This window comes from Phyllobates terribilis, unplaced genomic scaffold, assembly GCF_046119375.1.
Source record: "Phyllobates terribilis strain yellow unplaced genomic scaffold, ASM4611937v1 Scaffold_2__4_contigs__length_985480577, whole genome shotgun sequence".
NCBI classification, from domain to species: domain Eukaryota; kingdom Metazoa; phylum Chordata; class Amphibia; order Anura; family Dendrobatidae; genus Phyllobates; species Phyllobates terribilis.
The window spans coordinates 202,267,357-202,339,445 of NW_027362762.1; the positions used below are offsets into that span (position 1 = coordinate 202,267,357).

The 72,089-nt window shown below is 42.3% G+C and overlaps 1 protein-coding gene and 2 non-coding genes across 4 annotated transcripts; all 3 read left to right on the top strand.

Moving 5' to 3' along the window:
- The first annotated feature begins 3,306 nt into the window (after positions 1-3,306).
- Positions 3,307-23,407, top strand: KANSL2 (KAT8 regulatory NSL complex subunit 2). 2 transcript variants are annotated; one of them, XM_073663805.1, is made up of 10 exons: positions 3,307-3,401; positions 3,758-4,005; positions 8,195-8,373; positions 8,708-8,822; positions 14,266-14,429; positions 14,696-14,862; positions 16,005-16,101; positions 21,665-21,918; positions 22,007-22,192; positions 23,204-23,407. In XM_073663805.1, the coding sequence occupies exons 2-10, from the start codon at positions 3,758-3,760 to the stop codon at positions 23,318-23,320; spliced, it is 1,527 nt and encodes a 508-aa protein (XP_073519906.1). In that variant the 5' UTR covers positions 3,307-3,401; the 3' UTR covers positions 23,321-23,407. The 2 variants fall into 2 exon arrangements, with proteins under 2 accessions (XP_073519906.1, XP_073519907.1); XM_073663806.1 differs by having other exon boundaries at positions 3,398-3,539.
- LOC141256941 (small nucleolar RNA SNORA2/SNORA34 family) lies at positions 15,762-15,898 on the top strand. The gene has a single exon (XR_012317880.1). It is a non-coding gene; the product is annotated as a small nucleolar RNA SNORA2/SNORA34 family (small nucleolar RNA).
- Positions 22,997-23,132, top strand: LOC141256940 (small nucleolar RNA SNORA2/SNORA34 family). Its single transcript, XR_012317879.1, has one exon. It is a non-coding gene; the product is annotated as a small nucleolar RNA SNORA2/SNORA34 family (small nucleolar RNA).
- Positions 23,408-72,089: the final 48,682 nt, after the last annotated feature.

The following is a 72,089-nucleotide window of genomic DNA, read 5'->3' on the forward strand; positions in this document are numbered from 1 at the left end:
TACTACCAATACTTATTGCAATTACTTCCATTAGTCAAAATAACATGTCATGGGAGAATAAGTTCTTTTTACTATTCGTATAACGGTTTTGGATCCCATTGGGGTCCCTGACTGCACGAAGAACAAGTTGCCCATGGCTTCAACTTATTCTTCACACAGCTCACCTTTCTGAAAATGCCCTCTCAGTGTGCCTGGACCTTGTCTACAGGCCACACTCTAGCAAGTCAGAATGAGCTGTCAAGGTGTAGCGGGAAGGCTTTCGTAGCTCTCTCACCCGTTAGACCAGCTGACTGTAATAGGAAGGCGCAGGTGTGATAGGCTTCTGACCTTCTAGACCAGCTGTGCAGTTGGCTACCCCCTCTGCTGATCCTTAACCAGATATACAGCAACCACACAACTGGAAGCAGGTACAACACACACTGACGACCAAATAATCACTTCCAAATCTTCCTAACATAGGCACAATAATTTAGTTTCAGCATCCAACTTCAACTTACAATTTTACTTTCAACTTTTGTACAGTACTGTCTCTTTAAAAACCCACACACTTCTCAGCACAGAAAACTTGCACACAGCTGCAGATTCACCCCAGCGCAGCACCAGCACCCCAACACGGCACAGAGATGAGGATTTTTCTCACACAGTACTAGGAAGAATGCAGCAGATATGGCAGTTTCTTAACAGAGTTATTACATGTGTTCAGCATAACACAATCTCCAAAAACTCCACATGAAACTCCCGTAGGTCTCAGCCTGGCATACTACACCCAGGACACCGCTTTTGTGCATTCATGCGTACTCATTCAGGGATCTACTCCACAGTGCTTTTTTTTTTTTCCCTTCACGTAGAGTCCCTTATCTCAATCACTCCGCCTCTTTCAACTCAAAGTGAGTTGAATGTCTCCACGCCTAATGGGACCTCTTATATCAATCAAGGACTTATTTATTTGTCCCTTTATACTGTTACTCATCCAATTTAATTCAACAATTGTTAGTTATATATCTAAAATCACACTGAACCACATAATACACAACAAATTATCTTAGAACTCTATAAGTTCAATCATACACACAAAATGCAAACAATGGCAGAGGTTTGATAAGAATGGTCTTGTAGGACCACTACGTACCCGTCTTGGACCACCAGAAACACTGAAACTTTGTAACATAAAGAGCTACTCACTGCGGAATTATTTTCAGTGATTTATGGAAAGATCCGTGCAGTTGGGTCACAGAGAGGTCCAGTTAACCATCCCGGTTTTCGGCACCATGTAATGTCGTGGTAGCCCTTCCAAGAAGAGCTAATTTGGATGGAGATAACAAATTCTCTCTAAATCTGTCTGCCATTTTTGGTTCAAATTAGATAAAGAGAATCAATACGATACATCAGAGAAAAGAAAAATAACACACAGCCAGTGTCTGATTGTGAGTGTACAATTCTTGTCTGAATCTCAGAAACCCAGTCACATATATTTATTACAACAGAGATATGAAAAAGGGAATGTCTTTACATTACCTAACGCTGCAGATATTTTAGTTGGGGAAAGAAAGGACTTTAATTGGAAATAAAATTGTAAATTATGGAAACATCTGCAGATGTCCTTGAACTAAAACCAGCTCTCTCCAATTAACTATACTTAAAAATAACAAAGGAAAGTGTGACAGAAACACAGCTCTACACCCTGTGTTATTGCTTTTATGAATAACACTTATAAAAGCTAATATTAAATTTCAGATATATAGGTAGATTTAATTGTCTAAAATAATAATCAAAGCAAAGTATAAATATTTACAACACATTTTATTCAGCCTCCTATGACTTACAGTGGGGGTAATAAGTATTTGATACACTGCCAATTTTGCCAAGTTTTCCCACCTACAAGGAATGAAGAGGTCTGTAATTTTTATAGCAGGTACACTTCACCTGTGCGAGACAGAATCTAAATATAAAAACCAGAAAATCACATTGTTTTATATTTATAAGCAGGAGTGTAACGACCACTGTCACAGAGGACGTGATCGAGTCTGTGAGGGTGGGGTGCCTGCCAATGCCCGCACAAAGTTCACCTGGATGCGTGCCCTCGGACACACATTCAGCTGAAGTGTATCGCAGTAGATAGACCTGTCAGGTCCGTGTGCAGCAATACATGCTGCGACCAATCAGAGGCCAGCAGTTGACATCTGCCTGCATGACTGGGGGCGCGTGGCAGTGACATAATGCGTTCCTGACGCTTGCACGCTGAAGTCTGCTGCGGGCTTCAGAAGAGGATGCCACGCGGAGAGAAGGTGAATAGAATATTTTTTTTCTATGCATTAAATAACAGTGGTAGAATGGAGGTCATGTGTCCCAGGATGGGGCCCCGGACAAGGGACGGCGCGTCGCAGGATGGGGCCCCGGACAAGGGACGGCGCGTCGCAGGATGGGGCCCCGGACAAGGGACGGCGCGTCGCAGGATGGGGCCCCGGACAAGGGACGGCGCGTCGCAGGATGGGGCCCCGGACAAGGGACGGCGCGTCGCAGGATGGGGCCCCGGACAAGGGACGGCGCGTCGCAGGATGGGGCCCCGGACAAGGGACGGCGCGTCCCAGGATGGCGCCCCGGACAAGGGACCGCGCGTCCCAGGATGGCGCCCCGGACAAGGGACCGCGCGTCCCAGGATGGCGCCCCGGACAAGGGACCGCGCGTCCCAGGATGGCGCCCCGGACAAGGGACCGCGCGTCCCAGGATGGCGCCCCGGACAAGGGACCGCGTATACCATGCTGGCAGGGTCCAAATCTTGCAGCGAGGCCCATTGGAATCTAGTTGCGCCACTGTTTAAGATCTCAGCACAGCGATTTTTTTTTTTTTTTTTTAAAAACAACCATTTGTGGAACTTATCATTCCTTACCACCACAAAGCGCCAGCCTGCCCCATAGGACGTCGGCTGTGCAAATCCTAAAGTCACTACATGTCCCCATAGCTCTACATAAACAAGCTAAAATGGATGAGTGATTTTGAGATAAAATATATCAGTCATTCAGCTAGCACATAGGGCAGTAAATATGGCGGCCTTAGCGCTGAAATGTCCGTCCTGTAGTCCAGCATTTCCCTCTGAAGCCGGAGCCGATGATCCCATTTTATTCCTCATCAGTCAGTCTATCGGGAGTTTTCCTCGGATCCTTCCGACATTACAAACATGGCGGCCGTCCCGCCTTATCAGCGCAGCGTTTCTACCACTTCCTTTGTGATTGGTTATAGTAATCTCGAGATACTTGCGGTCGCCTATCAGAGAACGAGAGGGCGTGGACAGTGGCGTCGTCTAGTGTTGCTGTAGCCAATCACGGCGGGAGGTTGCGTGTACTGTGTGCGATCTCGGCCCGGCCTCTGTCTTCTGCCTCAGTGTGAGAGGAGCGGCCGTGCAGGTAAGATGGCGGCTGAGGCGGGAGCGCTGAGTCATGTGCTGCGCCCATGGATGACACCAGTGTGTGGCTATAACGGGCTGAGAGGCGGCATTTAGCCCAGCAGTGAAGCCGACCGTCCGCACTTGCAGTTTCTGGAAGGTGCCTGCGGCTCCGGATTCCCCCACCTGGTGCCTCTATACTCCTGTAGCTTTCTGCTTGTTTGTGGGCCAGCGTGCCTAGTCCAGCCTTGTGGCTACTGTCTCCACGTGCGGTCATCTATGTGACTCCCCCCACACAGTGCCCTCCATCTGCCTGTAGCCGCTCCATCTCCTGCAGCTTCTGCTTCCTTCACTTCTACCATTTTATTCTTTCATCAGATGAACAGAATTCGGATCCACGTCCTGCCCAGCAGAAGCCGCCTGACCCCGGTGCCCAGGACCTACGAGGCCTTGTCCTGCGCCTACACGCACCGGCCGTGCTCTCAGCCGCGCCTGGAGGGCTACGAGTTCTGCATCAAACACATCCTAGAAGACAGGAATGCCCCATACAAGCAGTGCAGCTACGTCTCCAGCAAGAACAGCCGGCGCTGCGGCAATGCCGCTCCTAAGCCTGACAAAAAGGACGGGTAAGTGGCATTTATGGAGCTGGTGGTAGTTTCTGGACAAATTAGGACTTTTGCTTTGGCACAGATCGACCAATACATTTATTTGCCTACAGTGGTTCTCCACTACTAGGACAATCCCTTCTTGATCTAAATGTTTGGCCCCGATAAAATAAAAAAAAACTATACTCCCCTTCTGTGCCATTCCTGCCATGTCAGCACTCACTCTCCCCAGGGCTCCTGTGCTATTACGACACGTGAGCCTGGTGCCCAATCAGCGCTGACGTTACTGCCTCCTCGCTGATTGGGCGCTGGGCATCACGTGTCCCAACAACCGCACGAGAGTCCAGGGGAGAGCGAGTGCTGACACGGGAGGGGAGTATATGGTATATTATTTTATCGGGGCCAGGCGTGGGGAATAACAAGGAGTTGTCCAAGTAGTGGACAACTTCTTTACTAAAGAAGACTTTTTTTTTTTTTCAGGCTTATGTCCACATGGGACAATATCTTTACCCATGTTTCCTCTATAATCTGCACGTTTTACATTGAGACTTTAGCCTTATGGTTGAAACTTGTTGTAAAAATCTGCAGAAACAATTGGCCTGCTGTGGCTTTAACAGGGTGAGCATGAGTCTGTAGAAATCTCAACCACCTTGTGGGTCCTACAATGTGCTGCCGCATATCTGCCCACACGTAGGAATGGGAGAACTGGTTTACAGGATCCAGTCCATCAGCCATGTCAGTAGACCGTGACCGCTGGATGGGAGGCCAGCAAATCTCCTTATCTCCTGGCTGGCACATGTCATGTTGCAAAGAGGAAATCACACCTGGGTAACTAAAATCTCCATTCAAGGAGATTTGAAGGCACTCCCATCCACCAGTCACAAATTGTTGACCTGGCCGATGAACCTAAGGGTCTGTTCACATGTCCAGTAATTATCTGTTAGAAAAGATCCAGCAGAAATTTGTTTGTAAAGTTGTGGAGACACAACTTTTTAGTCTGCTTTTTACAAACATGTTATTTTTTAACATTGTAGTCTATGGACAGTGGATCTGTTAATTAGCCAACCGTTGTTCTCCCATTTCTAATGGACCAGTTTTTTGCTTTCTGGAACTGTTACAAATGGGTTAAAAGAAAAAAAATTGAGGATTTTTTTATTTTTATAGCTTTGCACTTATTGCCTGGGTTACATTCACCTTCGCAGTCTGAGGTTGCCAGTTTCCTAGGCAAGGTGTATAGCACTTGCAAGCTCTTGGCTACAGAGTGTTCCTCTGAAGCTGGCTGGATCTGGTTAGGTTGTGCCCCTTCTTTTCATGCTGGAGAGGCACAGGTACCTCTGCCAGCAGCATGGAAGAGTGCACAAATCGTGCCAGCGGCACAACAACGCTGCTGGTCTGAACTGTCTGACACTATCATGTAACTTTCTTCTGTGTACATGAGGAATAAAACTATTTCTAGCTATTATGTCTTGTATGATTGTGGGATGAGATAATCTACGGTCATAGCCGAAAGTGTTGGCACCTTTGAAAAGGTTCCAGAAAATGATTGCAATTACACATGTTTATTACCTTTTATGTGCATTGGAACAACACACAACTGAATTTCACAAACACCCCAAAAATGGTCTGGACAAAATTGTTGGCACCTTTTCAGAAATGCGGGTATGCAACTTTATTTCAAGCATGTGATGCTTGTTCAAACTCACCTGTAGCAAGTAACAGGTGTGGGCAATATAAAAAGCACACCTGTAACCGGATAAAAAGGCGAGAAGTTGACTCAATCTTTGCATGTTGTGTGTGCCACACTTGGCATGGAGAACAGAAAGAGGATAAGAGAACTGTTTGAGGACTTGAGAACCAAAATTGTTGAAAAATATCAACAATCCCAAGGTTACAAGTTCATCTCCAGAGATTTTGATGTTCCTTTGTCCAGGGTGCACAACATAATCAAGAAGTTTACAACCCATGCCACTGTAGCTAATCTTCCTGGACGTTGACGGCAGAGAAAAATTGATGAAAGATTGCAACGCAGGATAGTTCGGATGATGGATAAGAATCCACAATCGAGTTCCAAACAAGTTCAAGCTGTCTTGCCGGCTCAGGGGTGTGTCAGTGTCAGCGTGAACTATCCACCATCATTTGAATGAAATGAAACACTATAGCAGGAGACAGAGGAGGACCCCACTGCTGACAGACCTAAAAAAACCCAAAACACTAGACTGCAGTTTGTCAAAATGTATGTCAGTAAGCAAAAGACCTGGGAAAGCGTCTTGTGGACAGTTGAGACCTAGATAAACCTTTTTGGTAAAGTACATCATGGTACTGTTTACCGAAAACTGAATGAGGCTTACAAAGAAAAGAGCACAGTACCTACAGTCAAATATGGTGAAGGTTCAATGATGTTTGGGGTTGTTTTGCTGCCTCCGGTAATGGTTGCCTTTTAAGGTGTACTATTGATTTAAGAACTAAAAATTAAAAGGGGTTGTCATGAAGACGAGGTGATGTTTGCTACTTTGACTAGAATTGCCATAGAAAAGGAAAGGCACAAATACAATAGGTAGTTAAAATAACACTATAGTTTGATAAGTGTGTCCAGGTTCCTACAAATATAATATCTCTTCATTTTAGTGCTGCCTTAAAGAAGTCCACTACTTTTTCATTGATGCCCTATCCATGTTTGATTGGGCGGGGTCCCACTCCCGGCACCCCTGCCGATCAGCTGTTATAAGTGCTTACTTGCTCTGCTTGGCCATGTAGCTGCAGTGGCCGCTGCAGGGTACTGCACATCCACCTCCTATTGAATTGAATAGGAGGGGGATGTGCAGAACCCTGCAGCGGCCACTACAGCTAGACAGCCAAGCACTGCAAGTAAGCACTTCCGGCCGCTGGCACCGATAACGGATAGGGCATCAATGAAAACGTAGTGGACAACTTCGTTAACTACGTAACTAGGACCTCTTTCAGGATTGATGTTTGGTAGATCAGTAGAACACTTGGGTGTTGTGATCATTATTCTGGCCCTTAAAGGGGTTGTTCACTACTGGACCAGCCATGATTAATCATTTTAGTTCCCCATATAAAAAATGTATACTCTTCCACTGGACAAAGTATGGCAAAGTATTTTTGGAGTGATACCTTTATTGGCTAACCTGAAAATATATTTGGAAGCTTTCAGAGCACAGGGGCTCCTTCAGGCTATTTTTTAATTCTGTGCCCGTGTGCTCTGAAAGGTATCACTCCATGAATACTTTGTCATTTTTGGGCATAAAAGTATTTACTTCATCATGCTTATTGAATTATATCAGCTGCCTTGTTCTTTCCTTTTTTTCTGAGCTAACAAGATAAATCACTGACATTATGTAAGCTGGTGATTTTTGCCAGGGCTGAAATTCAGTGACAATGGGGTTTTTGTGATTACCGTATTTTGCAGACTATATAGACTCACCAAATTTTGTGGAGGAAAATAGGGAAAAAATTCATATAATTGTGGTGCCTCTTAGTCTGCTTTTCTGGTAGCTTACTGAGGGGGGTGGGTGGCTCAGTTGGAGCAGGGTCGATGCTGCAGGATGCTGGCGGCGACAGGAGTGGGGGTGATGTTGCAGGCCCCGGGCTGAATGGAGGGGAGTGTTCAGCGGTGCGAGGCTGTGGTGGACCCTGGGCTTTCACAAAATGTTGGCGGAGTCCCCACACTTCCCGTCATTCTGTGGGTGGACTCTAAGAAAATGACAAGCAGCGCATTGAGATCTCTGCTCCCAAGATCTCAATCTGCTTATGCGCCTCTGGAGGTGGCCATTTTCCCGGAGTCCATAGCAGTGAAGACTATTGTGGGGACTCCGCCAACATTTTGTGAAAGCCCAGGGTCTGCCATGGGGGGGGGGGGGGGATGTTGGGAGTGCTTTTTATCTGAAACATACGGTACGTTAATTTTCATGGTAAGTAATGAGTTTAGATTGTTATGGAGAGTGATTACATGACTTGCCCTCAAAAAATGTAGCTTTAATACAAATTGTCAATGTAAAAACAACTTTCAAACTTTGTGAATGAGCATGTTGGCCTCTACTTTTGCCCATGACTATACACTATATATTACACTGGGTCAGTTAGGTTTGTACATCACATTACAATTCACTGCCTGTTGAAAGAATAGCTTGCCAAAATGTAATTATGTAAAATGAATTCTATATCTCTAATTTTATTTTATAAATCTCTGCAGTGTTTCCTTCTGTGCTGAGCATGCACGAAGAAATGCCCTAGCTATCCAGGCTCAAATTAAGAAGTCAAACCCGGGGCCAACCAGCGAGTCTTTATTATACCAATTAAGCTCATATGCTCGAGGAGATCTTGGCACGCAGGCCCAAGAAAGCAATAGAAGTGAAGCCAGTCGGATTCTTGGTAGGTATTTTATTACCTGTACTTTCCCTTCACAGCTTTGTTTGCAACTAATACATAAAATATCTGTGCATCTGTACAGAAGTTAGAATATTATTAATATTATACGTTTAAGTAAGACCTAATTGTAAACCGCTAATAATGGTAAATTATGTGAAAACAGCCAGGTCAGTTTATAGTGTTAGGTCACGTTTAAGTTTTTAATGCTTGTCAGTATATTTTTTATTTCTTTGTTATTCCTAAGATGTAGCTGAATTGTTGAACCTCCATCAAAAAAAATGTTTTCCGTTTGTTATATTTCCACGGTGACCCGTTACTTTGCTATAATTGTATTCAGATGAGGACAGCTACAGTGATGGTGAGCATGAGGCAGTAACAGTGGATCAGACCTGGATGGGAGATCTTGATAGTGAAGCAGACAGTCTGGACAGTGATCAGGAGGACCCCCTGAAGTAAGTCTAGGATATTTAATTTTTGCTTTGTGTGCATAAAGATGGTCGTATTTTCAGATGTTAAAGAATTGTTCACATCGTTGCTCCAATGTAATTAGTGATGCACAATTTTGGGCCTTTGAATTGCCTTTAGTTACAGGCACCTACATCTTCTCTACATGTTCTATTTGTCTTGGACAAAATGAAAGGGATTGTCCTTTTCGCTGCATTCCTACTGATAGCATAGAGCTTCCAGATGTACTTCAAAGACGTTCTGATCTGAAGATATCAGCAGTGGTTCAGCTGTGACAGTGGGGTAGTATGGCTTAGTGACTAGCATGAGTCATCCTTCACACATAGCAATAAACATATGCCCTATGAGAGCTCTGAACCCAGGACCACTGCTGATTACTATGGAATTAAGCCCCCGTCTCACATAGCGAGATCGCTGCTCAGTCACGGTTTTGGTGACTCAACAGCGACCTCACCAGCGATGTCGCTATGTGTGACACTTTGCAGCGATCAGGCCCCTGCTGTGAGGTCGCTGATCGCTGCAAAATGTCCTGGACCATTTTTTGGTCTTTGCCCTCCCGCTGATCAGCACACATCGCTGTGTGTGACCAACGGGACCAGCGATCAAGCTGGTAACCATGATAAACAGCGTGTTACTTGGGGCACACGCGCACTCAGTAACCCGCTGTTTATCATGGTTACCACTCTGCTACGGTGAGTGGTAACCTCCCGCTCACCGTAGCAGAGTGGTAACCATGATAAACAGTGGGTTACTAGGTGCGTGTGTGCCTCTAGTAACCCGCTGTTTATCATGGTTACCAGCCTGCTCCTGCTTCAGCAGGCTGGTAACCAGGAGCAGGACATAGTGGAAAGATTCTTTCCACGATGTCGCTGCTCCCCTGATCGTTGGTGAGCCTGCCTGTTTGACAGCTCACCAGCGATCACATAGCGACGCAGCAACGATCCCTGACAGGTCGTATCGTTGTCAGGATCGCTGTAGCGTCGCTAAGTGTGACGGGGCCTTTAGGCTTCCAAAGCCTTCATAGTGCACAAACTTAGTGCTGTATGAAGTATTTTTTATTTTGGAGGTGAAAACAATCGATAATTTGTGTTTAAAAGATGTTGCCATTTTCTGAGACCAATAACGTTTTCATTTTTGGTCGTTGGAACTGAGAGATTGTCTTGCACTGCAAAAAATGTGTTTCATGCCATTTTGGGATAGATATGACATTTTGATCGCTGTATTGACGCAATTAAAATCAACCCCGCTATTTTGGCCTAGTTTTAATTTTTTTTTCTTTTTAGGCTATGTGCCCACGTTGCATTTATGAAGCAGAAAATTTCTGCTGCATAAATGCAAGTCCTCTCCCGGAAAAACGCATGCGGAATTCCGCACGCGTTTATCGCGCATTTTTCGCGCGTTTATCACACGTTTTCCACATGCGGAATTGCCTTGCGTTTTTTATGCATTGGACAAAGGCAATTCCGCTTGCGGAAACGCAAAATTAAATGACATGCTGCGGATTTTTGAACGCGGCATAAACGCTGCGGAAAAATCCGCAGCATGTGCATAGAACTTGCGGAATCCCATTGGGGACCATGGGGTGCGGATATACATGCGTTTTTCAAGCGTTTACGCTGCGGAAATTCCGCAGCATATACGCTTGAAAAATGCTACGTGGGCACACAGCCTTAAGGTGTTTACAGATATTAATGGGGTTGTGCAGTACTTTAGATTATCCACCCCCAGGTCCCTAAGACTTTTTGTAAATGCTTTGTGTTGCAGATAGCACAGCTCACAGGCATTATCACTGGCCGCTCACAGGCATCACGTGAACCCCGGCTGCAGCCGGCTCTGACATCCGCTGACGTCACGATCTTCCTGGTTCCAGGTGGATGCCAGGCTGTGGGCGGGGTTATCCACTTCGCGCTCTGCCTCTCCCCATTCATAGTGAAAGCGCGCGGTGGATGCTGGGTGTGACGTGGGGGGGGGGGGGGTAACCCCGCCGCCACCGCGGGGACCCCAGCGCTGAGTCACGCCTCACTTGTCGTGACGTCGACGCTGGGGTCACGTGATGCCTGTGAGCGGCCACCAATAGCGCCGCTCCCAGGCATTATCAATAGCAGAAGGTATTTGCAAAAAAGTCTTAGGGACCTGGGGGGATACATGGGGAGGTAATCTAAAGTACCGCACAACCCCTTTAAGTTAATTTTATACTTTTATCGGACTTTTATGGATGCGGCGATACTGTTTCTTTTTTTTTACTGTATTTTAGTCCCCACAAAAGACATGAACCTGCTGTCGTCTGATCTCTTGTACTGTATATACAGCAATAACACAATATTACTTGTTTATAGTGAAAATCATTGTCTCCTTTGATTCCCAGCCACACTGTTTTTCAACAGAGTTTCATGATGACAGGCATGGGGGTCTGCAACAGAACCCCTTCTGTCATGGCAATCCATCAGTGCCCTGCGATCATGTCGCGAGGCAGCCATTGGGCGCAAAGAATTACTCACCCCCAGAGATTGATGGCTCCACCTGTGGCTGTAATAGGTAGGTCTTGGCTGTGTCACATCCGTTATCTGCTGGACATTGGGTGAATTCACCTGGTGAGCCAGCTCTTGACTTCATACTTGTATCATACTTGTACAGTGTATTTCGAGAAGGGGTTAAAGGAATCTGTCAGTAGTATCAACCTTCCTAAGCCGTCTATATGAGAATGTAGGTCATTGGAAGATGGATAAAATAATATCTTGATATCTGATGTCTTATTCCAGAGAAATCCCATGTTTGTTAAATGTAAATGAGCTGTTCAAGGCTATGGGCCGGACAATGATCTGCGCAAGAATCTGCCTCCAGAGATTATTTTAAATAAAAGGGGGAGTTACCAGTGTGAGACAAGTAGCTAACACAAAACACAGTAAAATTGAACTTTGTCTTGCAAACACATCTTTTGCAGCTCTCTGAACTCTACTGTATTTTAACAATATTACAACACTGGCTTCATGTGAGATTGAAGCTGAGAGGAACCTGCAGATGTGTAAGTTATAATCAGGGCTGTGGAGTCTGTGCCTATTTTGGTGGAGTCGGTATAAAATGGACCAACTCCTAAAATATATAATAAGGGTATGTGCACACGATGCAGAAATGAAGCAGAAAATTTCTGCATCTCCCTGGCAGAAAAAACGCATGCAGATTGTGCATGCGTTTTTCCTGCGGAATACATGCGAATTCACATGCGTTTCCGCATGTGGATTGACAAGCGCTTTCCAGGCGATTTTAGCATCACCTGGAAAGTGCTTGACAACTAGGTCACACTATATAAACCCATGCAAACAGCATGGATTTATATAGTGTGACCCGAGAGAGTGTATATACTTACCTCCGATGGCCCGCGCTGTCCTACTCAATCCGTTCTCCCTCGCCGGCAACTTTGAATTGAAAGACCTGCCGACGTCAGTGTCACGTGACCCGTCACATGACTCTGACGTCAGCGCAGGTCCTTCAACTCACTGCAAAGTGCCGGGAACCAAGCAGGAGCGGTGCGCGGGCCGACAGAAGGTAAGTATACATTTATTTTTTATTTTATTCTTGTTTTTGCAGCTATTTTATGGTACCTGGGTGTGGATGAGACTCTCCTCTCCTCCACACCCGGGTACCATCCGCACATTAGAACGCGCCAATTACGCAAGTACAAATGCAGTCTTGCGGAATTGGCGCGTTCTAATGCAAGTCAATGGTGGTGGAAACGCCGCTTTTACGCAAAATTAATTGACATGCTGCGGATTTCTGAGCGCAGCGTTTACACTGTGGAAAAATCCGCATCATGGGCACAGCACATGCGGATTTCAATTGGGGAACATTGCTGCCGTTCTACCATGCGTTTTTAATGCGTTTCCGCTGCGTTTACGCAACTGCAAAAACGCCGCGGAAACGCACTAAATATGCATAGTGTGAACTCAGCCTAAATTGGGTACAGTAGTTCAATGCAGTTTGTGGGGAATATTTTTTTGATAAGAATTTGGGAAAGTTATGAAATGTCCTATAAATGTCTGTCCTATTCCTGATCTAATGGTCTAGAGTTTTAGCTGAGATGAATCTGTGCTTCAGTAAATTCATCACTTAAACATGAGCCATGTATGAGGGAGTCGGAGTCGTGGAAATTGAGGAGTCTGTTTGGCTTACCAACTCCACAGCCCTGGTCATAATCACACACTGCTCTGCAGTGATATATAAAATAAACCTTGGAGGCAGATTCTTATGCAAATCAGTGTCCAGCCCGTGGATCTTAACAGCTCATTTAAATACAAGAAAAACATGGATTTCTCTGCCGTAAGACATCAGATAGCAGATATAAAGGTATCATTTTATTCAGCTTCCTATGACCCACATGCCCATATAGACGGCTCAGGAGGTTGATCCTACTGACAGATTCCCTTTATATGCAGCAGTAGTAGTATTAGGGGTTTAGGCTTTTAGTTCCACCCCACATAGGTTGCTGCACCTCAGAATTCATGTATTCAGTTCCTTTGAATTTGCTTGTATCGGGACTAAAGGAATTTCCCTACTGTATAACTCTGAAGTCAGTACATATTTTATGTTGAATTCATTCATAACGTTATGCTTGAAATCCAGCTTTATTGCAAACATCTTGAGTCATACTACTCCATTTTTGCAGCATGCCCTAAAATACAGGCAGATTTCCTCTGCATATTAATCAGGGCTGTGGAGTCAGTAAGCCAAACCTCCGACTCCCTCATACATGGCTCATGTTTAAGTGTTAAATTTACTGTAGCACAGATTCATCTCAGCTAAAAGTCTAGATCCTTAGATCAGGAATAGGACAGACATTTATAGGACATTGTGTAACTTTCCCAAATTCTTCTTAAAAAAATATTCCCCACAAACTACACTGAACTACTGTACCCAATGTATTATATATTTTAGGAGTCGGTCCATTTTATAACAACTCCACCAAAATGGACTGACTCCACAGCCCTGATATGAATGGAGTTAAATTAAAAAAAAAAAACACAGCTGTCGGCCTAAGCACTGCGGTCCCCAGGAATCTGCCCGGGGACTGTATAAAAGGTCATCAAGGTCCGTAAATGGCATGCGGGCCTGAGGTTCCCCACTCCTGATCAAGATGCTGTAGTCATACACCTGATGTAGCAGGGTGTTAACTACAGTGTACAGATGACAGCTGCTGGATTATTACCTGTCAGAGGATGCTATTCACTTATCTCGGGTCTGTTTTAAGCCGTATTGGTGGGCACCAAGGGGTTAAAACATAAGACCTGTGATTTAGGACTGGATGTGTCACGTCATATTGTTCCTCTTCCATCAGTGTATTCTTTTTACAATTTCTGCTGTTAAATGTCATAGCAGGCTCATTGACTAGTAAAATATGAATAAAGTTTTTTAATATCATTTTTGTTTAATTTGTAGGCATGCAGGCGTTTACACTGCTGAAGAAGTAACTCTTATCATGCGTGAGAAACTCATTAGGCTCCAATCTCTGTACATCGATCAGTTCAAGAGACTGCAGCACTTGCTAAAGGAGAAGAAAAGAAACTACTTGCACAATGTAAAGACGGAGCATGAAACCATTGGTATGTATTTTTTCCACTACCTGGAAGTGGGGCTGCCAATCAATAACTGTTCATGCAAAATATACCATTCCCTTTTTATGTTGTATAGTTTACCATTAATCTCCTGTTCATCACTTAAACTGCTTGAAAACTAATTTTTCTAAGGCAATTGTACATTTACACTCCAGCAAACCCTAACTCGGACTACTTTTTGTTTTTTACATTCTTGTTTGCATTTATTTTTAGCTTATTCTGGTGGTCAGTATCTTGTCTCTCCCTTACCCTAGGGAGTAGTCTTCTCACTGGATCAGAGGGACTCTCCTCCAAAGAACGTGACAATCTGAGGAAACTAAAAGCATTACGACGCTATCGAAAACGATACGGCATAGAGGCTCTCTTACATCGGCAACTGAAAGAACGTCGTATGTTGGCCACCGAGGGGGGATCCCAACAGGTAGTCTTGATTTTGCTATTAAGCAACCAGTGGTATGATGTGTGGAGTATCTTTTATTTAGCTCTTGTAGCAACCTAAACAGCAGCTAAAAAAAGTAGATTTTTTTTATATTTAGATATATATTATATATCCTTTTTTTTGTCTGTCTGTATTTAACTACATGCTGAAGAAAAGGTGCTTTGTTGCCTTGCTCTGGACAGAAATAAGCCTAAATAAACAATGTCGGGCATGAGAATTTTAAAATTCAAAAGCCACATATGGTCACTTCTGGAAATGTGACCGAAACTTTAAGACCTTTTCTCAAAAGTAGCACAGAGGGGAAGTGGAGGAAATGCTTAAAATCAGCCACTTTGTTGCTGTCATTTCCTATTTTTTGAAAAATAAAAGCTGAAATCTCTTGCTATAGACCGTTGCTTTAACTTACCCTTACACTAGTTTTCAGAACTTTTTGGGGCGATTCATCAAAGCTTTTACACCAGAGAACTGTTGTAAAGTGCCTTGAAAAGCACAGTTTTTGTGCAGTGTGGAATTGTGCAAACAATTTTGCAAAATTTGGGTGTTTTCATGGCAGTTTGAAACCTCTCTGCCAAAATGCATACAGCTGGGGAGGGGTTGGGACATGGCTACACCCGTCCATCCAATTCTGCAAAAGTGCCGGCATCTTTTACACCAGAAATGTTACTCCAGTCCCTGGTGAAGCGCACGTCAGAGAGGATGCACCATGTTTATTAAGTGATGTGCGCCTCCTAATAAATTCAGTGCGTCGGTAGTCCAGCGAGCCCTCCATTACTTAATTTGCCCTTATGTCTGTAAATTAAATTAAAAAAAAATAAAAATGGGAAAAAAAAAAAAAAACTTGTATAAGAATGACAGTCTAAAACCTGAGATCAGAGGGTGAGCAGGCCCTGAATCAAGGCTCGTCGCTTGTTTGTAGCTGTGAGTTTCAAACGGGTGCCTACAATAACTCTTCTGGTGGTCTGTTAGCTGGGCTGTTTATCCCATTTAGTCCCAGCTATTTCAGTCAGAAGAAACAAGTCAGTTATGAATCCTAGTGGTAATAATGCTGAACTTTTGTGCATATCCAATAGTGATAATGTATTGATTGCCACGACTTTGAAACTAACTTTGTTCCCGTTATACAGGCGCACACCACTCGATCCAGCCAACGCTGCCTTGCCTTTGTTGAAGATGTACGCTGCTCTAATCCAAGCCTTCCTCTGAGCAGACATTGCCCGTCCCGTATCCTTTGCCTTGTTGACAGGTTAATTAACTATTTAACAGTGCATCTATGGTCCGTGTTTTTCCTGAGCTAAACTATGTACTTGGTTAAAAAATTTAAGATTTCCAGTACGTCCCCATGACTGCACCATAGGAGGAGTAATCCCATATCCCGTGTAGGGACAGGAAGCACAAGAAGTTAAAAGCCCTCCCACCCCCAACCTCCTTAGTGTTTTTTCTGTCCCTACACAGGACAAGGGAGTACAGGAGGAGCATTGGTGTGACAAAAAAGATGCCGCGGGGGGGGGGGGGGGGGGGGCACTGCTTTCTCCTTCCCGCCGCCAAGCGGGTCCTGGGCCGACACTCCCTATCGGGAGTCCCTCAGCCCTCCGGTGTGCTGGAACCTCTGGGTGCCGCTTCTCCATCGCCGGGGCTCTCGGCGTCCTGCTCTGGGCGGGTCCGGCTTCTCCTGGCTCCGGGACCGCCCGGCGTCGAAACCGGAAGTTCGGGATGACTACTTCCAGTGGCGGTCGCGCGGGAAATTCAAACCGCGGTTAAGACCAGATGCCAGGGAGCAGGGAAAATGACTGGGCAACCAGGTAATGTATAAGAAGGGGGGCTGGGGAGCTCAGACAGGCTTACAGCTTTGGGCACCCCTGACAGCAAAATGGCAGAGATGTCTCACCCTGATACCCTCCCTGGATCGCCCCACAGTCAATGTGAGTGTACCATTACCTCCTTTATATGGTTAATGGAACTTACTCTTACCAGGCCCTCCATATTTTTTTATAGGATCTATCTGGGCAGTTACCACCTCCTTCTGAGAAATAGAAGGATACAGGGAAAAAGGCCACAGTAATATCCAAGAGGTGCCTGGATTGTAACATCAGACTTCCCGATTCATATACAAATCGTCTGTGCTGAGTGTAGAGCCTCCATGCTAAAGGAGGAGCACGGGGCTTTATTAAACGAGATGCATAATATAATCAAAGAAGAGGTTCAGGCTTCTATTGCGTCTCTGCAGCCCCCAGGTTCAGGATGTCCAGGGACCCAAAAGACCCAGAAAAGATATAGCACCATTTTCTGCGGGTGAAGTCGACCCATCTGGCGACTCGGGACAGTGAGACCATTAGTCCACCTCAGGGCGGGGAGCGGAAAAGATGCATGTTCCACTCAGATGGTATGGATATTCTTCTACGAGCAGTCCAAAACACGATGCAGGTAGAGGAAACGGAGAAGAGCAGTAACATTCAGGATGAGATGTTTGGTGGTCTAAGAACCATGTTTTTTTTGGTTAATGCCCATGTGAAGGACATGATACTAGAGGAATGGGAGGATGCGGAGAAGAGACTCTCTATACCACGAGACTTCCGCCCCCGACTATCTTTTGACCCAGAGGACACCAATGTGTGGGACGCTATTCTTAAAATTGACGTCCCGGTGGTCAAGAAAACCTCTATCCCCTTTGAAGACTCGTCAGGACTTAAAGATCCTATGGATAGGAAGGCGGATGGACTTTTGAGAAAAGCTTGGGAAGCTTCAGTAGCAATTATTAAATCTAATATCGCTGCTACATCTATTGCCAGATCCATGAGTCTGGCTAGAGGAGCTAGAGAGTCCCCTACAAGATGGCATTGCCCCTATTAAAAATGGCAACAAATTTTATGGCCGATGCTTCAGCGGAATCTGTCAGATTTGCGGCCAGAAATAATGCGCTTTCCAACTCAGCCCTTAGAGCTGTTTGGTTAAAAACATGGTCTGGAGATACAGCTTCTAAGAACCAACTGTGCTCCATTCCATTTTCAGGTCTCAGAGTATTTGGACCTGTACTAGATGACATTCTAGAAAAAGCGTCCGATAAAAAGGGCTTCTCTGATGAGAAAAAGGAGCAGCCCTTTAGTAAACCGTTCCCCTCCCGTAAATATAACACGCAGAAAAAAGGGGGGTCCACAAGCTAGAGTTTTAATAAGGGGAACAAAGATAAGATTCCAGCCCAGTACTAGTTCCCGTCCAAAACGACTGACTGTCATTAGGGGGGCGATTAAAGTTTTTCAGAAACAGTTGGCATCGGGTAACTCAAAATCCCTGAATACTAACAACTATAGCGCAGGGTTACAGGATAGGATTTTCTAAAAATCCCCCTCAAAAATTCCGCCTGACGAGAGGTTCCCCTACTTCTTTCCCATCTGCAGGCAGACATAGAGAAGCTGCTGTATCAGGGTTATTGTACAAGTTCCAGAACACAAACAACATCAGGGCCATTACTCCGCCCTGTTTTCAATAAAGTAACCGTCAGGGGAGTTCCGTACGATTATCAACCTGAAACCCCTAAACCGGTGGGTCCGCTACAAGAAATTCCGCATGGAATCGGTAAGATCAGCCATCCCTCTAATAAACATGGATGCGGTAATGTGCACCCTGGACCTTAGGGATGCATACTACCACCTGTTAATACATTCCTCAAGTCAGCAATATCTGAGGTTGAACTACCATCAGGCAGTCAGATTCTACACTACCAGTTCCGATGTCTTCCCTTTGGCCTGTCATCTGTCTTTACAAAGATCATGGCAGAGGTGGTGGCCTGTATCCGACTCAGGGATATTACCATCATTCCGTACTTGGACGACTTCCTTTTGGTAGCAGGATCTCCTCTAGATATGACGCAACATCTGGAACTTGTCCTACGGACATTAACCAGCCTGGGTTTGATTGTGAACAAAGAAAAATCCAGTTTTGTCCCAAGTACACACATCTTCCTGGGAGTCCATCTCGACTCCCAAATACGAATGTCTTGTCTCCCGGAAGACAAGATGCTCTCAATTCCACAAAGGATCGTTCTTTTGCAAGAGAGAAGAAACCTTCAATCCGGTAAGGCAATGAGTGTTTTGGGAATCATGGCGTTATGCATCTCCTGCATCAGATGGAGCCAGTTCCATTCCAGGCCTCTACAGAAATGCATCCTGGAAGTGACAGACGGACATCAGAATTGCCTAGACAGGAAGATGTCTTTGTCCAGAGACGCTCAGGAATCTCTACACTGGTGGCTCGACCAGAAGAATCTACGGAAGGGAGTGTAGTGGATTCTGGAACCTTGTCTTTTAGTGACCACGGACGCAAGTCTCTTAGGATGGGGAGCTCGAGTGGGAGATTCTTATCTCCGAGGAACATGGTCCACGGAGATTCAGACCCGATCATCGAATTTTCGGGAACTACAGGCAATCTGGGAAGCCCTACAGAAAAGCCAGGCGGTCTTAAAAGACAAACATGTAGAAATTTTGTCTGACAACATCAGGGCGGACCAAGACATCCACTTCTCCTCCAGTCCCTGGCCAACAGGATATTCTTAAGTATAGAGAAGATAGTGAGCTCAATTTCAGCAGTTCACCTTCGGGGAGCCGACAATCAGGAGGCAGATTACCTCAGCAGGCGTCAGATGAAGGCTTCAGAATGGGAACTGAAGGAAGAGGTGTTCCAGCAATTAACCCGCAGATGGGGTCAGCTGCACCTAGACCTTTTTGCATACAGAACAAATGCAAAGACGACATCTTTCTTCTCTCTCGACCCAGGAGATCATCCTCTGGCAGTGGACGGACTCTCACAATATTGGGGAGAGGGCCTAACATATGCCTTCCCACCTGCTCCTTTAATTCCGAGAATGCTGCGGAAGATGGGCCACAGTCATGTTGGTTCTCCCTTCTACGTCATCTAGCGTTGGAAGACCCAATCATTTTCCCTTTTCAGGAAGATCTGACGCAATGTCCGCTGTTTCATCAGAATCTTCAACAGCTCCAGCTTTGCTTCTGAAGGGGAGATCCTGAAGAACAAGGGCTTATCTGCCAGAGTGATTCAGACTATGCAGGCTAGTAGAAAACCTGTAACCCAGGCCATATCTAAAAAAAAGTCTGGAGGACCTTTTGTCATTTCCACAGGACGGTAGACACCTCTCAGCCAGACATCCCTGCGATCCTTGATTTCTTGCAGGCAGGATTTGATGCAGGTCTTAGACCAAGTACCTTGAAGGTGCAGATTGCAGCACTAGGTGCTTTCTTCGACACATCATTGTCCTCGCATCCCTGGATAATCAGGTTTGTCAAGGCAATCCAGAGACTTAGGCCTACACAGAGAATTTCTTCCCCTCTGTGGATCTGAATCTTGTCCGGAGAGTCCTTTGCAAACCTGCCTTCGGCCCAGTTAATGATTTGGGAATAAAGAACTTGACTCTGAAAACAGTTTTCTTGGTGGCAATCACCACAGCTAAACTGTTGGGTGAAATCCAGGCTCTGTCGTTGAGCCTTGTATGCTGATTTGGGATGATTGCATCATTCTGAAACTGGATCCAAGTTTCTCCCCAAAGGTGGTGTCATCGATTACCTTAAACCAAGAAATGGTTCTTCCGTCATTCTGCGAGAACCCTAGGAATCAGGGGGAGGAAGAGTTCCACCATCTCTATGTCTGCAGAGCAGTGTTGGCCTATTTGGAAGCCACTCGGAACTGGAGATTAGACTCTAACCTTTTAATACTGTTTGGGGGAAAAAATAGAGGCAGGAAGGCTTCAAAACAATCCTTGGCTAGATGGGTCACATCCATGACTTATCTAGCATATCATTCAGAAGGACAACCTCCCCCTGAAATTATCAAAGCCCATTCCACCAGAGCAATTTCCACCTCATGGGCAACTAGACAGGTGCTGCCATTGAACAAATATGTACTGCAGCCACATGGTCAGGGCATACTTTCTGCAAACACTACAAGCTAGATGTTCTCTCACAGCAGAGATCTGATTTTGGTAGGAAGGTACTTCAGGCAGTTGTCCCACCCTAAGCTATGAGTTCTTGGGTATACTCCTATGGTGCGGTCATGGGGACGTACTGGAAAACCGGAATTAGTCTTACCGGTAATGATGTTTCCAGAGTCCACATGACAGCACCCTTATTTCCCTCCCTATATTGCTACTATATGTGACTCTAACATATGTCTTAGCAGTCTAAAATAAAATTGTTGTACCCAGCCAATGTGGTTCTTGGAAAATAACTGAGGAGGTTGGGGGTGAGAGGGCTTTAAACCTCTTGTGCTTCCTGTCCCTACACAGGATATGGGATTACTTCTCCTATGGTGCTGTCATGTGGACTCCTGGAAACATCATTACCAGTAAGACTAATTCCGGTTTGTTTGTTTTTTTAATCTCTGCTATTGCATTAATATTTGTTGAAAAAGTGTAATGTTTCCCAATCTGCATGTGACGGTCATCATAAATTGAGGAATGCATTTTTTTTTTTTTTAGATAAACTCTACATTCTCTGTTTAGATCTGATGCTTTTCATTTTAGAAGGAAGTGAGGTGACAAATTGGATAGAAGGTTGAAGAATTGTTTAATCTTCAGTGATTAATCTCTTTAACCCTCTTTCTCCACAAGATGTGATACAACATAGGGAAGGGTGCAAGTTTATGGAGCAGACTCTGAATTTTAGCCTTCTCTAAGTAGCAATGACAGCAGTCAGAGATGGCTTGCTATATAGGTGTGCATATGTTAGATTTAGTTTGTTTTACAGGTTGTGAAAAACCATCCTTAATTCAGTATGATCAGATATTTGTCAAGACAGTAACCAAGTTCTTTTCAAGATGTGTGTGGGTTCTGAAGATGTTCCTTGCAATAAGCCTCTTCCAGTGAGTCTATCTGAAGATCCCTGCTGCCCTCTTCATTACAGTTTACCATCACCAATGTACAAGTCTGAGCCAGTGCTACCTGTGCCAGAGCCGATGGATGTGGCTCCTGTGGAGCTATACTTAAGCGCAGCCGAGCTGCAGCCAACTGAGAACTTGCCTCTCGAGTTCAGTGATGTAAGTTCTATGGTGGAATAAATCTACTATTGTAATTTGGAGGAAAAATAGTTTTTTTTTTTTACTTTTCTTTTCTTTCCATTCTTAGGACCTTGATGTTGTAGGTGATGGAACGCAGTGCCCTCCATCGCCTTTCCTCTTTGACCCCTTGACTGATACGGCTTTGAATGATGTTTCAAAAACACCATTTGAAATGATTGCAGATGACGCTGAACAGACCCATACAAGAGACACACTCCTGACCGCTGACTGCCTGGTGGGAACTGCAGGTCAGGTATGTAAATCTTCATTTTGTTCCTCTTAGACTTCTAGTCATCTGTGTTTTAATGGATAACGTGTGTCTGTATTATTCACCTGTATGAGTCACTGGAAAATAACCCATTTTAATTTTTTTTATATAAAAAATATACGTATTTAGATGCTCCTAAAATTTTTCCGTGCCCCCGTATTAAAATAAATAATGAAATCTTGCAGTTTTCACTCTGGCCACCAAGCCTCACATGAAGAGCTTATTAGACAGACATCATTACAGGCAGGATTACAATGCAATAGAACACCTATAGACAAGGTAATTCAATGCAAAGTCACACCATTTACAAACATCCCCCTGCATGATGACCTATGTTCAAGTTGTAGAACATGCCTACAAAAACCTCCAATGGAAGATAAAGATGCTACTGTCTTTGTTTCCTGTGGTCCATGTGGCTGATGTAAAACAAATCTGTTACTAATGGCAAATTAGTCAAGGTCGTTGCCCCTGTAATAATGTACAGAAATATAATGAAATCAAAAACATTAATTTGAATAAAAGCTAATCTGCAGTACCCAGGAGCGGCCACTAAATAGTGACGGAGCAGGGATTTCCCACTCCACACACAGTTTACACATGGAGCTGGTAACATCTGATCAGAGGAGTACCCCACCCATCTTCCATATTGATGACCGATCCAGGATAGGTCATAAGTATCCTTGATGAGAAAACAACCTCTAAGACTTGTGAAGTATAATACAGAGTATTTAGACAGGCACTGTGGATATTTGTGGTTACAAACCTCTGTAAACTAGGGCAACAATGGTCATTGCCCTGAATCAAGGCTGGTGGCTTGCTGTAGCCGCTGGTTTCAAACAGGAGCACACATTAAATACTTCCTGTGGTCTGTTGGCTGGGCAAGCTTTCCTGTATGTCCAAGCCAATTCAGTTGGAAGAGATATATGCTTTTTTTTTGTTCTGTGCAAATTGAATCTGGTTACAGGTTTGTTTATAGTGTTTCTATCACTGTTTCAGCGTCGAATCCAGTCAGCGGGGACCTCTCCACAACCCGATGAACCAGCCAGTGATAATGCATTGACATCGATGCCATCCACAGCCAATGGAAACACAGATGGTTTCTCTTGCAGCTAAATTTTGTTTTTGAAGTTTTAATGTTGTTCTCACCTGATGATGTTCCACTCTTTCGTTTGTAGACTAAATTTGATCCTTTAGACTCACTGTGACCTTGCTATATTTTTTCGTTATCCAGCAATGGGTTAATGGGTGCTCCAAAAAGTGTAAAATGGCCACCATCACATATTTCAAGCTGCAATCTGTCCTAGGCATGTCAGGATGGGGTCACAGCCTGAAGAAACTGTTCAAGACACGTCCTGACAGTCAAAGGAGCAGCATTATGACCAAATGTACCTGATCTCCCTCAGCTGTGACAAGAGAAAAATTTTGCGTTGACGGAGCACAAGGTGTTTTTGTGTGGCCCCCCTCTTCCACCTAGCTTCATCCTGCTACTTGCAAATTTGTAAAGCTGTTCTGCTTGTCAGACAGCTTTACAGCATTAACAAAGACTGAGCACCACAGGAAAAAACCTGTTGTGCTCAGTCAGCCATGCTCTGCTCCTTGGCGAAGTAGGCAAATTGGGTATGTTCACAATGCTCGCAGAGACACTAGGACTGCCAGAAATGTGATCATCATTTTGATCATTTTTGGGGAACCCCTTCTAATATGGACTGTTTATTCTGATATATGAAAGCATTGACTGTAGAAAATGTTAAAACTTTGTAAATGTATTTGGGAATTTAAAAAAAAAAAATAAGCTTAATGTAAACAGTTTCATCTGTTTTAAATGTGTTTATTTGTTAATTTGAGAGAAATCCTTCATGTAAATGCATATTTCAAAAAAAAAAAATTGCAGCTATATTTTCACATCCCATTCTATTGGCTAAGCAGTGATTTGTTGCTGCTGCACAGGAACGGGAGTGCCACATCTTACCAGTCAGCATCCATGGCTCTACTTATGACTAGCCGGCCTGGCCCATGTCACACCGGCTAATAGAGAAAAGCCGTGCACTCATGCCCATATAGCAGCCACAGATAACAATCATGGCCAATGGAATGTGCAAATCTTTTCCCAACAATTCTTTTTAATCTACCTTAAAACACCTTACATTTATAGGTATTAGAAAATCTATACAATATTTTTAGATAATTATTTATAAATCTAACAAAATATTGTATACTTTATTTAGAGTGGTGTATGGCAGCAGACTGCCTCCAGTCTTGTAGTATGAAGCCACAGGAACTCCCATGCAAGCTTTGTCTTATCGACAAGCCCTAAAACCAGAGTTGAACAAACTACAGACTTCAAAGTGGATCGATCACCAAGTTTCATAAAGCTGTATACGGTAATGGATCTCATAAGTCTGATGAAGCTGGTGTCTTTACTTTAAAAATCCATGTCAGTAACTGTATAATTCTTTTTGAAAATTGTTTGCCAGAAATTAAGATGAGCATTGTGTAAGTCCAGCTTTTCTTAATATCTCAATTATACAGCCTTTCTAACTGATGATTACATTAGTACACCAGCATCCTCAAGAGTTATTTAATGTATTCAGTTAATATTGTGAAAACCTAAGAGGTGTTGAGTTTGCTTTTAATAGCTTCCATCACTTCACAGCTATCATTAGACTAACACGCAATAAAACTTAGAATTAGTAGTCACACTAGTAAAAGAAAGTGAGCTTTTCAAGACTAAAGTGAATGGTTGTAGAATTCTTACTTTGGTTAATAAAAAAAAAAAATCACATCTAGTGACAATAAAACCACTCTCAAGGTCATATCATTATCAAATTCAACTATCAAGAGGTGCTTTCATTATTGTAGATGCAGGGGGGTTACTTTCAGGTGCAAACAACTGGCAATGCTCAAGAACGATGGCTAGATTAGACCATTTATAAGATTTTCTGTACAGGTGAAACTGAGATCATCATGTACTAGAGATGCAAGAGAACAATTCAAAGAAGAATTTGAAGAACCTATGCTCTGAAACCCACATGTATTTTATGGTATGTATGTCATCACCACTCGATTGCACATGTTCACTTAAAGCACCACTCCAGTGTTTTTTTTGTTTTTTTTATTGCACTGCTGGAGTGGTGCTTTTAAATGCAAGTCCCCTGTCGTATACTCGCCTTCTGCCGCCTTCATCTGTTTCCCTGCTGCTCTGGTCCGTCTCCCATGAAAAATGACCTGCTGGAGCGTATTGAAGGTCACTTTTCAATACAAGTCTGAGAGCCTCATTCTGTTTTGTAAGTGGAGCTTCTGACTCCTGGCTGTCAGAAAAAGTGCTCAAGATGGCACCGTGGGACCGGAGTGGTGCTGAAAACTGGGAAGATGCCGGAGGGCGAGTATATCGCTGGGGGCTTACACTTAAAGCACCACTCCAGCACTGGAAAAAAAAAACAAAACGCTGGAGTGGTGTTTTAAAACTTAAAGCAGAAAAACTCACAAACAGCAACTTAAGGCTGCAGTGAAAGCAGGGTGAAGCAGATCAAGAGTGTAAACTCATTAGTGAGGTTGTTTTCATTGGCTGTAAGCTATAATCATCAACATTAACAGAAATAATCACTTGAAATAGATCACTCTGTTTGTAATGATTCTATATAATAGGAGTTTCACTTTTTGTAATGAAGAACTGAACTTAACTTTTTGATGGTATTTGAAGTTACTGAGATGCACCTGTAGTTGAGTAGGACCCATAAGAGGAGGGGTTGTTAGTGCATAAGACGTGAAAAATTTCTGTGCCAATGGGCAATTTTGGATTGGCATGGAATGTACTGGATACCTAATTAAATGTACAGTATATGGACAGAAGTATTTGAACATATCTTAATCATTGAATTCCGGTTTTTCATTCAGTTGTAGTGCTAGAGGTGTATGTCTCTTCCCATGCATTCTGATTTTACAAACGTTTATGAAAGAATGGATCACTATAATGGGATGAAACCATTTAAATGGGTCAGTTGATGAAATTACTTCATAAATATTCTATGATCAACTGTGAGTTGTATTGAAGATCCACAAAGGTACAGAGCTGAGGTGCATAGCGTATAAGTAACCAATACTGCATTTACAACCCTCCTCGGGCATGACCATCGGCACAAAAACTGGCGGAAGCTTCATGGCATTGGTTTCCATGAGTGAGTAGTTGGATGTGAGCCTTGCACCACCAAGCACAATACTAATCATTTGATGGAGTAGTATAAAGCATGTCACTGCTGTACTCTGGAATAGTGAAAATGTGTTATGTGGGGTAATAAATCACACTTCTCTTCTTCTGATGATGAGTCTGCTGTTGGCAAATGCCAGGAGCACATTATAGATTGCAAGTAAAGTTTGGTGGAGAACGGATATGGGGTTGTTTTTCAGGGTTTGGCCTAAGTCCCTTAGCTCACATCAAGAGTAATCTTAACACTTTAGCATTCCAAGACCTTTTGGGCAATTTTAGCTTCTATCTTTGTGGGAACAGTTTGAGGAGGGCCCTTTCCCCACATTACTATGCCCCGGAGCACAAAGCATGGTCCACAAAGTCATGGTGGGGTAAGTTTGGTGTGGCAGAACGTAAATGTCTACACAAACTCTGACCTCAACCCTGAATTTGCAAGCTGTGCCCTCTCAGCCAAAATCAGTGTCTGACCTCATAAATGCTCTCCTGGATAAATATGCAAAAATTCTCACAGACCCCTCCAAAATCTTGTATAACACCCTCTTGGAAGATTGGAAGCTGTTATGGCGGCAAAGTGGGGACACTTGATAGTACAGGGACCCTGTCATTACAGTCATCCTATCTGAACCACTGGCAGCATAAGATAGTGGAAGATACTAGGAAGCAAAATACTCTTATCCGGTAACACAATAGAATAGGAAAAGGGGAGTATTTCGCTCACCTGATGTAGTTGCACATATGCAACATTTTTTTCGTATGAAAAATAGAGAAGTATCTATACATATTAACAAATGAATTTTTATTTCACCACTCAAACGCTTTTATTTTCTTCACTTTTAATTGTTCATGTTCACTTATTATTTTTTAAATGTGATCAATGTAATCATGTCCCCATACATTTTCAAAGTAATCTACATCTCACGGCCAGCCATATTGATCACTGAGAGGGCATGTGCCCTGTTTGGCTGTTTTTTTTGTTTCTAAAAAGACTACTTATAAAACTGCTCTAGTGTGATATGACATTCATTGGTTTTATCCTGAGGAAGAGATCCTGAGCGACTTTGAAACGCGTTGACTGTAAAACCTGTACAAATTATTCTTTTAAGAAATCTTCCGATGTCCTAGGATTTCCATCAGCAGTTCAGACATACACACCACACCTGGATCAACTGGCAGCATAAATCAGTCTGGCTGTGCAATTGCAGCCCGGTATGTCTTTTTTTGAAATAGTGCAACATAAATTTTCTGACACTCGGAAGATTTCATATTCTAATCTGTCAAATTAATAACCAACCATGCACAATAGTCAATGCTTATGTCCCCAACAGAAGACAAACTCATGAAAAAAGCTTCTGAAGTTAGGAGGGGAGAACTGATAATTGTGGGAGATTTCATTATAGTCCCGGATGGGCATTTGGACTCCTCCTTCCCAAAAAAGATATTTGGCCGCCACCCTAAACAATTGGCTAACAAAAGACAAACTATTTGATGTATTTAGGTGCATCAACACAACCTCTAGAGAATTCACCTTTTTTTTTCAGAAGTCCACCAATCAGCGTCCTGAATTGACCTAATAATTACGGATGTTTTTACCATCTCTAAATTTTAAAAAAAGCTTCAATTAAAGCAGATCATAACAGTAAGTCCAGCCCAAAATCAAAAGAAAAAATCCTAAGGAACGAGATCCGGAGATCAGCATGCTGTCTGTTCAGGAATTGGCTCAACGCCTACAGGGATTGTCTCTTGAGGTGGCCGAGCTCCAGCAACACGTGAGTAGCTGTCCTGGAGCGCATTTTGTTGAACCAAAGGTAGGAATGCCTGATTTTTTTTTATGGTAAACAAGATTTTTTTTCCTTTAAAAATGCTTGTTTATTATATTTTCGTTTGAGACCCAGGTCTTCTGGGAATGAATCACAGCGCATTGGGTTTATCATGTCACTTTTGCGCAAGGAACCACAGGGATGGGCCTTTTCTCTCCAACCTAATGATCCGTGTTTTAGATCAGTGGAAGATTTTTTTTCTGCTGTGGGGTTGTTGTATGACGATCCTGATCGAGTCTTTTCTGCTGAGACACAACTGAGACGTTTTAAGCAGGGGTCAGGTGATGTTGAAAATTATTGTACACACTTCAGAAGGTGGTCTTCTGAAGTGAGATGGAATGATTCGGCTTTAAAATGTTTGTTTCTTGCTGGTCTAAGTGGAAGGGTTAAGGATCTGCTGATTGCTTTCCCTGCACCTGAAAACTTGCAAGAAGCCATGCAATTAGCTATACGTGTGGACAGGAGACTGCGTGCCAGGGTTAATGAGGAGAAAACTCTTGCTATGGCAGCTCCTAGTCATCAGAGGGTCTGCTTGGACGACGGAGAACTGATGGAGATTGGGGCGATGCCACTCCGCTCTCAGGAAAGACAGCAGGTTTTCCAAGGGATTGTGTTTTTACTGTGGTAAATCTGACCATTTTGTTAAGAACTGTGTGCTTCTGTTAAGCAAAATAAAAAGGTCAGTTACGCCCGTATTGCTTGTTTAAACTCTAAGGGAGTATTTCTTTCAGGGAGTACCTCATTGCAGGAGGAGTTGATTGAATTTCAAGTTTTTGTGGATTGTGGTTCTACACTGAATGTGATTGATAAGGGATTTTTGGAAAAACTTAAATTGGAACCTAAACCTTTGTCATCTCCTATTTCTGTGGTTGCTGTTGATAACACTCCTTTGAAATGTGTTACTCACAAGGTTTTTGAATTTCCCCTCACTATTAATGGTATTCACCAAGAGAATTTGGATTTAGTTGTATTAAATAATTTACCTTCTCCAGTAGTGTTAGGTTTGCCTTGGTTAAAACTGCACAATCCTTTACTGGACTGGTCTACTAATGAGATTAAATCTTGGAGTCTGAAGTGTTATGATAAATGTTGTAGCGGGCGCATTGCTGCTGTGGAAAGAGGGGAATTACCTGTACCTATTCAGGATTTTTGGAAGGTTTTTTCAGAGGAGGAGTCGCAAATTCTACCTCCTCATAGGGACTATGATTGCATAATTGAGTGTTCCTGGAGCTACTCTTCCCAAGAGTCGCTTATTTAATCTTACTATCCCTGAAAGAAAAGCCTTGGAGGAATACATACAGACGAGCTTGGCTGCTGGTCACATTAGAACTTCTAAGTCACCTGTGGCTGTTGGATTTTTTTTTTTGTAAAAAAAAAAAAGATGGCGGTTTACGGCCATGTCTGTGGACTTTCACGAAATTAATAAAATTACCATACGCAATTCCTACCCACTGCCGTTAATTCCTGACTTGTTTAACCAGTTAGTGGGGGCCAAGTGGTTCTCTAAAATTGATCTCCGGGGGGCATACAATTTGTTGCGAATGAAGGAGGGTGATGAATGGAAGACTGCTTTTAACACTCCGGTGGGTCATTTTGAGAATCTGGTTATGCCTTTTAATCTTACCAATGCACCAGCGTTTTTTCAGAACCTTATTAATGACATCCTGAGACCTTTGATTGGTAAGAATGTGGTTGTGTATTTGGATGACATTTTGATTTATTCACCAGATCTGGAGTCTCATTGGCAGAGCATACGTGAGGTATTGCAGTTAAGTGACAATTCACTTTTTGCTAAGCTGGAGAAATGTGAGTTCGCTGTGCAGAGAATTAGTTTTTTGGGCTACATTATCTCCAGCGAGGGCTTTGAGATGGACCCTGTGAAGGTTCAGGCTGTGCTGGAATGGCCTAGGCCTATTAGTTTAAAATCGATACAGAGATTTTTGGGTTTCGCCAATTATTACAGAAAATTCATTAAGAATTTTTCTATAATTAAGCCGCTGACCGATCTCACCAGGAAAGGTGCGAATATGGTCCAGTGAACTACTGAGGCCATTGGAGCTTTTGTGTATCTCAAGGAGAGGTTCAGGTTCCCTACACCTGGGAGATTAATCCGGTGTTTCATGTTTCCTTGTTGAAAAAAGCTGATGTATCGGATAGGGATGCCACTGTCACAGTTCCTCCGGTGGTGGAAGACGGTGAATATGAAATTTCTTGTATCCTGAATTCCAGAAGGCATAGAGGGAGATTGCAGTATCTTGTCGTTTGGAAAGGTTTCGGTCCTGAGGATAACTCCTGGGTAAGGGCAGATGATGTCTCTGCTCCTAGACTTATCAGAGCGTGTCACAGGAAGTTTCCTGATAGGCCTGTGCCTGGAGGATCCGGAGGATCCTCATAGAAGAGGGGGTACTGTTAGAACTATTTTTGTGGTCACGTGACCTGCTGCCTATTTATTCCAGCTCCGCCCTTCTGGCTTTGCTGGACTTCAGTGTTACTTTGACTCTTAATCTAGCCAGGTGCTTTGTCCCTATCTCTATAGTTTGCTTGGTCCTTGGACCTCTAAGTATTTTTGTCTGTTTGTCTTTTTGCTCCGCTACAACTTCTGCTAGGAGGTGTCCAATTTTGTCCCAGTCCTTAGTACTTTTAGGGACCCCTCCCTTATATCTATAGGTCTGCGTTCAGACTAGCTGAGGACGAAGGCGGGTCTGTTCACAAGGAACAGTTTGCCCGCTGCATCGTAGGGAATCAGCTTAGTCCTATTGTAGGGACAGTTTTCCTTTCTTTCCTTAGTTCTTGTAGCAGATCATAACACTTAGCACTTGTTGGCCATTTTGCCTTTACTCTGCGGTCCAGCTCACCCCAAACCATCTCGATTGGGTTCAGGTCTGGTGACTGTGGAGGCCAGGTCATCTCATCTGGCGTAGCACCCCATCACTCTCCTTCTTGGTCGAATAGCCCTTACACAGCCTGGAGGTGTGTTTGGGGTCATTGTCCTGTTGAAAAATAAATGATGGTCCAACTAAACGCAAACCGGATAGAATAGCATGCAGCTGCAAGATGCTGTGGTAGCCATGCTGGTTCAGTATGCCTTCAATTTTGAATAAATCCCCAACAGTGTCACCAGCAAAGCACCATCACACCTCCTCCTCCATGCTTCACGGTGGGAACTGGGAAGCAGGCATGTAGAGTCCATCCGTTCAACTTTTCTGCCTTGCACAAAGACACGGTGGTTGGAACCAGAGATCTCAAATTTGGACTCATCAGACCAAATCACAGATTTCCACTGGTCTAATGTCCATTCCTTGTGTTCTTTAGCCCAAACAAGTCTCTTCTGCTTGTTGCCTGTCCTTAGCAGTGGTTTCCTAGCAGCTATTTTACCATGAAGGCCTGCTGCACAAAGTCTCCTCTTAACAGTTGTTGAAGAGATGTCTGCTGCTAGAACTCTGTGTGACATTAACCTGGTCTCTAATCTGAGCTGCTGTTAACCTGCGATTTCTGAGGCTGGTGACTCGGATAAACTTGTGAGGTGAAAACCATTTCCGGTGACTACCTCTTGAAGCTCATCAAGAGAATGCCAAGAGTGTGCAAAGCAATCATCAAAGCAAAAGGTGGCTACTTTGAAGAACCTAGAATATGACATTTTCCGTTATTTCACACTTTTTTGTTAAGTATATAATTCCACATGTGTTAATTCATAGTTTTGATGCCTTCAGTGTGAATGTACAATATTCATAGTCATGAAAATACAGAAAAATCTTTAAATGAGGTGTGCCCAAACTTTTGGTCTGTACTGTATATAATATAATTTTAGATGATTCCGTTCCCAAACCAAAGATTCCATTAATTCATTTCTCTCCTCTATTAGCCTCCCCCAAATCAGCCAACAAGATTTAGAAACACTAACAGCACCTTTTACTAAGCAAGAGATCTTAGACATTATTAAACAACTCAAGCCATACAAATCCCCTGGACCTGATGTCTTTAATAACGAATATTGCAAGATCTTTGACTACATTTTAGCCCCCCACCTATCACAAATTTTTAACCTTGTGTCGGCCCAAAGTTCTTTTCCGCCCGAAATGCTTGAAGCCATTATTACACTTATACCTAAATCTAAAAGTGATTTGGAAAATGTGAAAAACTTTAGACCCATTTCTCTGATTAATTCAGACATCAAAATTTATTCTAAGGCACTAGCGAATAGACTAAAAAATATTCTCCCTTCCATCATTAACAATGATCAAATCGGCTTTGTAGGCAGTAGACAACCCACAGAAGGAAGAAGACTGTTAATTAATATTATTAGGTTGATTAACTCGTCTAAACTCCCTTCAATTTTTTTAGCGTCAGATGCAGAGAAAGCTGAATTGGGTATACTTGAAACATGCCCTAATTAAATTTGGTTTCAATGAAAACTTTTAGTTCACTAATGGAACAAGACAGGGATGTCCCCACTGTTTGTTATAGCAATGGAGCCACTTGCACAGAAAATTAGAGAAAATCCGAGTATAAAAGGATTCAATACTGGTCCCCGACAATTCAAAATTAACCTGTATGCTGATGACTTACTTTTGACCCTTTTAGAACCACTTAGTTGTATCAAAGAAGTCACAACCATACTTGAAGAATTCTCAAAAATCTCATACTTTAAAATTTACGATGAAAAATCTAAGATAATGCAATTTAACTTAAGCGACAAAATAATAAACAAAATTAAAGGAGAATTCAAATTTGATTGGGAAAAGGAGGAAATAACCTACTTATGATAATTCCTATCTAAAAATATCAACTCTATAATAAACTAAAATATGGAATCAATAATTGGTGTTATAACTAAGGACGTACTATATTATGGAGACCAAGATCTTTCATGGCTGGGTAAAACGTTAACAATAAAGACAATTGTCCTACCCAAGATATTGTACATTTTTAGGAATCGACCGCTTATTATCCCCAATACTTGCATAATAAGGATCCAAAACCTAATCAACTCATTCATTTGGAACAATAAAAAGGCAAGAACCCCCACTACCATCTTATATAAAAATAAAGCCTTTGGTGGTCTAGGCCTTCCCAACATAAATGCGTACTACTTTGCTAATATCGTCAAACAAAGCCAATATTGGCTAAAACAAGATTACTTACCAGCATGGACTGAATTAGAAAATTTACTGAATAACCTTCCCTTGAGTAGGCTACTCTACAATAACCTTTTTAAAAAAAAAAAAAAAAAAAAAAAAACACAACGAACCTTTTGTGCCCAATTTTCCAGGCAACTATTTTCACATGGAAAAAATTATCTAAAAATAATAAAAAAAAACAAATCCAATAACAAACAATTTTCATCTCCCTTTCATAGCCTCTCTATATAACAAATCCTTTCCCAGACATTGGTTGGACCTCGGCATAAAAAAAGTCAAAGATATATTTGATGGTAAAAATGTTATCCTTTTCAAAGATCTTAAAAGCAATTCTAAACTGACCTCAGCTGATTTCTTATACTATACCAAGACTAAAGATATTGTTTTACACTTCCTTTCAAATAACCAATCAATTTCTGAAGCCACGACAAACCTCATATGTAATACAGACCATAGAATTTTCTGGAGCCTTAGAAATATTTACAACTGTTTCAATGACGATAATTCGATAGTTAAAAACTCCTTCATGAAAAGATGGGAAAAAGACCTCAATTCCTCCTTCCATTTAGAAGCATGGGAAAATGCCCTAAGCCTCTCATACGCCTCAAACATTTCAATGTCACTACATGAAGGGTATTATAAAATCCTTTCCAGATGGTACTACACCCCAATAAGGCTTTCCCACATTGACCCAAATAATTCACGTTTATGCTGGAGGAATTGCAGACCACAAGGCAATCTTCTCCATATTTTCTGGGATTGTCCAAAAATGCATAAACTTTGGGCACAAACTTCTAAATTAATTAAAAACTTGACTGATTATCTAATACCACTTACCCCATAAATGGCACTTCTATCCCTGGAAATGGAAAATATCAACCCATCAGAAAGATTTCTTGTTCATATCTGTTTAGCGGTTAAGAACGCTATTGCGTTCAATTGGAAAAAAAATCTGATCCTCCCCGTTTTGTAGAGATATTGGATAGGATTGCATTACACAAATCTTATGAGCTCAGATTTGCCATCAACCATAACGGTCTAACCAAATTTTCAAAAAAATTGAATCGTTGGACTAATAAATTCCTTGATTAAGACTAATATTGCAAGATTCATCTGTTCTCTTCATATATCTAAAACTTTAAGTAAATCTAATTAAAGATTATACTATTTTATTTATACAGTTCTTTATGGTTTAATATTTTTCTTTTTGTACTGTTTCTCCGTGTTATTTTGTTATATTACTACTTATGAACAAACTTGATCAAACATTAGAGCTCTCCCCTTATCCCCTCCCCATTTCCAATTTTCCTGTCCTTTCCCCCTTATCCCTGTAATGTTTAATTGTTTGAATATTCAATAAAAATTATTGGAAAAGAAATCGTGCAACATAAGAGAACACCTAGCTCTCCAGGCTTTTCAAACCTAACTAGTCCAGCGCAGTCCCTGGCTGGCTTCTCCTCGACCCCTCTATAATTGATTAGGACTCCCCATATCTACATACCTGCAATCAATAGGCACCGATTCATTTTAGGCTGCATAAATCTGCCTTTGTCTTTAAAGGGAATGTGTCATCAAACAACTTTTTTTTTTTCAACAATTGAAACATTTAAAATAATGTTTTACTTTAAAAAAAATTAAAAAGGTTTGATTTTTAAACTCTAGGGGGAGCATCTGCTGACATTTGCCATGAAAACCTGTAGTGTAGCTCGAGCTTGCATTATAATTGCAGTAAATGTGGCAGGATCTGCTTGCATGGGTCTGATGTCATTCCTCCCCTCCCCTTCTCAGTTTTTGCAAAAGGATAAGGGAGAATTAAGTTTAGGATCACCTTGCAGTGCCATTTTGTGGATAGTCACCAAGGACCGCTGGCCGTGCCAATTCGGTTAGTTGGCGCTGTACTACTTCCTGGTCTTTACAGTGATCTGAGCGGCACAGTCATATCATTGCGGTTGCATTAATCAGATTACAGTAATAAAACAGTTCAGCTGTCTATCACACATGAAAAGATTAGATACACAACTCACCAAACTATATCACACATAATACGGTTAGCTACAAGGCTAAGAGGACTATGTATCACACATGATGGGATTAGATATACGGCTGACTATTACTGTGATCTGAGTGGAGCAGTGATGTTATTGGGGCTGGAGTGCTCAGATCACAGTAACTCCTACCAATGAGCACAGGTCCAGGCACCATGACTGAGGCGGTGATGTCATCTAGTGACTTGTACTTACTGTTGGATGAAGTCACTGGCACAGCCCTGGTACTTGGATCTGATGAGCACTCACTTGTTATTACTGTGATCTGAGCACCTCAATGACATGACTACTCTTTGTAGTGAATTAATAGCTGATAGTCACAGTATGGGAGATGGGGTTGGATACCAACCGCAGTCTTTTATGGGTTGGGACTGCCATATATTTGCAGTGTGCTGTGACACACACTAGCAAAAAGAAATAGCTACCCCCCAGCAGCTCAGTTAAAAGGTTATAAAAAAAAAACATTACACAATTTAATTATATTATATATATACACTGCTCAAAAAAATAAAGGGACACTTAAGCAGAATATACCTCCAAGTAAGTCAAACTTCTGTGAAATCAAACTGTCCAATTAGGAAGCAACACTGATTCACAATCAATTTCACATGCTGTTGTGCAAATGGAATAGACAATAGATGGAAATTATTGGCAATTATCAAGACACCCTCCATAAAGGAGCGGTTCTGCAGGTGGGGACCACAGACCTTATCTCAGTATCAATGCTTTCTGGCTGATGTTTTGGTCACTTTTGAAAGTTGGTTGTGCTTTCACACTCGTGGTAGCATGAGACGGACTCTACAACCCACAGAAGTTGCTCAGATATTGCAGCTCATCCAGGATGGCACATCAATGCGAGCTGTGGTAAGAAGGCTTGCTGTGTCTGTCAGCGTAGTGTCCAGAGGCTGGAGGCGCTACAATGAGACAGGCCAGTACACCAGGAGATGTGGAGGGGGCCATAGGAGGGCAACAACCCAGCAGCAGAACCGCTACCTTTGTGCAAGGAGGAACAGGAGGAGCACTGCCAGAGCCCTGCAAAATGACCTCCAGCAGGCCACAAATGTGCATGTGTCTGCACAAACAGTTAGAAACTGACTCCATGAGGGTAGTATGAGGGCCCGATGTCAACAGATGGGGGTTGTGCTCACAGCCCAACACCGTGCAGGACGCTTGGCATTTGCAACAGAACACCAGGATTGGCAAAGTCGCCACTGGCACCCTGTGCTCTTTACAGATGAAAGCAGGTTCACACTGAGCACATGTGACAGACATGACAGACGGAGTCTTGAGACGCCATGAAGAGCAATCTGCTGCCTGCAACATCCTTCAGCATGATTGGTTTGGTAGTGGGTCAGTAATGGTGTGGGGTGGCATTTCTTTGGAGGGCCGCACAGCCCTCCATGTGCTCGCCAGAGGTAGCCTTACTGCCATTAGGTACCGAGATGAGATCCTCAGACCCCTTGTGAGACCATATGCTGGTGCGGTTGGCCCTGGGTTCCTCCTAATGCAGGACAATGCCAGACCTCATGTGGCTGGAGTGTGTCAGCAGTTCTTGCACGATGAAGGCATTGAAGCTATGGACTAGCACGTCCGTTCCCCAGACCGGAATCCGATTGAGCACATCTGGGACATCATATCTCGCTCCATCCACCAACGTCACGTTGCACCACAGACTGTCCAGGAGTTGGCGGATGCTTTAGTCCAGGTCTGGGAGGAGATCCCACAGGAGACCATCCGCAACCTCATCCGGAGCATGCCCAGGCGTTGTAGGGAGGTCATACAGGCACGTGGAGGCCACACACAATACTGAGCCTCATTTTGACTTGTTTTAAGGACATTATATAAAAGTTGGATCAGCCTGTAGTGTGTTTTTCCACTTTCATTTTGGGGGTGACTCCAAATCCCGGCCTCCATTGGTTAATAAATTTGATTTCCGTTGATGATTTTTATGTGATTTTGTTGTCAGCACAGTCAACTTTGTACAGAACAAAGTATTCAATGAGAATATTTCATTCATTCAGATCTAGGATGTGTTATTTGAGTGTTCCTTTTATTTTTTTGAGCAGTGTGTATATAGATAGATATATAGATATATTCACATATATATACACACACATTTTCAACACAAACCGCAAACATTTAAAAAAAAAAATTGGTGACACATTCCCCAGCTTTATTAATTCAGGACTCAAATTAAAATAAAAACAGTGTATACTAACATTCTGCAGCAGCACCGTTCACGGTGGTGATGTGACATTGGGCGACAAGCTGATTGTAGTCAATAAGTGGCCTCTCTTTCACTGCAGTTCATCCACATTTCATCAGGGCAGATGTCTACTTTGACAAAAGAGAAAAGGTTGCAGCTGATGAGGGTCCGTCGCTGGAATGACACCACTATAGGAGGTGGGAGGTGGACATACATGGTTGTTATATTAATTCAGGTCCTGAATTGATTAATCTAGGGTTGTCCAGTAGTGGAAAACCCCTTTAATCCCTATAGATTTCTTTTAGAATGGAATATCATAAAAGATCCTGTATATGTAATGTGCAGGAGTCCCAATGCTTTTGTCCATATAGTGTATGTTATTGCAGTTACACGCTGTATTTGTTGTTTACTCGGCTTAGTCAGTCCTTACAATTATGTAGTATTCTTTTTCTCTTTAATTCCACAAAAAGCCACAAGGGTGCGCTAGCATTTTGAAAGTGTTACAAAAAGCTAACAAACATAACTGTTTCATGCACCAAATGATCTGCAGTGCCTAGGACTAAAGTGACAACACCCATCTTAAAAGTAAAATAATTTTGTCTAATTCTTGAATTTTGCTCTCTGGAACATCATGTCATCTATAATCGATACCTTTACTGTTGCGATCTGATTCTCCCTAATTGAAAAATTGGGTTTTTAATTCATATGGAAATGAGACTTAAGTGCTCTGGGAGTGTCTAAGAACTTCTCAAGCCTCTGATTCCTCGTCTATTCCCCGGCCATCTCCACCTTCCTCTGATTGACTAACAGCTCACTGACTTGACTATACAATCAGTCAGTCAACCTGAGGAAAGTGGGGCTGGGTAGAGAATGGAGCCAGGGAGACAGAGGCTTAAATGTGACTTAAAACAGCGATTTTTCAGTTAGGGAGCAACAGATTGCATCAGTAAAGGTACAGATGACATTATCTATCAGGAAGCAGCATGATCATATAAACAGTTGTGGGGAGTTGGATCATTCTGACAGATTCTCTTCACATAGTTAATACGGTTGAAAAAAGACACATGTCCATCAAGCAACTGAGGGATGGGAAATAATAAATGGGATGGGATTTATGTACCACCATAATGCATGGTCTAGTCCACCCCAAGAAAGCTAATTTTTACCTCTTGATCCAAATTCTCAATCCACTGTACTATACATTCAGAAAAAAACTTCAAATAATTTTTCTTCTAATTAAGCATTTGTTTTTTTTTTTATAAACCATCAATTGTGACCAGCCCTCGAGGAAGACTATTCCACAGATTAATAGTTCTTATGGTAAGCCTTGTCTCCTTTGGAGATTGAACCTATATTTCTTTAGACAGAGGCAATGCCCCATTGTATTTTGAAGGGATTTTACATGAAACAGCTTTTGACCATGCGGCTTAAGTGAATGGGCCATTTATATACTTGTACAAATAAATCTTATACGTCTCTTCTCAAGACTAAATTAATGTAATTTTTTAGGCTTTCCTCATAACCGAAATCCTCCAAGCTTTTTTTTATCAGTTTTGGTAGTTATTCTTCGTACCTTTTCTATCCTCAGTACATCCTTTTTTGAACTTGTGCCCCGAACAGAAGTGCAAATACAAGATGGAGTTGCACTAAGGCTTTGCAAAGTGTTAGTATTAGGTCCCTGTCTCGTCAGTCGTCTAATTCATTACAGTATCGTGCTGGCCTTAGAAGCCGCTGATAGACATTGCATGCTATTGTTTAGTCTGTGATCTACAAATATACTGATATCCTTCTCTACAAGTGACTCTGCTAGTTTTAGTTCCCCCTAGAATGTGTGGTGCCCATACATTGTTAGTACCCACATTAAAAGCTTTACATTTATCCACATTGAACCTCATCTGCCAAGTGGATGCCTAAACACTCAATTTGTTCACATTAACTTGTAACTTATGACCATCTTCCATAGTCTGCACTATACTGCATAGCTTGGTGTCCGCTGCAAAAATAGAACAAAACGAATCCAGTCTTCTTTATCATGAATATATAAGTTGATTAATAGTGGACCCAGCACTAAACCTTGAGGTACACCACGTATATCCAGAGACCACTTAGTGTAGCAGTCTTTGACCAGCATCTCTCTGGGTGTCATCTTTGAGCCAGTATTTGATCCAATTACAGTCTTTACTTTCTAAATCTATAGAACTTAATTCACTTATTAAACTCTAGGCACCCAAGTATTTGCTGGTTGTTACCATATCAATATTATGTCTGTGAGTAGAGATAGTCTTAGTTTAGTCTGGTTTTCACTGATGACATGTACCTCTTCCCACTGTATGATGTTGCCCAATCATAAGCAGGCAGCAACACACAGGAGAAGGCAGAACACACCCCACAATAGCTTCAAGCAGGTTTCTCAGTGTGTGAGATGCAATAATGGTACAGCTGTGATCTCCTGGACTAACCTGGCTAATTAGAAAGAGTTAGAAGTAGAGCATAGATGATTAACACCTTTTAGATATGGTTGCATCTGTCAGTGTTGGGGGGGCACAGCACAGCTGAGTTTAGATTACAAACTATCATCTCATAGCACTGTCAACTCTGCTGTATTGACCCTTCCCCCATACTGCCTGTCTGGACATAAGAGCTCCAAGGTGTCAGTATCACACTTATGTCTATTGTGCTCATACAAACTTGTAATCACTCAGCAGTGAGAGCAGAGCAGACTGTCATTATATGTATCTTCGCAGCATGGCCACAATACCTATATGTGAATCAGGCCATAGGGTTACTGCTGATATTATAGAAATCTGTTCACCTTCCTAACATTATTCACCAAAAATAATGACTAAAGACAGAGCACTTCATTGACGGTGTGAATTCAGCTCTATACTCTTCCCTCCAACAGCACTAGTAGAAATGTATATCAGCTACATTTCACCTATTAAAACAACCACTGTCCTTAGGTCTCCCTTGTAAATAGGATATTCTCCAAAGCTTAAATCTTTAAGCAGCTTGTAGATCTAAGCTGCTTAATAACAAAGTTTCTGGACCATCAAGGAAACCTGGTGATTAAATGGTGACAGGGACATAGTTTTGGTGAATCTATCAACACCTTAATCTAAAATATGATGACGAGTTGACAGCAGATATGACGGTATCAGACTGTGCGCTCTCCCTGATATAGGAGCTTGATTTTGCTGGCTGTACCATACGAAAAGCACTTTCCATGGACAGTCGGGAAGAATTATGGTATGTAGGTTACTGGACCAGTCCATGTAATTTCACACCTGTTTCTTCACAGAATGATTGACCTAACTAATTGAACTCCACACTGCTATTATTTTGAACACCTTTCCCTTTCAATTAATTATTCAAATACACAGACTCAAAAACCTGCAGATCATGAATGCGGAGTCTGTTGGTTTTCTTAGAATCTACTGCACCAACTGGTAAATTGTTTTACATGTGGTAATATAATTTATACCAAAAACAGTGATTAATCAGGTTAGTCATATTGGACTGCTATTATTTTGAACACTACTGTATATGGGAGACAGAATAGGGAAAAATACAAGAATAATGTCCTCCAATTTTGCCGTAATACACTTATAATGTGCCCCATTCTGGCCCCAATATAAGTGTATGGAGGCCAAAATTGAGGGACATTACATCTGTTTTTGCCAAAATAGAGGACATTAAAAGTATATGTAGGTCAGAATGAGGGAATTACAAGTACACAGGTATATGAGGGACAAAATCGGGGCTTTACTAGTATATGAGGGCTAAAATGGGGAAATTATTAGTATATGGGGTGCAGAATGGAAGACATTACAAGTATAAGGAGGCCAAAACAGAGATCATTACAAGTACATGGTGGCCAGAATGATGGACATTACAAATATATTGGGGCAAGAATGGAGGTGATTACAAGTGTATGGGGTTTGAAAGGGGGAAATTAATAATATATGGGGGAGATTATAGCTATATGGGGGCCAAATGGGAAAATGGAGGACATTATTAGTAAAGGTGGGCCATATTGTGGGTCATTGTTAGTATATGAGGGCCATAAAAGGGGACATTACAAGGGTATGAAGGCTAGAATAGGGGACATTATAAGTATATGATGACCAGAATTGGGGAACATTACAAATGTATGAAGGCCAGAATGGAGACTTTACAAGTATAATGGCCCCCATTCTGGCCCCCATATACTTGTAATGTCCCTCAGTCTGGCCCCCATGCACTTATAAATATCCTCCGTTCTGGCCTCATACACTTATATTGGGACATTTTAACAATATGGGGGCCAGAATTGAGTGACGTTATAAGGATATGGGGGCTAGATTTGGGGGACATCATAAGTTTCAAAAGTATATGGGGGCCAGAATTGGGGGACATTACAAGTATATGGCACCAAAAATGGGCAAAATTATACGTTTCTAAATATACGGGAGACAAAATTGGGGTACATTATAAGTACATAGGGGCAGAGCCAGAATTGGGGGATATTATAATTGTATGGGAACCAGAATGAGGGACAATCAAATTATATGGAGACCACAATGGGTGACATTATTAGTGTATGTTGCCACAATGGGGGCATAATTATGAGTCTATGAGGCACAGTGGTAGAAATTATTAATAAATAGGGGACACAGAGGAGGATATTATTAGTGGATGGGGCCACAATAAAGGAAATTAATAATGAGCGGGACGACAAAGGGAGACAATAATTTCCACTATTATGTCCCTATACGTTATTATTATTATTTATTATTTTAGATTCATGTAGTCCACCTTGTGGCCCCATTCTTAATGTCCCCCATTATGGCCCTATTCTTTAAGCGGCCAAAATGGGGGTGTTATAACTGTAATGGGGCATAATGGGTGGACGCCATTACTGTAAGGGGACAAAAATGACATCTGTTACTGCTGTATGGGTGCCACTAGGGAGAGAGCATTACTGCTGGTTTTGGGCACAAAGACAGATATTACTACTAAATGTGGGCATAAAGAGGAATTCAGCTCTTGCACGAGGGCCACAAAAGAGGACATATGCATTCAGGTTACTACTACTACTATATGCTGCATAAAGGGGAACATTGCTATTGTTTTGAGTCACAAAAGTGGATATAAGTATTAATATTGCATGAGGACCCCGGGGGAGGACTGCAAAGGGGTCACAAAGGGGGATATCACTACAATAATATATTTTATTTTTGGGGATACTGCCACTGTGTGTGGAAAAAAAGAGAGGTACTATTACTGTGTAGGGCATTAGGGGTGCACTATGGCACTTTTCTTCTTCATCCAGCATAGTATAGAAGTGGGGAGGAAACCGTAGAAGTGATCAGCCAATGTTCTCTGCTTGTTATATTCTGCAGAGACAAGTCCTGGCTGGAAGAAGTCATAGGGGGCTATGCCAGATGAAGATGAAAATGAACGACTTCAATTGTAGATGACACCAATGGATATACCTGTACACTCACACTATATACTGTCTAAAGAGCCCTGTGTATAACGGTCACTGGTGGTAATATGTGTGTTAGTACTGTGGTTTTTCTTAATGATCAGTATGGTGATACTATTTGGTCACCTATGATTATGTTGGTAATATTTGGTCATGGTGTTTTGTAGCGATTCTTTTCAATTGTTTGTGGTATTATTGTTTTTTTGGTCTTGGTATAGTGGATATTATTTAGTTACAAGATGGTGGTAATATTCAGGCATCATGTGGTAGTAATATATGGTCATTGTTTGGTGGCATTATTTTGCCCTTGTATTTGTAGTGATATTGGTCTTAGTATAGAGAAATTTGCTCAGTATCAGTATAGTGATCATAATACCTGTTATTTGTTAACAGTATGAGTATAACTGAGAAGTATTATTTTGACAGAGATCATATTTCTGTGAGATTTACATGATATATATTTATATACACACACACACACATATATACACACACATACACACACACACCTATATATATACACACACACACATATATACACACACACACATATACATACACACACACACATATACATACACACACACACATATACATACACACACACATATACATACACACACACACACACACATATACATACACACACACATATACATACATACACACACATATACATACATATACACACACACACACACACACACACACATATATATATATATATACATATACATACACATACACACACACACATACACACACACACGTGGTCAAAATTGTTGGTACCCCTCGTTTAATGAAAGAAAAACCCACAATAGTCACAGAAATAACTTGAATCTGACAAAAGTAATAATAAATTAAAAATCTATGAAAATGAACAAATGAAAGTCAGACATTGCTTTTCAACCCTGCTTCCGTAGAATTTAAAAATAAATTAAACTCATGAAATAGGCCTGGACAGAAATTATGTGACAAAATGGACATGTTAATCAAGCTGTGTCCACTAATTAGCATCACAGGTGTCTACAATCTTGTAATCAGTCAGTGGGCCTGTATATAGGGCTACAGATACTCACTGTGCTGTTTGGTGACATGGTGTGTACAACACTCAACATAGACCAGAGGAAGCAAAGGAAAGAGTTTTCTCAGGAGATTAGAAAGAGAATTATATACAAGATTATTATGCCTTTAAACAATTCTGGACTGCTCATATGATGATGTCATGTGTTTGGAAGCTTCTGATAGATTTTTTGGCAACATCTGAGTTAATTAGAAACACACCTGTGGATGTATTTTAATGCACACCTGAAACACACTGCTTCTTTGTGTAGCATCATGGGAAAGTCTAAAGAAATTAGTTAAGATATCAGGAAGAGAGTTGTGGAGTTGCACAAGTTTGGCTCATCCTTGGATACAATTTCAAGATGCCTGAAGGTGTCTCATTCATCTGTACAAACAATTATACGCAAGTACAAACAAGGTGGGAATGTCCAGCCATCATACCGCTCAGGAAGGAGACGGGTTCTGTGTCCCAGAGATGAATGTGTTTGGGTACAACATGTGCATATCAACCCAAGTACAAAAGCAAAAGACCTTGTGAAGATGATGGCGGAAGCTGGTAAGATTGTGTCAATAATCACAGTGAAACGAGTACTGTATCAACATGGGCTGAAAGGCCACTCTGCCAGAAAGAAGCCATTACTCCAAAAGAAACATAAAAAAACAGATTCATGTTTGCAAATGCACACAGGAACAAAGACCTTAATTTTTGGAGACATGTCCTGTGGTCTAATTAAACTAAAATTGAACTTTTTGGGCATAATGACCATCATTACGTTTGGAGGAAAAAGGGAGAAGCTTGGAAGCCTAAGAACACCATCCCAACTGTGAAACACGGGGGTGGCAGCATCATGTGGGATTGAAAACGTTACCAATTTTCTAATTAGGTATATTTCTAAATGTGCTATTGACAAGAAATTCTTACCAGATGTTGGTAACAGCCCATCCAATCCAAACAGGCAAAGAAATCAAATCACAGATTTCTATAAATTAAGTTATGTGTAATAATGAGAAATGAAACAGGGAAAAAGTATTGCATACGCTTACAGAAATGTATTAAAAAACTTTGTACAAAAGTCTTTGTGGGTAATGACAGCTTCAAGACGCCTCCTGTATGGAGAAAAAGTTGCATGCATTGCTCAGGTGTGATTTTTTTTCCCATTCTTCCACACAAATTCTCTTCAAGTCCTGAAGGTACTTGGGCTCCTTCTATAATTTCGGCGCTTTAGTTCCTTCCATATATTTTCTATTAAATTCAGGTTAGGTGATTGGCTGGGCCATTCTAGCAGCTTTGTTTTCTTTTTGTGAAACTGATTGTGCATTTCCTTGGCTGTGTGTTTGGGTCATTCTCTTGCTGAAATGTCCACCCTCGTTTCATTTTCATCATGCAGGTAGATGGCAGAAGATTTTTATCAAGAATGTCTCTGTACATTTGTCCATTCATCTTTCCTTCAATTACATGAAGTTTGACAGTGCCATATACTGAAAAACATCCCCACACCATGGTATTTTTGGGCTCCAGACATAGTGTGTATTATGACATCCAAAGAGTTCTCCTTTGGTCTCCTGTGACCAGACTATATTCTCACAGTATTTCACAGGCTTGTCTGAATGTTGTTGAGCAAACTTTAAATGCGTTTGAACATGCTTTTTGTTCAGCAATGGAGTCTTGTGTGGTGAGCGTGCATACAGGCCTTGGAGGTTCAGTGCATTACTTATAGTTTTATTTGAAAGAATTGTACCTGCTGATTCAATGTCTTTCTGTAGCTCTCCAAAGATGGTCCTTGGCTCTTGGATAACTCTTCTACTAATTCTTTTCACTACTCTGTCTGAAATCTTGAGAGAGCATCTGTTCATGGCTGGTTTATGGTGAAATTGTTCTTTCCATTTCTGGATTATGGCCCAACAGTGCTATCTGGAACCTTCAGTAGTTTAGAAATTCTTCTGTAGCCAATGCCATCAGTATATTTTGAAACAATAAGGTTTTGAAGGTCTTGAGGCAGCTCACTGATTTTATCCATCATGAGATGTTTGTTGTGTGTCACCTGGGTAATGAGATCTTTTTTTATAGGCCATCAACTGAACCAGATTATATCATTTTTCACTAAGTGTCAGGATTGCTTTCTAATTACCGATAGATTTCAGCTGGTGTCATGACTTTCCATGGCTTTATCCACCTTTCTTTCTTCATGTGTTCAATACTTTTTCTCTGTGTCATTTCTCATTATTACACAACTTAATTCATTTGACATCTATGGTTTGATTTCTTTGTCTGTGTGGATTGGATGAGTTGTTACCGCCAGCTGGTGAGAATTTTATTTCAATAGCACCTTTAGATATATATTTACTTAGAAAATTGGTGACATGTTCAATACTTATTTAACCCATGTTATAGTTATACCATATATACATATATAATATATTATAAATCACATACAGTACAGACCAAAAGTTTGGACACACCTTCTCATTTAAAGATTTTTCTGTATTTTCATGACTTTGAAAATTGTACATTCACACTGAAGGCATCAAAACTATGAATTAACACATGTGGAATTTTATATACTTAACAAAAAAGTGTGAAACAACTGAAAATATGTCTTATATTCTAGGTTCTTCAAAGTAGCCACCTTTTGCTTTGATGACTGCTTTGCACACTCTTGGCATTCTCTTGATGAGCTTCAAGAGGTAGTCCCTGGAAATGGTCTTCCAACAATCTTGAAGGAGTTCCCAGAGATGCTTAGCACTTGTTGGCCCTTTTGCCTTCGCTCTGCGGTCCAGCTCACCCCAAACCATCTCGATTGGGTTCAGGTCTGGGGACTGTGGAGGCCAGGTCATCTGGCGTAGCACCCCATCACTCTCCTTCTTGGTCAAATAGCCCTTACACAGCCTGGCGGTGTGTTTGGGGTCATTGTCCTGTTGAAAAATAAATGATGGTCCAACTAAATGCAAACCGGATGGAATAGCATTCCGCTGCAAGATGCTGTGGTAGCCATGCTGGTTCAGTATGCCTTCAATTTTGAATAAATCCCCAACAGTGTCACCAGCAAAGCACCCCCACACCATCACACCTCCTCCTCCATGCTTCAAGGTGGGAGCCAGGCATGTAGAGTCCATCCGTTCACCTTTTCTGCGTCGCACAAACACATGGTGGTTGGAACCAAAGATCTCAAATTTGGACTCATCAGACCAAAGCACAGATTTCCACTGGTCGAATGTCCATTCCTTGTGTTCTTTAGCCCAAACAAGTCTCTTCTGCTTGTTGCCTTTCCTTAGCAGTGGTTTCCTAGCGGCTATTTTACAATGAAGGCATGCTGCACAAAGTCTCTTCTTAACAGTTGTTGTAGAGATGTGTCTGCTGCTAGAACTCTGTGTGGCATTGAGCTGGTCTCTAAACTGAGCTGCTGTTAACCTGCGATTTCTGAGGCTGGTGACTCTGATAAACTTATCCTCAGAAGCAGAGGTGACTCTTGGTCTTCCTTTCCTGGGGCAGTTCTCATTTGAGCCAGTTTCTTTGTAGCGCTTGATGGTTTTTGCAACTGCACTTGGGGACACTTTCAAAGTTTGCCCAATTTTTCAGACTGACTGACCTTCATTTCTTAAAGTAATGATGGCCACTCGTTTTTCTTTACTTAGCTGCTTTTTTCTTGCCATAATACAAATTCTAACAGTCTATTCAGTAGGACTATCAGCTGTGTATCCACCTGACTTCTGCACAGCAGAACTGATGGTCCCAACCCCATTTATAAGGCAAGAAATCCCAATTATTAAACCTGACAGGGCACACCTGTGAGGTGAAAACCATTTCCGGTGACTACCTCTTGAAGCTCATCAAGAGAATGCCAAGAGTGTGCAAAGCAGTCATCAAAGCAAAAAGTGGCTACTTTGAAGAACCTAGAATATAAGACATATTTTCAGTTTCCCACTTTTTTGTTAAGTATATAATTCCACATGTGTTAATTCACAGTTTGAATGTACAATTTTCAAAGTCATGAAAATACAGAAAAATCTTTAAATGAGAAGGTGTGTCCAAACTTTCGGTCTGTACTGTATATAAATATGAGATCACAATATATATATATAAGTAATATCTCACATAAATCTCAATATATATGTATGTATAGATTTATTTACTTTTATGGGGGAGGGGCAACACTTATGTCTTTATAGGCTCTGAAAGTGCCACTGGAGTCCATGTATTTGAACAACATGCTGGTGGGGGTGGCCCCAGATCAAAATTTGACCCTGGGGCCCAAAGGACTCGTCAGTGACTATAAGCCATGTACTATTTGCACTTCTACAAACCATTTTACCAGTGCAGCCAAGCTCTGGCAGTTTTGGTTCATGTTAATAAATAAAAATATGCAGACAACTAGGTTCTTTTTGTGCATTAATCTATACCAAATGTTACAGAAAACATTAATAGAAAAGTAAATTGAAAACAAACTTTCATTTATAGGGCGGTAATTTTCCTTTTCTTAGCACTAGTTATATTTGGCTCTCATATAAACTCTGCTTTAGGCTTTGCAGCTGTTTAATCAGAGCCTCAAATATCTAATATTATTGTTAAGCGCCAACAAGTCGGATTGCAGCTCATGGCGACCATATGAACAGTGCTTCTTATTGGGGTCTTCAGTTGTGTGTTCCTGATTTATGTAATTGCAGACAGCCATTTCCTTTTTGCCTTCTATTTTTTTGCCCTTTACAATGAATATTTCTATAATGAGGTCTTAATTTGGTGTGTCAGTTAACAGATAAGGCGATCCTTAATGAAGGGTCTACTTGTTCATCATCCATTGTAGTTTCCAACATCATAGTTTAAATGCAACAATATGATTCCTGTTTTACTTTATATTAATTTACTTTATACTATATATTTTCATATTCATTAAATGGGGTTTTCTTATCCTTATAAGTGTTACTCACCTATCACAGCTCCAGTACCTGCCTACAAGGGTTCCTACAACAACTGTCTCTCTCTGTCCCTTTGCGTGTCAGGTTGCCATGATAACCTGGTGCGCACCTCGGAAGTCACTCTTCTAGTCTTTACTGGCTAACTCAGTAATGGTGTGGATGTCAACTACCTGAATACTCAGGCCACCTAAGTATCTCCATGGATCCATACTGTGGTGGCACCAATATCACCTCCATCATCTGTGTGTGCTGCATTCCATCTGCTCTTCCGAACCAAAGGTTTTGAGGATTATCTTCAGCATGTATGTTGGAGAATTTATTTTGTACATGTGCCATTCTTACCAATACAAACACCTCCTCCTCATTATTAATTTCAAAGTAAGAGAAAATTAGTAAGAAGAAAAAAATAGTGAAAAAATATAAATCCAGTAATGAGATTATATTCCAGTCGCTTAGAACCCTCTTTGCTTAGCGTTGACTTCAATTGCAAAATTCAACATAGAAATCTTCTGTGTGATGTGAGCGATGTGAATTGTTTAGAGAGGAAAGGTCTCATTCAGACGTTGAACCAGATCCAGAGGCCTTCAGCTATGCCATTGCTACTTCACATCGGAAAACATATTTTAGCTGCACTTATCCTGCTCAGATGTCAGCTTCTATTATTAGTACGTTTTGTGGTCAGAAGCAAAATTTTAAATAAATATATAAAATAAATACTAAGCCAGTGTGTTCTCCATTGCAGCTGTGGTGGTCAGAAATAAAAAGTGATCTCTCAGTTTTGCCGGGTTTCCCTCAAACAGCTGCCCTAGCAAAAAGCCAAAGTATAAGTCTAGACAATGTCATTTTTATATATGAATGTGTCTGTGTGAACGAACATCTATGTGTGTTACAATGTGCCATCCACAAGAACCTGTCTGCTCTGTTCACAATCAGACTCATTGTTGTGCTCTCTGGCTCCATTCTGATAATTGTTTACAGTTAGAGACAATCACTCAGACAATTATTGAATTCCTTTCCTCATATTCACACATGAGTATTATGCAGAGAAAGGCAATTCTTCACATTTTACATTGGCTACAGTTTGAAGCAGTCCATGGTATATCCATCCCAAAGCCATAAAAAGCCAGGAAAATGTGACACATGGTTCTAATTTAATTTTAGAAATGATTTAGAATATAATAACATTTCTGCATGTAATGTTTGTTCTCTAACTACATTTGTTGTGTTGGTAATGAATGGTAGTAGTACTGTTCGTCTCGTCAGTGAGCATTAAGTCAAATACATACTTGTTTTATTATCTGATTTTAGGAAAGAGGAAGAAACATTTCTGCTATGTTCATACTGAGGTTTTTTGTCATGTATTTTTAAGTAAATCAATTTCAAAATCAAAAACTGCTTTTTAGTGTTTTCTAAATACTTTTTGATGTGCATTTTGATATCAAAATCCAAGTAAAAATTTCATGGTGAACATACCCTTAGAAGCCAGAAGGCCTATGCTGTTTAATGATCTCAACCTCATTTAGCCCAGTGGCACCAAGCAATGCTACCAAACAGCAGTCTGTTCTAATGTTTGGCTCATCCTAGTGGTAATGTTGGTGAATGGGCCATTGCATCTTCATTGGTGTTTCTCAAGAAAAGAAGTGTAGCCAACAGCATTGTAAGAGACTTATGGCCCGATTCATCAAGACTGGCGTTGTTCACCAACCCAATGTAGGTTTCACCCTTCTTCATCATGCCCCCTGATGAAGAAGGGCGAAACTTGCGTTGGGACTGCAGGGACATCTTAACACCTACAGCAGTGTAAGTGCTTTATCCTATATTTGTTATCAGCTGTTAGACAGTTGGTTCAATTTAACTTCTGGGGAAGTATCATCCCTGTTTTATTTAGAAATACACACTGCCCTTCTGCTTCATATTAGCACATTTGTTTTTTTCACTTGAAAAAGACGCTGGTACGGCATTGAAACGCGTTGTGAATAAAAAGCCTTTTCATCATCATCATCATCATCATCATCATCATCTCTGAAGAATATATTTACTCTAGCAGCGCAGCCCACTTACGTGTTCATCCAACTGGATCCAATATCTCCTGGAGCATTTATCCACCAGCAGTTGTTTTTCTTCATGCCTACATAGGAATTGTGCCTGTCACAACTCCACCAGGTGAGTGTAACCAGCACTCTCCTACACTCCCTCCATAGCGTATCACCCTATTGTGCGCTCTGTTCCCCACATTTAGATTTACATATTAGCACATCTTGCATAGGACTTGTTTGGTCTATTTGATTATATTTGTAAAGTGCTGCAGAATATGTTGGCGCTACATAAATAAAAATTATTATTACTATCATATGTCCCCGCATATCATGGCAGAATCATATTTTTAAATTAATATATTTATGTTATTATACTATTTTATACAATAAAATTATTTTGGGCATGATATACTCTTTTGTTAGGTGTGTTTTTCTCATGCTCTTTGGTTTAACCTCTTTACAGCCTGTGGCTAGTGATGAGCGAGTATGTTCTATTAACCCTTTCGGCGAGTATGCTCGGGCCGAGCTCCGAGAATTTATAGTTGCTCGGTGATAAGGTTAAATCGCTCCCGTGTGCATGATTTGCAACTGTTTGACAGCTTTATTACATGGGAGGATTGTCTATTTCTTACACATTCCTCACATGTAATAAAGCTGTCAAACAGTTGCAAATCATGCACACGGGAGCGATTTAACCTTATCACCGAGCAGCTGTAAATACTCGGTGCTCGCCCGAGCATACTCGGACAGAACATACTCGCTCAACCCTACCTGTGGCGTATTAGTATGCACCAGGCTGTCACCCCCTGTTCAGCGCGGGCTCCGGCACTGAGCCCACACTGAACCGGGCACATGACAGCTGATTATTACAGCTGACATGTGCCCGCAACAGCCGAAGGTGGAATCGCGATCCACCCGCGGCTGTTAACATGTTAAATGCCGCTGTCAATCTCTGACAGCAGCATTTAACCTCGTCGCGCCGGAAGCGCGTCACTTACCCCGCCCATCGGTGACCCCGTCACATGATCACGGGTCACTGATGGGTGGGCATGACAACCCTGGGTCTGCAGCTGATTCCAGTGGTTGTCATGTGCTGATCGCTATGAGCGCCACCTAGTAATCGGCACTCATAGTACAGGACCATTTCTGCTACATAGAGGTGATCTGCTCATCACCTCTATGTAGCAGAGGCGATCAGACAAGTGCTGCTTTTAGTCTCCTATGGAGACTATTGAAGCTAGCAAAAAGTGAAAAAAATGTTTTTAAAAATATTAAAAAAATTAAAAAAATATAAAAGTTTAAATCACCCCCCTTTCGCCCCATTCAAAATAAAATAATAAAAAAAAACAACCCACATACATATTTGGTATTGCCGCGTTCAGAATCGCCCGATCTATCAATATAAAAAAAGAATTAATCCGATCGGTAAACGGCGTAACGAGAAAAAAATTCTAAACGCCAGAATTACGTTTTTTGGTCACTGCAACATTACAATAATGGGCGATTAAAACATCGGATCTACCCCAAAATGGTATCAATAAAAACTTCAGCTTGGCGCGCGAAAAATAAGCCCTCACCCAGCCCCAGATCTCGAAAAATGCAGAAGCTACGGGTCTTGGAAAATGCACCCTTTTTTTTTATTTAAGTGGTGAAAAAAAATTTGGAATTTTTTTTCACCACTTAAATAAAAAAAGAACCTCTACATGTTTGGTGTCTACGAACCCGTAATGACCTGGAGAATAAGAATGGCCGGTCAGTTTTAGCATTCAGTGAACGTGGTAAAAAAAATAAAAAAACATCTGTGATATTGCACTTTTTTTGCAATTTCACTGCACTTGGATTTTTTTTCCCATTTTCCCGTACACGATATGGTAAAACCAGTAATGTCGTTCAAAAGTACAACTTGTCCCACAAAAAATAAGCCCTCACACGGCCATATTCACCAAAAAATAAAAACTATGGCTCTGGGAACAAGGGGAGCAAAAAACGAAAATGCATAAACGGAAAATCCCAGGGTTGCGAAGGGGTTAAAATGGTTATTTATAGTTTTGGAGTTTAGCCCTATTATTATTGTGTATTTGTATTGTGAAACCTGCTGTATATAAAAGATTTAAAGCAGACTGGGGTTTAAAGAAGTGCTGTTCAAGCGCTTTTGAAGAAGCACCAACAAATGGTCGAAGTTGGGGAGCATAGATGTAGTGGTAGGTCAAGAAAATTTACTGAAGCAGATGAAAGACATAGCATGCTTAATTACCTTCGAAACTGGAAGAAGTCCAACAGTTCTATCAGCTCAGAACTTGCAGCAACCAATGGGACACAGCTACACCCATCTACTGTTCATTGAAATCTGTCCAGAAATGGTTTTCATGGAAGAGCTGTTCCCAAAAAGCCATACCATCGACATAGAATCAAGGCCAAGTGACTTAGCTATGCATGTAAACATTGGAAATGGGGTCCACAAAAATAGCAGCAGGTGCTCTATACTGGTGATTCAAAGTTTGAAATATATTACTGGAACAGAAGTCAGTTACTTTGCTCAAGGGCTAGAGAGCAGTACAATAATGTGTCTGTAGGGAACAGTGAAGCAAGGTGGAGTCTCCTTACAAGTTTAGGGCTGCATTTCAGAAAATAGTGTTGGGAAATTGGTCAGAATTAATAGTGTCCTCAATACTGAAAAATGGAGGCAGATTCTTATCCATAATGTAATACCATCAGGGAGATATCTTATTGACTCTAAATTCATTCTGCTGCAGGACAATGCCTCCAAACATACAGCCAATATCATTAAGTACTATCTTCAGCCTAAACTACAACAAGGAGCCTTGGAGGTGATGTTATAGCCCCAACAGAGCCCTGATCTGAAAATCATTGGATTTATCTTGGATGACATGAAGAGACAGAAGAATTAGTGCAAGCCTACATCCACAGAAAATATGTGATTAGTTCTCCAAGATGTTTGGAACAACCTCCCTGCCAAGTTATTTCAAAACTGTGTACAAGTGTTCCTAGAAGAATTGATGCTGTTCTGAAAGCAAAGGATAGTCACACTAAATATTGATTTGATTTATCTTTCTAATTTGTTCCTTCACTTAGCATTTTGATAATTGATATAACGACAATTAAAATTATTTTAAGTATTTTTACTTTGCAGCATTATTATCAAACCTGCCTAAAACTTTTGAACAGTATATATATATACACACATATATATATATATATATATATATATATATATATATATATATATATATACACAGTACAGACCAAAAGATTGGACACACCTTCTCATTTAAACATTTTTCTGTATTTTCATGACTATGAAAATTGTACATTCACACTGAAGGCATCAAAACTATGAATTAACACATGTGGGATTATATACTTAACAAAAAAGTGTGAAACAACTGAAAATATGTCTTATATTCTAGGTTCTTCAAAGTAGCCACCATTTGCTTTGATGACTGCTTTGCACACTCTTGGCATTCTCTTGATGAGCTTCAAGAGGTAGTCACTGGAAATGGTCTTCCAACAATCTTGAAGGAGTTCCCAGAGATGCTTAGCACTTGTTGGCCCTTTTGCCTTCACTCTGTGGTCCAGCTCACCCCAAACCATCTTGATTGGGTTCAGGTCTGGTGACTGTGGAGGCCAGGTCATCTGGCATAGCACCCCATCACTCTCCCTCTTGGTCAAATAGCCCTTACACAGCCTGGAGGTGTGTTTGTGGTCATTGTCCTGTTGAAAAATAAATGATGGTCCAACTAAACGCAAACCGAAACCGGATGGAATAGCATGCCGCTGCAAGATGCTGTGGTAGCCATGCTGGTTCAGTATGCCTTCAGTTTTAAATAAATCCCCAACAGTGTCACCAGCAAAGCACCCCCATACCATCACACCTCCTCCTCCATGCTTCACGGTGGGAACCAGGCATGTAGAGTCCATCTGTTCACCTTTTCTGCGTCGCACAAAGACACTGTGGCTGGAACCAAAGATCTCAAATTTGAACTCATCAGACCAAAGCACAGATTTCCACTAGTCTAATGTCCATTCCTTGTGTTCTTTAGCCCAAACAAGTCTCTTCTGCTTGTTGTCTGTCCTTGGCAGTGGTTTCCTAGCAGCTATTTTACCATGAAGGCCTGCTGCACAAAGTCTCCTCTTAACAGTTGTTGAAGAGATGTGTCTGCTGCTAGAATTCTGTGTGGCATTGACCTGGTCTCTAATCTGAGCTGCTGTTAACCTGCGATTTCTGAGGCTGGTGACTCAGATAAACTTATCCTCAGAAGCAGAGGTGACTCTTGGTCTTCCTTTCCTGGGGCTGTCCTCATGTGAGCCAGATTCTTTGTAGCGCTTGATGTTTTTTGCAACTGCAATTGGGGACACTTTCAAAGTTTTCGGACTGACTGACCTTCATTTCTTAAAGTAATGATGGCCACTCGTTTTTCTTTACTTAGCTGCTTTTTTCTTGCCATAATACAAATTCTAACACTCTATTAAGTAGGACTATCAGATGTGTATCCATCCACCTGACAGTGCACAAATTTTAGGCAGGCGTAGAAAAAATGCTTAGCTGTCCAGTGGGCTGTTTTGTAAGTAATCAACAGCACTCCTTGAAGGGGTGTGCATACAGAGATAGCTGTCAGTTAGTGATTTGGGCTGCCTACTGATTTCCTAAGCCCAGAATGAACTGACATTTAAAGGAAAATGCACAGGTTACACTGGATCTTTTCCCACAAAATAATAAATAACAGACCGTTCAGTTCCTTCTACTGGATAACATGCTACCCACAGATCAGACTACATGGCACATATATATCTATAATGTAATCGTAGATCCGTGTCTCTGTCCGAAGCCTTTATAGACTGCGCAAGCGTGACGCACTTGCGCAGTCTGGCTCCAGACAGAAGAATGCATCGAGCCATTACAGGTAAGAGGAGTGTGTATGACGCCGGAGATCGCGGTATGCGTAGGCACTGAACGCATACCGCGATCTCCGGTGCCATACTTACATACTTACCTGACCTGAGTGTTGCGGCGGCGCCTCTGTTCTGGCCGGAGGCAGGGGCAGGAGTGCGGCGTCGGAAACGGCGCATGTGCATAGCGCGCTATCTGGCGCCATTTTACTGAAGACACATTTGCAGTGTGTCTTCATCAAAATGGCGCCTGACAGCGCGGTATGGGTACACGCGTACTCCGGCACCACACTCCTCCCCCGCCCTCCGGCAGAACGGGACGCAGCGCTGGAGCATAGGAAAGAAAGGTGAGTATAAGTTTTTTTGTGTGTGTGTGCAGTGTGATAGGGATGAGGGGTGCCATACATACCAGGATGAGGGATGAGGAGGTGCCATGCATACCAGGATGAGGAATGGGGTACCATGCATACCAGGATAGGGATGAGGGGGTACCATGCATACTAGGATGAGGGATGGGATACCATGCATACCAGGATAGGGATGAGGGGGTACAATGCATACCAGGATACGGATGAGGGGCCTTGCATACCAGGATACGGATGAGGGGGTACCATGCATACCAGGATAGGGATGAGGGGTACCATGCATACCAGGATTGGGGATGAGGGGTGCCATGCATACCAGGATTGGGGATGAGGGGTAACATACATACCAGGATGAGGGATGGGGTGCCATGCATTCCAGGATTGGGGGATGAGGGGTGCCATGCATGCCAGGATTGGGATTAGGGGTGCCATGCATACCAGGATATGGATGAGGGGTACCATGCATACCAGCATAAGGCTGAGGGGCCCATGCATACTAGGATTGGGGATGAGGGAGCCATACATACCAGGATTGGGGATGAGGGAGCCATGCATACCAGGATTGAGATGAGGGGTGCCATGCATACCAGGATTGGGGATGAGGGTGCCATGCATACCAGGATTGGGGATGAGGGGTGCCAAGCATACCAGGATTGGGAATGAGGGGTGCCATGCATACCAGGATTGGGGATGAGGGGTGCCATACATACCAGGATTGAGGAAGAGGGGGTACCATGTATACCAGGATAGGGATGAGGGTGTACCATGCATACCAGAATAGGGATGAGGGGGTACCATGCATACCAGGATAGGGATGAAGGGGTACCATGCATACCATGATAGGGATGAGGGGTCATGCTTACCAGGATACGGATGAGGGGCCATGTATACCAGGATAGGGATGAGGGGGTACCATGCATACCAGGATAGGTATGAGGGGGTGCCATACATACCAAGATAGGGATGAGGGTACCATGCATACCAGGATGAGGGGTACCATACATACCAAGATAGGGATGAGGGATGGGGTACCATGCATACCAGGATAGGGATGATGGGTACCATGCATACCAGGATGAGGGATGGGGTGCCATGCATACCAGGATGAGGGGTACAATACATACCAGAAGAGGGATGAGGGATGGGTACAATTCATACCAGGATAAGGTTGAGGGGTACCATGCATACCAGAATGAGGGATGGGGTGCCATTCATACCAGGATTGGGGGATGAGGAGTGCCATGCATACCAGAATGGGGGTGATGGGCCCATGCATACCAGGATAAGGCTGAGGGAGTCATACATATCAGGATTGGGGATGAGGGAGCCATGCATACCAGGATGAGGGATGGGGTGCCATGCATACCAGGATTGGGATGAGGGGTGCCATGCATACCAGAATGAGGGATGGGGTGCCATGCATACCAGGATTGAGATAAGGGGTGCCATGCATACCAACAATGGTGCCATACATACCTGGATAGGATGGGGGAACAGGATTGGGTAGCACAAATACCAGGATGAGGGGCCACAAATACCAAGATGGGGGACAGCACAAATACCAGGAGGGGGACAGCACATAACTGGATGGGGGTGCAGGATGGAGACAGCACATAACAGGATGGGGGAAGCACATAACAGGATGGGGGACCATATAGCAATAAAAATGCTCGCCACCCAGGCGTAGAAGGGGTTCAATAGCTAGTATACAGTGCTGGCCAAAAGTATTGGCACCCCTGCAATTCTGTCAGATAATACTCAGTTTCTTCCTGAAAATGACTGCAATCACAAATTCTTTGGTATTCTCTTCATTTAATTTGTCTTCAGTGGAAAAAAACACAAAAAGAATTGTCCTAAAGCCAAATTGGATATAATTCCACACCAAACCTAAAAAAGGGGGTGGACAAAAGTATTGGCACCCTTTGAAAAATCATGTGATGCTTCTCTAATTCGTGTAATTAACAGCACCTGTAACTTACCTGTGGCACCTAACAGGTGTTGGCAATAACTAAATCACACTTGCAGCCAGTTAACATGGATTAAAGTTGACTCAACCTCTGTCCTGTGTCCATGTGTGTATCACATTGAGCATAGAGAAAAGAAAGAAGACCAAAGAACTGTCTGAGGACTTGAGAAAGCAAATTGTGAGGAAGCATGAGTAATCTCAAGGCTACAAGTCCATCTCCAAAGACCTGAATGTTCCTGTGTCTTCCGTGCGCAGTGTCATCAAGAAGTTTAAAGCCCATGGCACTGTGCCTAACCTCCCTAGATGTGGACGGAAAAGAAAAATTGACGAGAGATTTCAACGCAAGATTGTGCGGATGGTGGATAAAGAACCTCGACTAACATCCAAACAAGTTCAAGCTGCCCTGCAGTCCGAGGGTACAACAGTGTCAACCCGTACTATCCGTCGACGTCTGAATGAAAAGGGACTGTATGGTAGGATACCCAGGAAGACCCCACTTCTTACCCCGAGACATAAAAAAGCCAGGCTGGAGTTTGCCAAAACTTACCTGAGAAAGCCTAAAACGTTTTGGAAGAATGTTCTCTGGTAAGATGAGACAAAAGTAGAGCTTTTTGGGAAAAAGCATCAACATAGAGTGTACAGGAAAAAAAAGAGGCATTCAAAGAAAAGAACACGGTCCCTACAGTCAAACATGGCGGAGGTTCCCTGATGTTTTGGGGTTGCTTTGCTGCCTCTGGCACTGGACTGCTTGACCGTGTGCATGGCATTATGAAGTCTGAAGACTACCAACAAATTTTGCAGCATAATGTAGGGCCCAGTGTGAGAAAGCTGGGTCTCCCTCGGAGGTCATGGGTCTTCCAGCAGGACAATGACCCAAAACACACTTCCAAAAGCACTATAAAATGGTTTTAGAGAAAGCACTGGAGACTTCTAAGGTGGCCAGCAATGAGTCAAGACCTAAATCCCATAGAACACCTGTGGAGAGATCTCAAAATGTCAGTTTGGAGAAGGCACCCTTCAAATATCAGGGACCTGGAGCAGTTTGCCAAAGAAGAATGGTCTACAATTCCAGCAGAGCATTGTAAGAAACTCATTGATGGTTACCGGAAGCGGTTGTTCGCAGTTATTTTGGCTAAAGGTTGTGCAACCAAGTATTAGGCTGAGGGTGCTAATACTTTTGTCTGGCCCTTTTTTGGAGTTTTGTGTGAAATGATCAATGATTTGATTTTTGCTGCATTCTCTTTGTGTTTTTTCCTTGCAAGCAAATTAAATGATGATAATAATACCAAAGAATTTGTGATTGCAATCATTTTCAGGAAGAAACTGAGTATTATCTGACAGAATTGCAGGGGTGCCAATACTTTTGGCCATCACTGTATATATATATATATATATATATATATATATATATATATATATATATATATATATATACACACTCCTTTACATCAAAATTGCAATACCAAGAAGGAAATGTCATGGAATTATGGAAATCACAAAATCGATAGACATGTTAATGACATGCATATGATGAAAAAATGGAAACAAAATTTCCAAAGCATGTCGATTTATTCAGTATTAGCACCACATGCACAAAAACATGCACTTACATGCTATCAATGTCGTTATTAATGGTAGTCTGAGTAATGTTACACCATGCTGAATAGACTTGGGTTTGTAAATCATCAAAATCAGCAGCTGGCAGCTTCCTTTGCAATTGCCGACCAATGTCATCCCAGATGTGCTCGATGGGAGACAAGTCCAGAGTATATGCAGGCCATATTAAGATACCTGGAATGAAGACTAGAGACCTGTTAGCATACCTAGAATGAAGACTAGAGGACTCCAACTACTGTAAATTATACAAACATAACCACACCATAATCCCGAGAGTAGGACCGGTGTGATGTTCCCTCAGGAAGACCTCTTCATGGAGTTGCCTACGTGTGTCGTCATATTTGAAGAATAGTGATCCATTCTGTATTGCAAGTAAAATTAGGTATTACATACCAAGCCTGAGGCATCAAACTTTGTCTACACAAACCATCAGAAATGGTTGCAGTGCATTGGGCTACGAGCCAGACATCCAACTACAGGTGTTCAATTGACCACACATCATAGCTCTCAAATGCATTCATTGTGCAGAGTAAGACAGCAATGAGGGCTGGAATGGAGGACTGTGCTTTCTAGCAATGAGTCTTGATTTGTCTTGGACGTAATGATGGATGGGGACCGGTCTGGCATCCACATGTGCAAAGGCATGAAAAGGTCTTCATGAGAAGATGATTTTCAACAACAACATCAGGTTGCATGTTGCTGGTGCTTCTGTGAGCAGTGTGGGTGGCCTAAACATGATACCATGGACTGCAGCGTCTCTAGACTTGTCACATCGACTGGGACTTCATTAGTTTGCAACTGCAATGGAAGCTACCAGCAGCAGATTCTGATGATTTGCATGCCCAATGGCATTGTGTGCCAGCACATTCCTCAGACAACTATTAATTACTTCACTGATAGCATGCCAAAGCGCATGATGCTGATACTTTATACTAAATAAATTGAGATATTTTGAAAAATTTGTTTCCATTTTTCATCATTTACATATCAATAATATGTCTATCCATCCCGTGATTTCCATAATTCCACAACTTTTCCTTCTTGGCATTGCAATTTCAATGTTTAGGAGGGTATATGGTATATTTTCCAAGATACCAACATGTTTGGAACAACTTCCATGCCAAGTTATTATTATTATTATTATTATTTATTATTATAGCGTAATTTATTCCATGGCGCTTTACATGTGATAGGGATATACATAGCAAAAACATTTACATAATCTTAACAAAATGAGTCAGCGACTGGTACAGGAGGAGAGAGGACCCTGCCCGCAAGGGCTCACAGTCTACAAGGGATGGGTGAGGATACAGTAGGTGGGGGTAGAGGAGGTCATGCAGTAATGTGGTGGGGCGGTGATTACTGCAGGTTGTAGGCTTGTCGGAAGAGGTAGGTCATCAGGTTTCTTTTGAAGGCTTCCATGGTAGGCGAGAGTCTGATGTGTTGGGGTAGAGAGTTCCAGAGTAGGGGGGATGTGCGGGAGAAATCTTGTATGCGATTGTGGGAAGAGGAGATAAGAGGGGAGTAGAGAAGGAGATCTTGTGAGGATCGGAGGTTGCGTGCAGGTAAGTACCGGGAGATTAGATCACAGATGTATGGAGTAGACAGGTTGTGGATGGCTTTGTATGCCATGGTTAGGGTTTTGAACTTGAGTCTCTGGGCAATGGGGAGCCAGTGAAGGGATTGACAGAGGGGAGAGGCCGGGGAATAGCGGGGGGACAGGTGGATTAGTCGAGCAGCAGAGTTTAGGATAGATTGGAGGGGCGCAAGAGTGTTGGAAGGGAGGCCACAGAGCAGGAGGTTGCAGTAGTCAAGGCTGGAGATGATGAGGGCATGCACTAGTGTTTTTGCAGAGTCTTTGCTCAGGAATGCACGGATCCAGGAGATATTTTTGAGTTGGAGTCGGCAGGAAGTGAAAAGGGCTTGGATATGTGGTTTGAAGGAGAGATCAGAGTCCAGGGTTACCCCAAGGCAGCGAGCTTGTGGGACTGGGGAGAGTGAGCAGCCATTGACGTTGATGGATAGGTCGGATGGGGGATATGAATGATAGGGTGGAAAGATGATGAACTCTGTTTTATCCATGTTGAGTTTTAGAAATCTGGCAGAGAAGAAGGATGAGATGGCGGACAGACATTGTGGGATTTTGGTTAGTAGGGAGGAGATATTGGGTCCAGAGAGGTAGATCTGTGTGTCATCAGCATAGAGGTGATACTGAAAGCCGTGAGACTCTATGAGCTGTCCCAGGCCAAAGGTGTAGATGGAGAAGAGCAGAAGTCCTAGAACTGAACCTTGGGGGACACTGACAGATAGGGGGCGAGATGAGGAGGTGGTGCGTGAGTGGGAGACGCTGAATGTCCTGTCTGTTAAGTATGAGGAGATCCAAGATAGGGCCAAGTTCGTGATGCCAAGAGATGAGAGAATCTGTATTAAGAGGGAATGGTCGACTGTGTTGAAGGCAGACGACAGGTCCAGAAGGAGGAGGATGGAGTAGTGTCGCTTGGATTTGGCGGTTAGTAGGTCGTTGGTGACTTTGGTCAGGGCAGTTTAAGTCGAGTGATTCGGTCAGAAGCCAGATTGTAGGCGGTCGAAGAGGGAACAGGAGGAGAGGTGGGAGGACAGTTCAAGGTGGATATGTTCTAGTAGTTTTGAGGCATAGGGGAGAAGTGATATGGGGCGGTAGCTAGTCAGAGAGGATGGGTCAAGGGAGGGCTTTTTGAGGATGGGTGTGATTGAGGCATGTTTGAAACATGAGGGGAAGACACCGGTTGTTAGTGACAGGTGGAAGAGGTGGGTTAGGGGTGGGGTGAAGACTGTGGTAAGGTTAGGGATGAGGTGGGATGGGATTGGGTCAAGTTTGCAGGTGGTTAGGTGTGATTTGGAGAGTAAAGAGGAGACTTGACCTTCTGTAATGGTGGAGAAGTGGGGTTTGGAGGAGGAAGGTTGAGTAGATATGAGGAGAGGTTGTACGGACTTTAGGCAAAAGCTTTGTCTGATGGTGTCAATCTTCTGCTTGAAGAATGAGACAAAGTCTTCGGCTGAGATGAGAGAAGAGGGAGGAGGTGCTGGGGGACGAATGAGAGAATTGAAAGTGTTAAATAGCTGTTTAGGGTTGTGAGACAGGGAGGATATGAGAGATGAGAAGTATGTTTGTTTTGCTGTAGTGAGTGTGGACTTGAAAATAGTGAGGGATTGTTTGAATGCGATGAAGTGCTCGATGGAGTGAGACCTTTTCCATCTCCGCTCCGCAACCCTGGAGGCCCGTCGCAGTTCTTTAGTAAGTTTGGTGTGCCAGGGTTGCCTGTTGATTGTGAGAGGGGCGATCGAGTCGAGAGCTGCAGCTATTGTAGTGTTATATAAAGTGGCAGCAACATCTACATTGTGTAAGGAATTTATGTCTGTAAGAGGGAGGAGGGATTCAGAGAGTGAGTGTAGGTCAAGGTGTTTGAGGTTTCTGCGAGCGTGTGTAAGTTTGTGGAGTGGGGATTGTGCACCTGGAGAGGAGAGGGTAGAGAATGTGAGGAGGTTATGGTCAGAGAGAGGGAGAGGTGACTTAGAGAGGTTAGATAGGGAACAGAGGCGGGTGAAGATGAGGTCCAGTGTGTGGCCATCTTTATGAGTAGCTACAGGAGACCATTGAGCAAGGCCGAAGGAGGAAGTGAGGGATAGGAATGAGTGGGAAGTGTCAATGGGGATGTTGAAGTCACCCATTATGATAGTGGGGATGTCAGCGGAAAGGAAGTGAAGCAGCCAGGTGGTGAAGTGGTCTAGGAAAGTGGTGGCTAGCCCTGGTTTCGGTAAATGATAACCAGTTGGAGGTCAGAGGGGGAATAGATGCGCACACAGTGCACCTCAAAAGAGGGGAGTGTAACGTAGGCTGGCAGTGGGATTTGGGTGAAAGCGCAGGTATCTGACAGGAGAAAACCTACGCCTCCACCATGTTTGCCGTTGGGGCGGGGGGTGTGGGAAAGGTGGAATCCGCCATACGAAAGTGCAGCTGGGGAGGCTGTGTCAGAGGGGGTGAGCCAGGTTTCGGTGATGGCGAGGAAGGAAAGTTTGTTAGTAATGAAAAGGTCGTGGATGTAGGAAAGTTTGTTGCAGACGGAGCGAGCATTCCATAGAGCTCCTGTTAGTGCAACTGAGGAAGTGGGGATTAGTTGGATGGGTATGAGGTAAGTTCCTTCAAAAATTGTGTGCAAGTGTACCTAAAGGAAAGAATTGATGCTTTGATGGGATTTTGAAGGCAATTCATTTGATTTAGATTATGTGTTATTCATTCACTTAGCATTAAAAAATTATGTTTTTGAAAGCATTCTTTTCCGCATTTTTTCTACACCTGTCTAATCTTATTGATAATTTTCCCATAGAACCATATATCAATCTTCTCAGCTCCTCCTGATCAAATCAGACTGTACTTTCACCATGACAGGTTCCCTATGGGCACAATAGTTAATGCTTCATCCTATGATTGGCGCATGTCAGTACAAGGTGGCTGTAGAGTGTGGTCAGGTACAATATTCTAATCCTTATAGATAAGATATGAAAACACACTACTAACAGCCTAAAGTAAGAACCACAGTGCCCCTAGAACATACATGTAAAACTCTGGCCCGTGGGGAAATTCTAGCCCACAGGGTGGTTTTATTTGGTCCGTGACACCAGAACCATGTTCTCTATGTGGGGCCATTATTCTGTATGGAAGACTATGTAGTGCCCATTATTCTGTATGGAGGACTATGTGGGGCCCATTATTCTGTATAGAGGACTATGTGAGGCCCATTATTCTGTATGGAGGACTATGTGGAGCCATTATTCAGTATGGAGGACTATGTGGGGCCCATTATACTGTATGGAGGACTATGTGGGGCCCATTATTCTGTGTGGAGGACTATGTGGGGGCCATTATTCTGTATGGAGGATTATGTGGGGCCATTATTCTGTATGGAAGACTATGTGGGGCCCATTATTCTGTATGGATGACTATGTGGGGGCCAGTATTCTGTATGGAGGACTATGCAGGGCCCATTACTCTGTATGGAGGACTATGTGGGGCCCGTTATTCTGTATGAACGACTATGTGGTGCCCATTATTCTGTATGGAGGACTATGTGGGGCCCATAATACTGTATGGAGGACTATGTGGTGCCCATAATTCTGTATGGAGGACTATGTGGGGCCCATTATACTGTATGGAGGACTATGTGGGGCCCATAATACTGTATGAAGGACTATGTGGGGCCCATTATTCTGTATGGAGGACTATGTGGGGCCCATTATTCTGTATGGAGGACTATGTGGTGCCAATAATACAGTATGGAGGACTATGTGGGGCCCATAATACTGTATGGAGGACTATGTGGGGCCCATTATTCTCTGTATGGAGGACTTTGTGGGGGCCATTACACTGTATACTGGTTGGCCCGTGACTTTGTCCAAGTTTTTCATTTTGGTCCTCTGTGTGTTTGAGTTTGACATCCCTGCCCTAGAAGATTGCCATGCAGTGAACCCCAGCATCGTTGTCAGACAGAGCCCCCATACTTGCTCACTTCCGCTCAACAAAAGCTTCAAAGCTAATCATGTCGTGTCCTTCACAGTCAAGTAAAGGATATGATGTGTGATTGCCAATGTTATTGATTTCAAAGATTGTGCTAATTTGCAGGCAATGGTATAGTAATATCTCGTTTTAGTGAGGACAAGTAACACCACTGTGCTTGGCGAAAGCCATTATCTAATCTGACCTAAACCTTCACATTACAAGTAGTTTCAACTGCTGTCAATTGTAATTTAATTGTTGTCATAAACAAATGTTCTTTAAAATTAGTTGTATTCCTGACTCCAAACAGTTTGATGGAAACGAGATGCAAGAATGGGAACTGCTTCTTTTGTGGGTTTGCATTGGTCAATAGTATATTACCAAGATGTATTACTAAAAACTACTATTATTACCTCTCAATTCTTTACGCTTATTCATTACTGTTACCATTCTTCTATTAGCAGGTTTTCTATTGCCCCCATTCAGGTCAGGACTCGGGCACCTTCTAGCTCATGGATCACCATCCTCTGGCACTGCAACAATTGTGAAACTACCCTATATGCCCTGTCATGGAATGCTGGGAGTTGTAGTTTGGCAAAATCTGGAGAGCCAAACATTGCTGCTCCTTGCTGTAGCTATACATCCATTATCTGGGTTTTTTTTTTGTTGTTTTTTTAGTTCTCCCTTCACCTTAACTTACCTTGTTAATTTGACTTCTGGCTTTGTTGTTGAAACTTCTGTCTGCTTTCTAGTACTGCTTTCTGGATTTTCTGGTTTAACTTCAGCTCTTGCTGCCATTATATCTTTTTTGCAGTCTTCATTGTTTAGAAGCTATATTAGGCCCCATTCAGACTTCCGTTTTTCAAGTACATGTTCTATTCGTGGTCTTCAAGGAGGGAACATGTACCTTTTATAGTGGTGCTAGTCACATCTTCGTGTTTTTTTGCAGACTGTGTGTCTGCAAAAATATCATGGAGACATGTCTGTTTTTGATCAGACTCATAGATCTAAATCACCCATATACAGGTGCTTCTCCCAAAATTAGAATATCATCAAAAAGTTAATTTATTTCAGTTCTTCAATACAAAAAGAGAAACTCATATATTATATAGAGTCATTACAAACAGAGTGATCGATTTCAAATGTTTATTTCTGTTACTGTTGATGATTATGGCTTACAGCCAATGAAAACCCAAAAGTCATCTCAGTAAATTAGAATAATTTAAACGAAAAACACCTGCAAAGCCTTCCTTAGTCTGTTTCAGTAGGCTCCACAATCATAGGGAAGACTGCTGACTTGACACATGCCCAGAAGGCAGTCACTGACACACTCCACAAGGAGGGTAAGCCACAAAAGGTCATTGCTAAAGAAGCTGGCTGTTCACAGAGTGCTGTATCCAAGCATATTAATGGAAAGTTTAGTGGAAGGAAAAAGTGTGGTAGAAAAAGTGCACAAGCAACCATGATAACCGCAGCCTTGAAAGGATTGTTAAGAAAAGGCCAAACATTTGGGGGAGATTCACAAGGAGTGGACTGCTGCTGGAGTCATTGCTTCAAGAGCCACCACACACAGATGTATCCAGGACATGGGATACAAGTGTCGCATTCCTTGTGTCAAGCCACTCATGACCAATAGACAACGCCAGAAGCATCTTACCTGGGCCAAAGAGAAAAAGACCTGGACTGTTGCTCAGTGGTCCAAGGTGTTGTTTTCAGATGAAAGTAAATTTTGCATTTCATTTGGAAATCAAGGTCCCAGATTCTGGAGGAAGAGTGGAGAGGCCACAATCCAAGCTGCTTGAGGTCTAGTGTGAAGTTTCCACAATCAGTGATGGTTTGGGGAGCCATGTTATCTGCTGGTGTAGGTCCACTGTGTTTTATCAAGACCAAAGTCAGCGCAGCCATCTACCAGGACAATTTAGAGCACTTTATGCTTCCCTCTGCCGACAAGCTTTTAGGAGATGGAAATTTCATTCTCCAGCAGGACTTGGCACCGGTCCACACTGCCAAAAGTACCAATACCTGGTTTAAAAACAACAGTATCAGTGTGCTTGATTGGCCAGCAAACTCACTTGACCTTACCCCATAGAGGATCTATGGGGTATTGTCAAGAGGAAGATGAGAGACACCAGACCCAACAATGCAGAGGAGCTGAAGGCTGCTATCAAAGCAACCTGGGCTTCCATAACACTTCAGCAGTGCCACAGGCTGATTGCCTCCATGCCACGCCGCATTGATGCAGTAATTGATGCAAAAGGAGCCCCGACCAAGTACTGAGTGCATTTACTGAACATTTACTGAGGTTCACCCATTCAAGTCTATGGATGTGAGAAAAAAAAATCCATGCCACAGTATGGCATCCAATTTTTACGGATACATTGCAATTCTGTAAGATGGGAAACTGTAAATGGTCCTGTAAATGATTTATAGCTGCTGAGTAAAAAAGCGGATTATATATGGATGACAAGAAAAAAATCATCACACTTTTCTGGATGAAAATCGCACCCATGTTTAATAATGTAGTGTGACCCCAGCCTTACTCCGAGGACCGCTACCTAGAGAGCTCCTGCTACAGAGTGAATGGGTCAAGGGTGAAGACCTTGTAATCCCTTATAATCAGCTCCTGAGTTTAGCTACCATCAATCTGATCCAGACACACAGGAATCACTATCTTTCAATGCCGGGCCTGAGATAATTGATAGTAAGACTGAATACAACTTCTAGGGCTAATTCCCTAATAATAGGAGTATTATTTCTTGCTACTTCTAAAAGTGTTGCTCTTTTGACACTTTTGGCTAAAGCTCTTCTCCCCTCATGTTGGTTTTCTTTGATACATCTTAACATTTTCTTCAGTGTTTCATGCATAAATGCATCAGTCATTAAAAGATGAAACAATTTGCATTTCATGCCCTTTAACAGGCTCAGCTAATCCATCAATTGTATCTGGATATAGTCAGATGTTCACCATTGCCTACACAAGGCAGTAATGATGCCTATTAGTCTCCTGTCTTGTAGCTGTGGCCTACAAACATCATTTTCGTAGCAGCTGTCGTTTATTTGTGTAACATGGTTGGGTATCTGGCAGTGCGCAAGTTAACGTGGCCTACTTCTTTATTGCTGTCATGGGAAGTCAGCTCTGTTGCTTTACATAACACCTTCCCATTCCTAGGTCACTAGACCATAACCATACAGTTCTCTCTTTCATGGTCTAGAAGCAAGCATGAATAATATAAATACGCCACTGTAGGGGAAGAAATGATGCAAAGTATTCATTGGCCTGAATGTGTTTTCTTACACATTTACTTGTGACCAAAAAAATACAAGTATTCATGCGCAATCTGGAGATCTGTTTTTAGCCACCGATAAGAATGAATGCTGCTTTTCACAAGTCGGATGTGTCCCTTCCTGGAAGGGTTAAGAAATGCTACAGAGAGGGTGTTAGGGGCAAGAGATTCAAGAAAGGTAAAAATTGCAATATAACTGGTGGCACATGTGCCGAAGGTTTTGCACTTTGTTGCAAAGTTCTTAACGCCGTACTCAATGTACGGTAATTATGGGCATAGTAGTTAATGCAGGTTCTCTAATTGCCATACTATAAAGTAGGAAAATAAGGAATACTTGGGAAACTGAAGAAGGGTGGAACTTCCTGGATCAGGAAATGAAACCTGCTACCTATGATTCCCACGAGGGGACGAATAACAACACTTTTCATCATAGTCTTACATGTTGTACTCCAGCAGTAAAGCAGCTTTGTCCAATTGAAAGAAAGCCATCAATTCACAATAAATATACACAGTGGCTTTCTAATTATGATGGATACTTGTGTACAGTTCCAGGCCTCTAAAATTCATAGAGACATAATAATATTTTAACTACACAGACCTGGCCATTAAAAATATATATACATACATGGGAAAAAGTGTAAAAACTACATGACTCATCCAGCCTAATTAGAACTAACGCACATAGTGTTTCTCAACAAATGAGTAATGTTAAAGGGGTTGTCTGGCCTTAGGGTACAAGTCTGCAGTCACTCTATGTGACCGCAGACTTGTGAATCCTCACGTTGTGTGCAATGCTTAATGAAGATTCTCCAGTGCCAGCAGTGACCGCGTGACCGCAAGTACAGTGGCATGTAAAAGTTTGGGCACCCCTGGTTAAAATTACTGTTATTGTGAACAGTTAAGCAAATTGAAGATGAAATGATCTCTAAAAGGGCTAAAGTTAGGTATGACACATTGTATTTTAGGCAAAAAAAAACACTGTCATTTTTAACTTTTTAAAAACTACCAAAAGGAAAATGGTCCGATGCAAAAGTTTAGGCACCCTTGGAGATTTGTGTGCTCAGATAACTTTGATCAAGGTTTCAGACCTTAATTAGCCTGTCAGGGTTGTGGCTTGCTCACTATCATCGTTAGGGAAGGCCAGGTGATGCAAATTTTCCAGCTTTATAAAAACCCAGCCTCTTCTAACTTTGTACCAAAAAACAGCAGCCATGGGTCCTTCTAAGCTGCTGCCTAGCACTCTGAAAATGAAAATGGTTAAGACCCACAAAGCAGGAGAAGGCTATAAGAAGATAACAAAGCATTTTCAAGTTGCCATTTCCTCAGTTTGAAATGTAATTAAGAAATGGCAGCTAAGAGGAACAGTGGAGGTCAAGATAAGGTCTGGATGACCAAGCAAAATTTCAGTGAGAGCTGCTCGTAGGATTGCTAGAGAGGCAAATCAGAACCCCCGATTGACTGCTGAAGACCTTCAGAAAGATTTAGCAGACACTGGAGTTGTGGTACATTGTTCTACTGTTCAGAGATACCTGCACAAATATGGCCGTCATGGAAGAGTCATCAGAAGAAAACCTCTCCTGCATCCTCACCATAAAATTCAGTATCAGAAATATGCAAAAGAACATCTAAACAATCCTGATGCATTTTGGAAACAAATCCTGTGGACCAATGAGGTTAAAATAGAACTCTTTGGCCACAATGATCCAAGGTGTATGTGGAGAAAAAAGGCACAGAATTTCAGGAAAAGAACATCTCGCCAACCATTAAGTATTGAGATGGATCAATTATGCTTTGGGGTTATGTTGCAGCCATTGGCACGGGGAACATTTCACGGGTAGAGGGAAGAATGGTTTCAATGACATTTCAACAAATTCTTGATGCAAACATAACACCATCCGTACAAAAGCTGAAGTTGAAAAGAGGATGGCTTCTACAAATGGATAATGATCCTAAACACACATCAAAATCCACAGTAGACTACCTCAAAAGGCGCAAGCTGAAGGTTTTACAATGGCCCTCACAGTCGCTTGTTCTGAACATCATTGAAAATCTGTGGCCAGACCTCTAAATAGCAGTGCATGCAAGACGACCCAGGAATCTCACAGAGCTGGAATAATTTTCCAAGGAAGAATGGGCAAAAATCCCTCAAACAAGAATTGAAAGGCTCTTGGCTGGCTACAAAAAGCGTTTACAAGCTGTGATACTTGCAAAAGGGGGTGCTACTAGGTACTAACCATGAAGGGTGTCTAAACTTTTGCATTGGCCCATTTTCCTTTTTGTAATAATTAAAATGTAAAACATGACAAGATTTTTTTTGTGACTAAAATACAAAGTAAATGCGTCATCTTTACCTTTAGGCCTTTTAGAGATCATTTCATGTTCAACTTCCTTAACTGTTCACAATAACAGTAATTTTGACCAGGGGTGCCCAAACTTTAACATGCCACTGTATGTGATTTCCATACATGAGCCGACTAGACATGCATCGCCTGGCTCAATGCAAGTCAATTGAGCGAGGCTGGACACGTCTAGTCAAAATATGGCCGGATATATGCAAATCGCATACTTTTGGTCACATGACCACCTGGTCCCAGCAATGGATAATTCTCAGAGCGCGCAATGTGTAGATTCCCAAGTCTGCGGTCACATAGTGAGCAAAAACTTAAATTTAAAGAGGTTGTCCACTACTTGACAACCCCAAGTTAATCAATTCAGGACCCAATTTAAAAATAAAACAGTGTATAGTCACCTCCTACAGCAGCACCCTTTTAGCGATGTCGGCTGCCCTAACAAAATATTGATGAGCTGCAGCCAAAGAGTGGACACTTATTGGTAGTAGCTTACACATGACACAGCAAGTCATATCAACGCCGAGAACCGCCGCGCCAACATAGCTGGAACAGCATCACTGCAGGAGGTGAGTATCCACTATTTTTATTTAAATTCGGATCCAGAATTAATTAAAAATGGGTTATCCAGGAGTGGACAACCCCTTTAACTGCATGCATTTTTGTCTGTAAAGCATTTTTTTCAATACTATTATTATTTATTTTTAGAGCGCCATTTACAGCGCAATGTACAGCCCCACATTTTTTTCAATACTATTATTATTTATTTTTAGAGCGCCATTTACAGCGCCATGTACAGCCATGGGGCTGTACATGACAAGGGATTATACACAAAATACAAATATAAATTACAGTTAACAAACTAACAATGGCAGACTGGTACAGAGAGGAGAGGACATTGCCCTTGCGGGCTTACAGTCTACACAGGATAATGGGGAAGTAGACAGTAGGGTAGGTGGTTTGCAGCAGCTCCTA

What these genes read in the sequence shown, in the direction of transcription:
- KANSL2 (XM_073663805.1), top strand. Translation starts at nt 3,758, where the DNA reads ATGAACAGAATTCGGATCCACGTCCTGCCCAGCAGAAGCCGCCTGACC. An exon ending in TGAAGCCAGTCGGATTCTTG is followed by an intron (nt 8,374 to 8,707) that starts GTAGGTATTTTA and finishes AATTGTATTCAG; the next exon opens with ATGAGGACAGCTACAGTGAT. An exon ending in CCGAGGGGGGATCCCAACAG is followed by an intron (nt 14,863 to 16,004) that starts GTAGTCTTGATT and finishes CCCGTTATACAG; the next exon opens with GCGCACACCACTCGATCCAG.